Source organism: Dioscorea cayenensis, chromosome 19 (genome assembly GCF_009730915.1).
Source record: "Dioscorea cayenensis subsp. rotundata cultivar TDr96_F1 chromosome 19, TDr96_F1_v2_PseudoChromosome.rev07_lg8_w22 25.fasta, whole genome shotgun sequence".
In the NCBI taxonomy this organism is placed as follows: Eukaryota; Viridiplantae; Streptophyta; class Magnoliopsida; order Dioscoreales; family Dioscoreaceae; genus Dioscorea; species Dioscorea cayenensis.
In genome coordinates, this window is record NC_052489.1 from 29,505,124 (window position 1) to 29,574,260 (window position 69,137).

Sequence of the window (69,137 nt, forward strand, 5' to 3'; positions counted from 1 at the left end):
TTCATCTAGATCCCATGTTAATAGATCCAAAAATAATTGACAAATCAAATATTCAATCCAATTATCATTGACAAAAATAAAAAAAAAATATAACAAAAATATAAATAATAGCTGCATTTTTTTATATTTAAAAAATAGAAATAAAGAAAAGCAAAAATATAAAATGTATGTAACTCACAAAATACTCCATTTTGTAATGGTTTTAAGATATCAAAAAACGGTGGCCATCTTTATGCGGAATATATATATATATATATATATATATATATTCTTGAAAAATCCATTTTAACTCTTCCCCAAATTTTGTAAACGGTAAAAATAGAATGGTTTAATGAGTTGAGTAGATTCATGCATCACCAAACCCAACAAAAAACAAATCCAAATTTTGTAGATCTTGTACTAACTAAATACACATAACACATCTAATATTTCAAACACCATGAATAACACATTCCATCATTTATCAAAAAATCAATAATAAATGCTGTACGGCATTCACCAATTCCGACCAATATTGCAATTAAGCATTTTCCACATGAATGTATTAAAAAAATTCTGAATTATTGCGGTAAAATGCAAGCATTATTTCTTCTAATTATCATGTTCAATCAATTTCATTATAGTGAACAGTATAGTTTTTTTAACACTAATTACAATTTTATATTCATGTCCCATAAAAATATATGTTTTAAAATAAATACATTGAAATTAAATGATTCATAGTCAAACTACATTGACCCATTGTGAAGGATATTAGGATCATTTAAAATATTTTGAGTTCAAATATCATTAGATACAATGATAATAAAGAATTATCGATTATAGATATAGGTTTGCAACCAACACCTTCATCATGTATTATTAAGTGAGAACGCATCATGCGTATGCCCTTCAAAACTTGTTATATTTGTCATTAAAAAAAAAACATGTGAAAAAAATGAATTAAGAGAAGGACATGTATTTTTAAATCGACATCAATAATTATTAATCAACAGGCACTTAAAACAAATAAATAAATCTCCTTTATAATTAAAAATTTTAAACCAATCACTGAAGTTCCCAAAGCGCGCTTTGAGATTCGCAGCGGATGAAATGGTATCCGATGCGAGTCCGGATGAACACAATATCGGCATTGAAAAGGCCGAACATTCCTGGACCGTGCATCACTGTCTCAAGATCCGTTTAACTCGATAAAGTAAAGAATAAGCGGCACGATCGTACTTAATGATACAATTCAAGGGCATCTCCGTAACATCACCCCCCCTTTATAAATATATATATATATATATATATATATATTTTTAGGCGTTGTTCATAATTAAGAGTAGTAGAGTAGTGAAAAGAAAGATGGTGGAGAAGAGGAGAGCAATGAGGAGGAGATATCAGAGCCGTCCGATTCCAAGGAGAGGCCAAGTGAAGGCAGCCATCGCCGTCGGATTGGCTCGATCGGTCGGTTCATTTTTTCTCTATGGCTCGATGTGGAACCGGTTCTTACTCGCGGCTCATGAGTCAACCTGGTCCAGCCAGTCATTGATGGTCTCTTGCATCTCTTCTTTGTGGTCTGTTTTTTAGTTGCTGAAATAAGATCGCATGGTTCTTTGATTCGGTCTTATGATTCTGTTTGGTTCCTTGATGGATCGATTAGTTTAAATTTTGTTAGGTTTGAGGTGAATTTTCATTGTTTTGATTTGTAATAAAATAAATTAAAATATATGTGAGCTCTTTTGAATCTTGTTCATTTCTTTTGAATCTTTGGCCATCTTTATGCGGAATATATATATATATATATATATTCTTGAAAAATCCATTTTAACTCTTCCCCAAATTTTGTAAACGGTAAAAATAGAATGGTTTAATGAGTTGAGTAGATTCATGCATCACCAAACCCAATAAAAAACAAATCCAATTTTGTAGATCTTGTACTAACTAAATACACATAACACATCTAATATTTCAAACACCATGAATAACACATTCCATCATTTATCAAAAAATCAATAATAAATGCTGTACGGCATTCACCAATTCCGACCAATATTGCAATTAAGCATTTTCCACATGAATGTATTAAAAAAATTCTGAATTATTGCGGTAAAATGCAAGCATTATTTCTTCTAATTATCATGTTCAATCAATTCCATCAGAGTGAACAGTTTTTAAACACTAATTACAATTTTATATTCCTGTCCCATAAAAATATATGTTTTAAAAGAAATACATCGGAAATTAAAGGATTTATAGTCAAACTACATTGACCCATTGTGAAGGATATTAGGGTGAGACATTTAAAATATTTTGAGTTCAAATCTCATTAGATACAATGATAATAAAGAATTGTCGATTATAGATATAGGTTTGCAACCAACACCTTCATCATGTATTATTAAGTGAGAACGCATCATGCGTATATGCCCTTCAAAACTTGTCATATTTGTCTTTAAAAAAAAACATGTGAAAAAAATGAATTAAGAGAAGGAGATGTATTTTTAAATCGACATCAATAATTATTAATCAACAGGCACTTAAAACAAATAAATAAATCTCCTTTATAATTAAAAATTTAAACCAATCACTAAAGTTCCCAAAGCACGCTTTGAGATTCGCAGCGGATGAAATGGTATCCGATGCGAGTCCGGATGAACACGATATCGGCATTGAAAAGGCCGAACATTCCTGGACCGTGCATCGCTGTCTCAAGATTCGTTTAACTCGATAAAGTAAAGAATAAGCGGCACGATCGTACTTAATGATACAATTCAAGGGCATCTCCGTAACATCACCCCTCTTTATAAATATATATATATATATATATATTTAGGCGTTGTTCATAATTAAGAGCAGTAGAGTAGAAAAGCAGCAAAAGAAAGATGGTGGAGAAGAGGAGAGCAATGAGGAGGAGATATCAGAGCCGTTCGATTCCAAGGAGAGGCCAAGTGAAGGCCGCCATCGCCGTCGGATTGGCTCGATCGGTCAGTTTGTTTTTCTCTATGGCTCGATGTGGAACCGGTTCTTACTCGCGGCTCATGAGTCAGCCTGGTCCAGCCAGTCATTGATGGTCTCTTGCATCACTTCTTTGTGGTCTGTTTTTTAGTTGCTGAAATAAGATCGCATGGTTCTTTGGTTCGGTCTTATGATTCTGTTTGGTTCCTTGATGGATCGATTAGTTTAAATTTTGTTAGGTTTGAGGTGAATTTTCATTGTTTTGATTTGTAATAAAATAAATTAAAATATATGTGAGCTCTTTTGATTGATTGTTCATTTCTGTTTACCTTTGTGCCAGGTTTTAGTAAGGAAAGCATTTAAGCAATATATACACTGGATAGAAATGTTTTTTTTTTGTTTTTTTGTTTTTTTAACAATGTGGATAAAATATTATAAACATATATTATTATTAAAATCTCAACTATTCATTAAGAAAGTTGAGAATTTTAGATTTTTGATATGAGTCATATTTTAACTGTTAAGTTATTATTATGATGGCTATGTAGAATAAAAGTATATAAAAGAAAATAACAAATAGTAAATAATAAAAAAACAAAAAACAAAATGAGACAATATGATGTATGAAATGAGGCTATATAAAATAAGCAAAATATCCATTTTAATAATACTTAATAAATTATTATAAATAATGGATTATCCACTCTAAATAGCACTTATTAGATGAGTAAAAGAGTTTAACTATTTAAGCAGAGGCGCATGCGGAGGTATGTCATATTTTTCTCATTCTTGATAAGCATATAATGTGTTAGGTACTTACACCATGGGCGTTAAATTTTATAATACTTGTGCTTTTCACATGAGCCACCCTTCACTAATACAAACATCTAATACAAGAAACCCATTATTAATTAATAGACTAAATGATCATTAGTAACTTCGTAGACTACTATTGGTATTTTATATAGATGCCACTTTTAAAAAATAAAAAATAAAAAATAACATAGACAATTTTATTTTTCATATACTCTCTAAATCCATAAATATCCAATTGGATGAGCTCTAGGGTTCTAAAAGGTGTGACTGCGGATCAAAATATTAGCCATCGTTGTAAAAACCATCTTTGTATTTTTTATGAATTTTTTTCTCACAAAAATAAAAATTTATGGACAGTATTAATTGCATATATATTTTTATTAATACCAAGAGATCATAATCCAACAATATTGACTTTATTGAGAAAAACGAGTGTGAAATATTTAATTACTAGCTTGAATTTCACTAGATGTAATGGTGTAATATGTCATCGGCACTGGTTTATTATCCAAATTTTATGTCACCAAATAAAGATGTGCAAGTTAGATGATCAATTTCAAGTTTGTGCACTTTTTGATGTATATACGGTTTCTTGCTTTTATCAAAAATATTTTTATTAATATAAAAACTACCGTAATTATTAGTGAGTTCTATTTCATGCCTTGGAGGTATTTATAAATTATAATCACCCCAACAAATTCAAAGAATTAATACAATTAGGAAAAAAAAACATAATGAGTTATCCTCCACTATAGAAGACTTTAGAAGACATGGAATAAAAACCTCTTATTTTCAAAAACATCCGCAAGTAGTTTAGAGTGCCTCGAGATGGAACCACACAAATAATAACCCAATCTCGAGATCACACACCAATTGCTAAAACCCTAGTATGAGCCAAACCCTGAAAACCCTAGCATCATCGTCGTCCCTCCAAAAACCCTAATCGCTCCTCTCTCTTCTGGCGATGGTGGGATGGCGAATCCCAGCCATTAGAGAAGCTCCTGGTCAACCCTTCCTGGATTCCGTGCTTGATTTCGATCCCGTGGTTGAGTGGCTTGTTGATCCTGATCTCTCTCCGATGTCAATCTCTAATGCTAGAGACGCCAAAAATTGAGCCAAAAAGAAGATGATGTTCCTGCTCTACATGAATCCAGAGTCGAGGAGTCTGAGCTTCCAAAAAGAAGATGATGTTCCCGCTGTGCATGAATCCAGAGCCGATGAGTCCGAGATTTTTAGGTTCTCCAATCGATGAGAAAAATGGATAAGGTTTCTCTTAATCCAGTGATCAATGGCGGCAGTGAATCTGTGGCTAGCCCTGATGAGAAAATCAAGAAAATGGAGCATTTTGAGGAGGTTCTCGGTAGTGAACAAGCGAATGGCACACAAGGAGTGGGTTTGGTTTCTAAGGGGGAAGAGGAGGAAGTTGGCAGTGAGTCTGAGAGTGATGAAGAGTCTTCGAGTGAGGAGTCTTCTAGTTCTTCTAGTGGTGAAGAAGAGGGATGATGATGGAGGTGATGAGGTGGAAGAAGCGGAAGAAGGTGAGATTATGGAGAATGTGATTGTTTTCAAGTGACGAGGAAGGGATTGTCATGAAAGGGCCTATTAAATCAAAGAATGAGATTGAGGTAATTATTTTCCTTGTCTTTCCTTTATCCTTTTTTGCTTGAATGCATGAACTTGCATGGAGATTGGGTAACTAGTCTGATGGATGATTTATGCAAATAGTGAATTTGGGGATTCATGAGTATGTGCTGCTTATATCTTTGATCGATAGTATTATATTTTGGAGGATTTGCTATGTTTATCTCTTTGGCATTAGCTAGGTTGATACTTCCATCCTGGGTATCTTGATGATTTATACAAACAATAAATTGAGGATTTATGAGTATGTGCTGCTTATATTTTTGATCTGTTGGAATTATATCTGCTTATATCTCTTTTGCTGTTATCCATATTAATTAGAGATGTGGTTTATGTTTGCATTGCAGTTTCTTGATCATTTATGCAACTTTTGAATTGGGAATTTGTGAGTTTGTTGTGCTTTGAATGTTTCTGATTCATTTCTAATACATGTTATATGTGTCTTTGTGCATTTTGGTGGGATGTAATAATGCTAACCTTTTATTTGTTGTAGCTCAGCAGGGAGGTTGTTCCTGCTAATGCATTCATGTGCATGGTAAAACTTGGATTATTTCATGGATTATTGAATACTTATGGATGGTTTATACTGCAGGATCTTCCTCCAGTTCCTCCCTGTTGATGTGTGCTTGGAACCACATCATCAGACTTTGCCGGTTGGAGTGATTTCATCTGTGAGTTTGCCTAAAAGAAACTTTTAACGTACTGAGTTTCAGTTAATAATTTACTTGTCCCTCTGTAGGGTTGAAGTTGTTTTATAAATTTGATTTTTATTCAGATAATTGGGAGCAGAGTCATTGTAGAAGGTTCAGAGAAGCACAATCCTCTTAGTGAGGGTTCTATCCTCTGGATTACTGAAACCAGGTCTCCTTTGGGTGTGGTTGATGAAATATTTGGACCTGTTAAAAATCCTTACTATATTGTGAGGTACAATTCTGATACAGAAATCGCTGATGGAGTGAAGGAAGGCATGAGTGTCTCATTTGTTCTGGAGTTTGCAAATCATGTTCTCAATGATAAGGACATCTACAAGAAAGGGTATGATGCATCAGGTGAGAATGACGAGGAGATGACAGATGAGGTGGAATTCTCTGATGATGAGAAGGAAGCTGAATACAGGAGATCTCTTCGGCAGGCAAAAAGAGCAACTGGACACAGTATGCATAGCAATAGGGAATGTGGTGTGAATAAGAAAAGAAATGATCGGAAGGTTGCCGGAACTAAGAAAAATGCGAGAGCTCCTAACCTTCATGCTCGTGCTGCTACAAACCAATCATTGCCTTTTGGTCCTGGAACTCATGCATCATCAGGTACAAGTAGTGATGGTAATCCAGCTTTCTCTTCTGGAGGCAGTGCTTTCCCTATGCCACCAACAATTCTTCCAGCTGAGCGAACAGGCGCTTGTCTAAATCATCCTCTTGATCAGTCATTGCAGCATCCACTGAACTCTGTTTGGGCACATTCATTACCTCCTCCTCCTCCTCCGCAGCAGCAGTTAAATGCTTCTGGGCCAGGAATGCTATTACAGCAACAACCAAATGTCTGGCCAAATGACATGCTGCCGCAGCAGCAGCTTGGTGCTTGGGCACTTGGAGTGCTGCTGCAACAGCAGCAGCAACAACAACAACAACAACAACAACAGAATGCATTGGCACAGGGATTCTCACCTCTGCACCAGCTTATTGGTTTACAAGGAGGACTTGGTGGTGCTTCATATCCACATCCTCAGAACCCGGCCTTGAACGCTTATTCAAATGCAATGGCTTCTCAACGGCCGTTCCTACCTCAGTCTAGCCCCCCGCTTGGTGGACCATGGAATGGAGGAGGACTGTTAAATCTCCCTGTTAATCCTATGGTGACAAGGCCCTTTGGTCAGACTGGCTTTGGTCTGGCACAAATTGGACCTAGCAATGCTCAAGACCCTAGGGTTTTTGAGGGACAGAATCCAGCAGCCATTCGACAAGCAGGGCAACAGCCCCAGCCCTTCTCACCTGGAAGGTCATCTCCTCATGGAAGGAGGCCACACGGCAGAGGAGGTCGTCATTCCTTTGGTAGAGGCAATCGGGCGCGGGGCAGGTAGGATAAGATATGTATCTACTAGTTCTGGGTAAATTTTGTGTATGTTGGGAACTTGTTCTTTAAAGACTGTTTCATTAGAAAGAATAGCATGGTATGTATTAAGTTTTTATTTTTGTATTATTTCTTATTGGTAAATTTTTGTTTGCCAGCTATTTGTTATACTGAATTTTGTTTGATTATGAATCTTTTAAAGTTGAAAAAAGAATATTGCTGTTTGAAAATTTTGAAAGGAATAATTGTAAAAACGTCGCATTTATAAAAAAAAATTAGTGAGGATAGTTATTAATTGATTTCAGACCTGATTTCAATCACTATTTTTCATCAGCTGCTAATTCGCAATAATTATATACCAAACATCCTTGTACATTGCATCATAAGCAAACATTCACTGGTATGAGGCTTCAGAATACAACTATTTTAGCCTCCAGATTTCTTATTACAACTTATGTATTTTTCAACTGTTCAAAGTTGAATGTGCAAATACAACACCAAAGATTTAGAAAGAAGTAAGGTAGTAGGAATTCTGAATAGATAAGGGCGCTACTACTCTACCAGTGAAGGTAATGAGAGATTGAAAATTGTTATGGAATTAGATATCTGGATATCTCCAGGACTAGCTTCTTCACTGCTTAACAAGCACTCAGGCGTGTCTCATTCAATGACACACAATGATATGAAGCACATGATATAGGCAAGCTATTGAAGAAGTATTCATCTGCATCACAAATACCAAGAGAAGGTATTAAAATTAAGCCGTATCTCAGTCAATGACACACAATGATATGAAGCACTTGCTATGAATTAATGACAGGTACTCACTGGGTGCATTTTACTTGTATGACATATGATATGTGGTGATTTAATTATTTCATCTCACAAATTTGTCAGTTTGAACCAGGGGAAAAAGAATGAAAGATAAGGATGAGATTACCTCCGGGAGTGCTTTCTGGTGAGGCATTCTTATAGAAACAATGGTTTTTTTTTTTTTTTTAATTTTTCATTTGGAAGTTTTTACCAAGCGTTTTTAGTGTAATTTTAGTAACTTATGTTTTTTTAAGTAGCCAGAAACTGTTAAAAAAAGATTAAAATATTTCCCGGACACTCTTCCTTTTCAACTAAAATCTAAAAATTCTTAAATTTGTTTAAAAACTAAACTATTATTTAGTACTATTCAAATTAAGTGTTGGTAGTTTGTTCATGTTATAAAAATTTATCTTGTCACACTTAATAAGTGACTATCAAAATGACTAGGTTTGTTGGACAAGCATTCTCACATGACTCAATATCAATGGCAACCTTGGGTGAAATACCAACCGTATAATTCCATATAATATTAAATTTATATGTAATTGGTACAAATTTAATATTTATTATATTATGTTTTATTTATTTTTGAAACATGCGTTATGATATCATTAACAAATATATATACATATATGCTGAACACAGTTTGTACTTCACCAAAATACTGCTAAAAAACGTGTAAGGGATTCAATTTGATTTGACAGGTTCATTGACTTTTCTTCTTCACCAATATCAATCTGTGTCCCACCTCATGCATGATTAACATTTCAATCAATCAACCAACCTGGCGCTAATTCGCAATAAAAATTATATCAAACAGTGAAATATAAACACTGTAATTAAAAATTTATTGTATTTTTAATTATACTTAACCGAATACTAATTTTTATGTGGTTTTAAAATGTCACCTGGCACCATATCATATTCCAAAAATAGCATTACTCATTTACACAAAATGGGGGTTAAATTTTCAGGAGGTCACCCAACTTTACTTGGTTTTCAATTCGGTCACCCAAGTTCAAAACGCATAAAAACGATCACCCAACTATGATTTCTTTTCACCGGCCAACATCCCGACCAATTCCAGCCCTCATAAACCCACGCGGCAGCCGGAACGGCCTCGCTGCCAGGGTTGTGCCGACTCGTAATCCCGATGTGGCATGTCCACGCCCTGCTTTTGTGATCCCCGCCGCCAGAGAACCGCCACATCATCTTCACCTCAAAAAGGGGAAAGTAGACCGTTGAGAAGACATTGAGCTTTTTCCTTCTCACCTTCTTTCTCATTTTCACCAAAGCAAAGGCTTTGTGGTGACTGGTCGAGAGCAAAGGATCGAGAACCTTACCATCGGTGAGGTAGCAAGGCAAGCAAGAAAGACTTCAACGCAGAATGGCGGTGAATCGGGAGGTCCGTCCCAAGCAGCGACGGTCCACCGTAGTATTGTAAGCTCCATGAAACCCTAATGCCCTTATTGCATTATATGTTTACTTTATAGGTTGTAGTGTCTATTTGAAGCAAAATAAGGTTATGGTTTACAAGTGAAAGTCAGTGGTATGTGTTCACAATGCCGAGGGTCCACCAGTAGTACATTAATTTTTTTCTTTTTTTGTTGTTGTGGTCCCTAGCTAGTAGTTGCATAAGTTTTGTTATTGAGTGGGTGTTTTGGGTTTTTTTTTTCCTTGGATGTCTTGGGTTTTTATGTTGAATGTGGTCCCTACTGTTAGTTGTAGAAGTGTTGTCATAAATGGGTTTTTTTGGGTTTTTGTTTTTACTCGTATGTACTAAATTTTGTGTTGAATGTGGTCTCTAGTCGTTGAATATAGAAGTATTGTCGTTAAGTGGGTTTTTATAATCTGGATGTCCCTAAATTTTTGTCGTTGAATGTGGCCCTAGCCATTAGTTGTAGAAGTGTTGCTATGAAGTGGATTTTTTTGGTTTTTTTTTATATTAGATGTCCTTGCTTTTTATGTTGAATGTGGTTCCCAGCTTGATGGCCAATTTTTAGTCCTGCTTTTTTTAATGTGATGTTATTTGATCTCAAACAGCTTGTAGAATTTTTTTGTCAAATAGGGTTTTTTTGTTTGGTTTATACTATGGATGTGCTTTCCATCAACACAATTCATGTGGTGCTATGTTCCCCGGTTTGAGTTAAAATTTTTCGGAATGTGCTTTCCTTGCCACAAATTCCATATTTCTAAATAAGGGTGTGGTAGAATTGGGTAAATTTAATTATGGTTTGTTAATTTCCCTCAACACAATTACATTGGAAAGCTGGTTTGTGTTATTTGCCTCCATATAACTTTATTTTGGTTTGTGTTATTTTCCTTGACACAATTTTTTTGATATAAACTTGTAAAGAATTGGTTCAAAGGACTTGTCATTACCTATGTGATGGTTGCATTATGTAGTGATATGTACATTGTTATAAACAGCAGATCAAAAACAATGAATTAATCGTGTATATTTTCTTTTTTTATTTCAGCATCTACAACCTGAGTTGTTTAGTATAAGGATGCACTACATGGTTGGGGGTATAGAGGGATTGGTCGGGTTTGTAGACTTTTTGTCGTGGAGATCAAATATCTAGGGCTCGGAGTTGCTAGCTATGGCCGTGGGAGTTTCAATTAGATGTTGAAGGGTGCACTGTATGGTGGCTGGATGTAGGCAGTGAAAACAGGGGTTTAAGGGAGATATGCACTGACATGGATGCACTAGCCATGGCTATGGCAGTAGGTAGTAACAGGGAGGTTCAGGTTTGTGTAAAGCTTGCAAGAAGTGGACAATCAATTTTAGAAGAAGTGGAAGGAGGATCTAGTGAAGAAGATAGAGACTTGGAGGAGGAATTAATTAAAGGAGATGGTAAGAATAAGGATGTTGAGGAAGATGACTTTCATGATTCTGATTACAGTTTTAGTGATGTTTCTGAGCAAGAAGTAGGGGCTACTAGCCATAAACACAGGACCATGGTGATTACTCATGGAGAACCTCCAAATCTAGCAGGTGAAGATGATGTTGACTCAAACTATGCAGGGTAGTGAAGAGTTAAATTCAGCGTCATCAATGTATGAAGAGGAGATAATTAGTAAGAAGCCCAAATATTCAGAATTTAATGAAGAGGTTGATATGAACAATCCTCAATTTAGAATTGGAATGAAATTTAGGAGTTTTAAACAATTCAAGGATGCAGTGAAGGCTTATGGGATTAAGAACAGATATGTAATGAATTTTAGACCTAATTCCCAAAAAAGGTGCAAAGCCTTTTGCAAGAAAGGATGCCCTTTTTACCTATGGGCATCACCTATGGTCAAAGATGGCAGCACAGTGCAGATTAAGGCAGGGAAATTAGAGCATGAATGTGCACGAGATCACAGTAATAGGCATGTAAATGCAGAGTGGATAGCCAAAGCCTATCTTGAGCAATTTCGAGCAGATCCTTCATGGAAATTAGCTGGGATTGTCCAGGCTGTGAAAATTAACCAAGAAGTGGATATCAGTAGGTTGAAAGCATACAGGGCCAAGTGCCTTGCACTCAGGTAAATTTAATGCTTAAGTCTTATTTAATTTATAGTTTGCTATCTCTTATCTGTAAGTTAATTTATTTGCTTCAATTTTTTTTCCTACATTCAAACTAGGATCATAGATGGTGATGAAAAAACTCAGCTCGAAAGACTTTATGACTACAGATTGGAGCTATTGAGGACTCACCCGGGTTCATGCATTAAATTCAGGTGTAACCAAGGTGTTTTTGAGTGCATGTATGTTTGTCTAACACCTTTGAGAGAGGGTTTCTTAGCAGGATGTAGACAAATTCTATCACTCGGATGGATGTTTTTTTTAAAAAAGCCTATATGGGGGGGGCGCTTGTTAGTAAATGTAGGGATAGATGCAAATGATCGCATCTATCCCTGCTGTATGGGCTACATGAAGCAAAGAGAATAAGGAGAATTGGAAGTGGTTCTTGGAGCTACTGGCAGAAGACTTGAAGATCACAGATAGCTATCAATGGGCATTTATGAGTGATAGACAGAAGGTAATTTTCTTCTCATCTTTATTAGCATGAGTGGACTCTAGAATTGGTTTGCTTTACATGTTTCTATACTGCTTGATATATGTATAATCTGTGCTTTTTTTTTATATGTTTCTATACTGCTTGATGTATTTCCTAATATGTCCTGTTAATTTCCTAATATGTCCTGACATTTTATTTCGCTTGTTTCTATAATGGAATTGGTTCTATACAACTAATATGTCATGTTAAGTTTCTATACTGCTTGATATATGTATAATAAATTTGCCATGCTTAACTAATAAGTTCTCCAAATTTGTGGTTTTTTTTTATATGTTTCTATACTGCTTGATGTATTTCCTAATATGTCCTGTTAATTTCCTAATATGTCCTGACATTTTATTTCCCTTGTTTCTATAATGGAATTGGTTCTATACAACTAATATGTCCTGTTAAGTTTCTATACTGCTTGATATATTTCATAACATATATGATTGCTTCTTTGGTTATATACTGACATTTGCTTGCCCTTGTTTCTTTTCTTTGTTTTGAACTGTGGTGGTTGTGTGTATATTAAATTTACAAACTTAGGGTTTAATACCTGCATTAGAAGAGTTGTTTCCTCACAGTGAACATAGGTATTGTGTTAGGCATATCCACACTAATTTCAAAAAAAATTATAGAGGGAAAGCACTAAAAGATCAATTGTGGAATTGTGCCAAATCTACATACCTACCTGCCTATGAAAGAGCAATGGACATGTTGAATGTGATGTCCGCAGGTGCCCATGAGTACATGAAGAAGATAGACCCACACCACTGGAGTAGGGCCTACTTCCAAACTAGATTCAAGTGTGATATATTGCTTAATAACCTTTGTGAGTGCTTCAATAGCCACATCCTTGAAGCTAGGATAAAAGGCATTGTAACAATGAATGAGATGATCAGGACAAAGTTGATGGTTAGGATTCGAAGAGAAGGGATGCCATGAAAAAAATGCACCACGTTCAACGCCCTAGGATACTTAAAAAAAGTCGGAAAAAAACAAGCAACTTAGTTGGTTATACAATTCAATTTGGTCCGGTGGTGATCGAGTATCAAGTGGTTGGGCCTCGATGGCCAATTTGTGATTAACAAAAAAATGAGGGTACTTGCACATGAGGAAATGGCAACCGACAGAATTCCCTGCAGTCATGCCATTTCAGTCATTTACCACAATAAAGACAAGCCAGAAAATTTTTTAGATGATTGCTACAAAATCAGTACCTTCTTGGAGACATATAGACACACATTAAACCCCACACAAGACAGGGACTCATGGCCTAAAAGTCAACAAGGGCCCATGATTCCACCTGAGCCAATCACCAGGAGAAAGGGTAGGAAGACACTGCTCAGGAGAAGGGAAATTGGTGAGGATGAAAGAGGCTTTACAAATGGCAGAGTCAAGAAGACAGGGGTCACCATGAAGTGTAGTATATGTGGTGCTCCAGGCCACAATAAAAGGCACCATCAACGACCACAGGTAATTGTTTTGTATTAAGTGTTATATTTTAAATTTGATGCTTGTGTCCTTATGGATTGACTGTTTATAATAGGGTGAACCCTCAAGTGAAGCAGGACAACATAACCCAATGGATGACATTGATCCACATATCCTGGAGGAGCATTTTGCACTGGTAGGGACAAATTTTTCTGCTTATTTTTGTATTAGTCTAGTTTCATATTTGAATTTCATTATTAACTCTTCTTGAAATTAGGTTGATGCTATGTATGGACCCAGCCAGTCAGCAGCTACAACACAGACACAACCCAGTGTAGACCCTTCTTCACAGGTAAAATTAAATTATAGCTTTTTAATATAACTATATATATATATTGGTAAATCATTGTCTGAACCTTGGGTTACTTGTTCTGTCAATGACAGGTGATCAATCCACCTCAACAGGGTTTCCCTACAACACAAACTGGTACTCAATCTGGGATGAAGATGCACAAATTGCCTGCATGGGGAGGTAAGGGTTTTGATGCTGCCACAAATATTGCCAAGACTCAATATAAAGATAAAGGCACTGATCGCAGAAGTAAAGAAGGAACTCTTACAAGAAGGAAAAAGGCATGGGTACCCCCAGGAACATCTAGTGGACATTGAAATTAGTGTTCTGCAAATTTTTTTTTTTTTATCTGTAAGGGCATGTACCTTTGACTCTTGTGACAGAAATTAAGTTCAATTACCTGTTTCAGTGACATCTTCAGTTAATCTAAAGTGAATTTTTTGTTTCAGTGTCTTATTTTGTAAATCTGCAGATTTGAATTTTGTAAATCTTATTTTGTAAATCTGCAGCTTGTTGTAGTTTGCAGCGTACTGGAGTAAGTGTTTTATTTTGTAAATCTGCAGATCTGAATGTGTGTGACTATTTACACTCAAAGCTTTTCTTGGTTTCAATATTTTTTTTTAGGATTGAATGTCTGCAGATCTGAATTTGTGTGAGAAATTGAATTCATTGCTTTTTTTGGTTTCTGTATTTTTTTTCCTGAGCTGAATACCTGCAGATCTGAATTTGTGTGAGAAATTGAATTCATTGCTTTTTTTGGTTTCTGTATTTTCTTTTCTGAGCTGAATACCTGCAGAGCTGAATTTGTGTGAGAAATTGAATTCATTGGTTTTTGGTTTCGTATTTTTCTTTTTAAAGTGAATACTGCAGATGAATTTGTGTGAGAAATTGAATTCATTGGTTTTTTTGGTTTCTGTATTTTTTTTTTCTGAGCTGAATACCTGCATATCTGAATTTGTTTGACCAATTAAGCCCAAGCCTTTTCTTGGTTTTAGTATTTTTTTCTGAACTAAATGTCTGCAGATCTGAAGTTGTGTGACAAGGTGATGCATTGTTTTTTTCAGTATTCTTTCTGAACTGATTACCTGCAAATCTGGATTTGTGTGACCATTTAAACTTAAGCCAATACTTTTTCCTCCTAAACTGAATGTCTGCATATCTGAATTTGTGTGACAAGTTGATGCATTGCTTTTTTTTGTTTCAGTATTATTTCTGAACTGAATACCTGCATATCTGGTTTTGTGTGACCATTAAAACTTTCTCCTGAACTAAATGTCTGCAGATCTTAATTTGTGTGACATTTAAACTCAAGCCTTTTTTTGGTTTTAGTATTCTTTTTTTCTTAACTGAATGTCTGCATATTTGAATTTGTGATCTAAGCTTTTGACCATTTAAACTTCTTTTTAGAAGCGTGAATTGTCAACATTTGTTTTACTTGTCCACTTCAACTCGAGTGTCTCAGTACATTTTATTATTGTTTATAGCTTATGTTCACACAAAAAGTCAAAACAAATTAAGCTAACAAATTATATCCAATGAATTTATGATCAAAAAGAAATTATCAATATTTGAATTTCTTTTGACTTACCAAAGATCTGGGAAAAACCAAAAATCCAATAAAACATACAAACTTCAATGTAATCAAGGGAAACAGTGTCCCCATTCATCAACACAACTATAACAAAACTTCAATTTGAAAGTAAACCCTAACTGAAGCTTTTGACTGAAGCTCTTTCCTTTCCTTCACACTCGCATGATGCATCTGCCATTTACTTTCCTTCCTGCATGGACGACAGAGCTTCCATCTCCTTCCCTTCCTCTCTCTCTCAAACATTCGGTTCTTTGTGACGAAGGATGAAAGATGAAGATGAAGACGAGGATGAAGGTGAAGATGATGTGGCCGGTTGCTGCTGACGGGGATCACAAAACAGACGTGGACATGCCACATCAGGATTCTGAGTCAGCACAACCCTGCTGACAGAGCCGTTCCGGCTGCCGCGTGGGTTTATGAGGGCTGGAATTGGTCGGGTGACTGACCGGTGAAAGGAAATCATAGTTGGGTGATCGTTTTTATGCGTTTTGAACTTGGGTGACCGAATTGAAAACCAAGTAAAGTTGGGTGACCTCCTGAAAATTTAACCCCACAAAATGGCCACACTACTCACGTGGCCCATTTTCATCTTTCCTACTCAACACTCTAATATATTGAAGAAAAATATTATGCATTAATTCATCTTTCTTTTCTCTGCTTCATCACCGATCCTCATCTTCGCACCATCATCGAACCCGTCACCGGTCACCCGCCCATCACCTGATCCTCATTTTTGCACCATCATCAAACCAGTCACCGGTCACCCGTCTGTCACCCCAATCCTCATCTTCGCACCATCATTGAACTTTTTATTTAACCTTTCACGCAGGCCTTGCCTCTTCTTCTTCTTCGAAGAAGGAAACGATCTTCGTTTTCTTCTTTGACGATTCTAGGGTTCCTAGTCGTCATCTTGGTTTCGATTTGGATCTTGATTCTTGGATTCCTCTCATGCTGGTTCTCTTGAATCTTTGAGGTATTCTAGGGTTTTCATTTTGAGGTAACATGCTGCTGCTTCTACTCGGGTGTTCATTGATGAAGGAGTGGAGCAATGACGAAGGAGAGGCGCGGGAGAACCCATTGCTATTTGAACGTATGTGATTTAACACCGATTAATAACTACCTTTATTGGTCTGGCCTCGACATCTTCCACTCTGGGATCGAAGGTGAACTTTTTTGGCTTCTATTAAATATATTTATTTTTCTTTGATTTTTTATTGTGAGATCTGAACTGAATTTTAGGCTAGTGTTGCTTGTTTCTTTGCATCTTGATACTTTTCTTTGTGCGATTTTATTTGAGATGTTGAAATTGTTTGGATTCTTGATGGTATTTGCTTTGTGTGAAGTTGTTGTGAAGGACTTTTAGGTTTATTTGAGATTAATCTCTGGCTTTGCAGATATCAAGTCATTCTCATGTATCTGTAGTTTCTTTTATAGGTTGGAATGCAAGAGAAAACAATTTGTATGTATGGAACTGTTGCTAGGGCTTTTGTACTTGTTAAAGCATGGTAGACAACATTTTTCTAAGGATTAAGATTTTATTCTGGCACTGGGCGCCTAATCTTTAAACCTTTGATATATGCATGAGTACAAATAAAATGAAAGAAAGAGCAATCATTTCTCACTATAGAAAACAATTCCTTGCAGCCTGAATTGTGATATGCTTTCTTTGAGGAAAAAGATACAATTTAATGTGGTTTTATATATTTTTTTGTGGAGCAATCACAATAGTATCACCTAATATTCTGCTTATATAAAATGTATTATTTTGCTTCTTATTTTTTCATCAATTCAGGTTATGTTGAGCCCTTACCAGTTGATTTTGAGTAGCTTGACAAATTCTACCAATTGATTGCAACAACTAAGTTAACTGTATATATTCAATATTTTACCTTAGAAGGACTTTTACCAACTCTATTATACATTCACAATTTCTTTTATCGAACCATACAAAATTTCATGTTTGTGTGTATCTTCTTGAGTTTATTCAATCAGGCACTATCTAAGCGAATCCATTACTGCAAATTTGTCACAGAGGCGAAATTCCGTGAAAATCCTTCAGCCTATGAAACTGCCATCAAATCTCAAGTATCATCCCAAACTTATACATTTCATCAGTTATTTCTGCAAATCTCTACTAATAATCTGAACTTTACTTTTCGAAAATTGCTTTATATAGGATCTTGGCTTGCTTATGAAGATGTAAACATATGAATAAGTGGTAAACCACAATCAAAACAGCGGGTAGAAACCAAGGCTAAAGTCTTCAGCCAGGAAGTCGTGATGACTTAGAACGGGAACTGCGTGCCACCGATTTACAAAATCGAACTTGACATCATTGTCGAGCTCTACGGTGTCTGGATAATGCCATTAACCAAGCAAGTTCAAGTACAGTAACTACTGAGGAGGTTTGGACTGAGAAAATCACAGCCTGCTAGCACACACATGCCTGTAAAAGCATAAAACTGAAGTTGGTTGTTAAAATGCTTGTAGCAGAAACATTGAGATTAGAAAGAGAATTGAACTCTGCATTGAAGGATGAGAGATGCAAAATTTGAGAACATGACTCATAGAATATAAATATGCTTGAAACTATGAAGAAAAGTGTTTTTCATTTCATATAAACATTGTCTTCCACATAAGGCAATATTTTTAAATTGATAATCAGAATACTTGCAAGTATGTAATAGAGAAGACTTATTTTATTAATTTATGAACACTAGTAAGCAACAACATAGGCTTACACATCATTATAAAAAACAAAGTATGCCACCTGTAAACAATTTTTTATCAAAATTCTTGAAGGAAAATTCATTAGAAACAAAATTGAAGGAAAGATCACTGTCTTCTGTTATCACAACATCAACACCAACTTCATCAGCATCAAGAGTAGACAGATAAGCTAACTGAGCATCAGCTTCATAACGAGTAACAACAAACTCAACATTAGAAGGCATATTACCACCATCGAAACATAAATATGCACAATTCAAAACATCAACAACACACTTTAAATTAGCAACTGCACACTTCAAAACATAAATAAGCACAATTTAAAACATCAACTGCACATTTTAAATCAGCAATTGCACACTTCAAAACATCATATGCACATTTTAACTAAGGCATACAAAACCATACAACACAAAGATGTATGATAACATTATCAGCACACTTTAAGTTAACAAAACATACAACTACATAAAACTCATCCATTAAGGTTGACAAAACCATACAACACCTACAAAAAGTCATCCATTAAGTTTGACAAAACCATACAACACCTACATAGAACTCATCCATTAAGGTTGACAAAACATTGAATTCATCCATTAAATATAGAACACATTGTTGAGCTCTGGTCACATTGGGTCTGTATTCCTCTATTAATAAATTCATAACAATTAAACAATAAACATGATTAAGAAAATTTATGTTATAGTTAAATAAATCAAGAAAAGAATAATTGGAATACCATAAAGAAGACATTGGATTCTTGTGTGAATGACTGAATGTCCCGGATTTAGCGAAATGAAGCTATCGAAAGTTGAAACAGAGTTTGAATTTACCTAAACGAGAAAAGTATACTCTAATATGTTTAAAAAAATATATATAAAACATAATACCAAATATAAATTTCAAATATGTAGTGGTAACCGTGCTTTCTTGTGTATAAATTTCGGCTTGTTTGTCATGTTGAGTTTGAGTTTTTTTCCTTTGATTGAGCCTTCTAAAAGAATTAATAGTAATGTTAAGGAAAATAATAATTGTGATATTAATTTTTTTTTTATAAAATATAACTACCTTTTTCTTATTTCTAATGATCATTTCTTCTATTTTAGACTTCTTCCTCTTTGATGGTGGTAGGCCTTTGCTCCGTACTTTTAGAGGACTTTGAGATTTTACACTTGAACTTGTGCTTCGGCTTTGCTCACTATCTTCTTCTAAAAACATTGGATGTAGAACTTCATTAGAATGACTCCCATAATAATATGCATTGTCCATCAACTTTTCTATTGCTTCATCCACGTATTTCATCATAAAATTATATCTCTCCACAAAGGCGACCCCAATTTCAACAGCTTTAGAAAAATGAGAACATAATTTATTGTATCGCACATTTTCCTCACTAGTTTGTGGGGCATCATAGCAATTCACCACACATGTATGCCTTCGTTTTATATCCATTCTCCACCGGGGTAAGGTATATCAGTATGGGATTTTTTTTCACATTCTTCTCAATCAAAACCTTGCAAATGTGTCTGCAAAGATTCCTCTAAACTCAAATAAATTACATGAGCATTTAATATCAAGTTCGGCTTCATTGTGATGCATATTGAATACCACTTGCCTTCTGACTTTAATTTCTTCTTTTCCCCTGAAAATGTTTGTCACTTAGAATGTACATATTTGCCCATTTAATCTGATAAGTGTAAGATTACAATACAACATTCCCCACAACTCATCTTGAAACAACTTAAAGATTTCATTTGTATAGGCTTCTTGTAGTTGCTTCTCAAAATAACAATCAGTTAGCATTAGAAAAGTTGAGTTAAAAGATCCCAAATCATCCTTCCTTTCCTTTTCAATCTTACTTTTCAACACGTTATCATATTGCTCCACAAATTATTTCAATGATGTTGTTGGACCAACACCCATAAAAAAAAACATTAATGCTTTCACTTCTTTGAGTTGTGGACATCCCCACCCAAAAAATATCTCTCACATATAGGGGAGCCCATCGATGCCGAATTTTATACAAAGAATTCATACATTCATTTTTTTCAACATTATAGTCCTTTACCATCATCAACCAAATGTCTTCAAATCCTTAAATATCAACTGCTTCGTAAATGATACTTTTCAAAATTTTCTTTATTTCTTTATATTCAGTCAGTCCACCAAGCTTCTCAGGAACCTTCTTCATAATGTTAAAAAGACAGAGACAATGATGAGAATTTGGAAAGACCACTTTAATAGCTCCTTGGATGGCCATGCATTGATATGTAATGATGGCTTTGGGGGCTTTACCCGACATGCATTCTAGCCAAGTTTTGAACAACCATATGTAAGTTTCAATATCTTTATTTGATAATAAACCGTATCCAAACAAGATCGTTTGCCCGTGGTGATTTACACCAACAAATGGAGCAAAAGGCATATCATACTTATTCGTTAAGTATGTTGTGTCAAAGGAGATAACATCGCCGAAGGCTTCATAAGCCGCTCTGGACCTTGCATTTGCCCAAAAAACGTTTCTTAAACGGCCTCCCTCATCCATATCAATGAGATGAAAAAAATTAGAATTTCTCTGGTGCATGCGCAAGAAATAATTTGCATTGCCTCAGCATCCCCAACTCCTAGTTTGAACTGCCTTGCTTTTACAATGTAGTTCTGACAATCGTTCTCGGTGTATGTAAGATTTTCATATCCCCCACATTCAACAACTAAAGAATGAAAATTTTTGCTTAAAGTTATGCCTACTGGATCATTTACTTCAAGCCTTATTTAACATTTTGCATCTAATTTTTTATTGCACTTTTGGAAATGAGATTTATGTGGACTCAATGCATGATTATGCTCCAAAATAGCACTAGAAATAGTAAAGCATCCATCATTGCCAACAATCACGTTAATCTTGGCTTGACAATTTGTTTTGGTGGATAACCTTATATTGAAAGAATTTTTTTGTTGTTGATATCCTTTTCTCACTTTTTACACATGCAAGTGTGTAATATTTCAATTTTCCATCATCACCCAACCTTGTACGATTTTTTGTAATACCAAACCGTTCATGCCGAGCATACTTAATATAGAAATTGTAAACTTCTTCTTTAGAATTAAGCACCATACCGGCTGTTGACACAATCTTCTTAGGCAATGAATCCTCTGGGTGTGTTAATTGATCTTTCTCTTTGTTCAATATTTTTGCACCAAAAGATCCAGCCATGGTCTCGTTCATGGCCAGTTCAGAATAACCAACTTCTAAATCTTCCATATTTTCCTTGTTGGAATCTATAATGATAGATAAATACAAGTGAACAAGTGAGTGCAAACAAAACTTTCACACACAAAATTCAGCAATGGCTATAATCATTGAGGGAAAACATTACAATTAAGTGTCTGCTTAAAAAACAAAAAATAAAGTTCTAATGAAATGAAAATCATAGTGAAGCATATCAAATATATTTGGAACAGGGAATAAGACTATTTCATTAAATCAAATTTTTTTAACAGAAACCATTAAATACTAAAAGAAGTTAGAATTAAACACATAATCAAACATTCAGGAGCTCAACCAATGGTCGCTTTAAATTCACAGTTGAAGCCATCAAAAGAAATCTTACCAAAAAGAAGGGATTCAACTCATGTGAGCATTAAAACATTCCAAATTAAAAAAAAAAAAGAAACATTTTGTGTGTGTGTGTGTGTGTGTGTGTGTGTGTGTTAAAAGGCCTCCTTTTTTTTTTTGTTTCTTCCTTTTTGTTCTTCTGATGAACAAACTCAAACTAAAAAATCAAGCAAATAGAAGAAAGAAAGAAAAACTCAAGAAACCAAATTTTAAACATCATTCACACAAATCAGATTTCAAACCTCAAAAACCAAACAAAACACAAATCCAACACGATCGGCTACGAAGATGAAGGCGGTGAGCGACAAGTGACAGGCAGGTGACCGGCGATGGGTTCGATGATGGTGCGAAGATGAGGATCGGGGTGACGGGCGCGTGACCGGCGACAGGTTCGATGATGGTGCGAAGATGAGGATTGGTGGTGAAGTAGAGAAGAGGAAGAGGAATTAATGCCTAATGTTTTTCTTCAATGTATTAGAGTGCTGAGTAGGAGAGATGAAAGTGGGTCACGTGAGTAGTGTGACCATTTCGTGTAAATGACTAGTGCTATATAACATTACTCTATTCGAAATTACGGACGATTTATCTTTAAAATATTATAATTTTTGAAATTATTTATGAGAATGCGTATTTGGTGCATTTTGTCTGAAAAGACAGGCTACTACTTGATAGAAAACTGCAAACAGTTTACCTTATTTAAATGATAAACTGTAAGACTAAAAATGATAAATAAATCAATGTTTTCCATGTTATGCATTACACTTCACCCATAAATATATTATTGTTTAATTACCATATTGGTCCCTCTATTATAGTGAAAGTACCATTTTAATCCCTCTAATATTTTTTTGTCCTCAAGAGGTCCCTCTATTGTTCATTTTGAGAAAAACCAGTCCCTCACCTTGACACCCGTTCTATTTTCCGTCTTCCCATCTGAAGTGGCATGGAATGTGATTAAAATATTAATAAAATATTGCAAAAAATTCTATAAAAATCCATTAGTCAGCTAACAACTTAATTACGTTATCAGGTTCAGATCTTAAATAACTAAGGATCCGAACCTAAAAACTAAACCATTCTCCATCTCCTCTAATCCATTCTCCCCCTCTCCACTCCATGATAACAACAAGGTTGAACAACGCTGCAACCATTCTCCATCTCCTCTAATCATTTCTCCCACTCTCCACCGCATCTAACACCTCCGGACGAAGAATTCTTACAACCAGGAGTGAACGAGGTCGTTCTCAACGCCACCATCGCCATCGACAACATTGTCCTCTTGCCATCCACCATGACATTTGGCGCCTAACAACAACAACAATAACCATAGAACACTTGATTTTGGTGTATAATTTTACAAAGGTAACAACTATTATTCAAAACTGTAATTCACCATAAAACTATAATTTTACTGTTTCACAAGAGCCGGTTACACAGGACCCATCAAGGAAGGCAGGAATAGAACATGTGTCAAGATAAACCACCTGTCAAATTTAAGGATTACATATTATAGTGAAATGCAGTATAATGATGGTTGTTTGGGATTACATATTAATGTAATTAGGAGTAGAATATTCGGAATGGTCGTGGTTACATTGTTAGCTGTCCTGGCATAGCAGGTGCTTGTTGAAATGCCAAAGTGGCAAAGTTTGTTAGTATTGTAATGATTCCTATTAAGTCTGATGATGTGGATTGACATTATATGACAAGCCAAGTGGTGTCATGGCAAGAGGATGATGACGTGGCATGTGGTGACTCATCAAAGGAAAAGATGACTAGGATGATGATGTGGCAAAGGATGTTATCATGAATATCAAGGTAGAGATTTAATGGAGATCAAGGTGGAGATTTGATTAAGATCTAGATTTAATAGATATTTCTCTCAATACAATCATGTGATGATAAACTATTTTTGGAAAGTGCATCAAGACTATAGGATCTTTTCTAGAAAGGCAAGTTTTATTTTAGATATGATTATCTATCCTTGGTAAGATCCGGGATGATAATTCATATCTTTGATAGAGCTCCTTTTTAGAAAGATCTATTTGAAGAGAGAGAAATATTCTATTATTGGCAAGTGTTCAAGATCATGAAGATTATTTGAAGCTATTTGAAGACACAAAGATTTAGTTTGGTGTGAAGCTATTTAAAGACACAAACTAAATAAGGTAAAGATATACCAAGGAGATCATCAAGACCATATTTAGCATTACTATATTGAAGGAAGATTCAAGAGTTATCTATGGGCGGAACTATTCATGGAGACCAGTCATATGAGGAGATTGATTGAAGATTGCATAAGATATGATTAGAGATTTGAAGATCCAAGCATGGATGATTAAAGATCATGCTTAAAGATATTGAAGGCTAAACTTGGATGAAGACAAGATCAAGTTTAGTAACAATATTTCCATGAGTCAAACAAAGATCATTTGGAAGACCAAACTTGGGCCAAGTTTGGAAAAGAAGATCGGGAGATCTTCGGTGGCTATCTTCGGTAGGATGGTCACGTGTGCCTTGGTGGGCACGCCCCTCAGGAGAGGAAGACCTTCTGAAGTGATGTGAGGAAGGAAGCAGCTGCAAGCAGGAGGAGCTCGGGTCTAGTCAACTGCTACGAGGCGGACTGAAGGAACCAGGAGGTTGAAGGTCGCAGATTCGGGTGCATCCGCTAGAACTCGATCATGTTCGATGAGGTGGGCCATGTTGCATCGGGTATTGCAACATCTAACTTTGGAAGGTGTCCAAGTTAGGAAGTCGCGGAGAATTCTAAAAAGAGGTAACTTTGTAGACGCGTCGGTGCCTCATATAAGACATCCCGCTCCAAAAATTTAGGGATGGAGCCAACAAGTGAGAGACTCTTCGGGTGAGAGTTGAGTGTGTGACCGTCGGGCAATCTTGAGAGGATATTCTTTGTATTGAGAGAGTGAGTGAGTGTTGTACTCCTTGTTCTTATACCTATTTCAGTGGATTGTTTCTCCGGGCCTGGCCCCCCAGATATAGGCAAGGTTGTGGCGAACTGGGTTACCAATTTGCTTGTCTCCTTTATCTTGCTTTGATTGTGTGTGAGTGTTTAATCCTTGAGTGAGTTTTTGAGTGAACTTAACACATCACACCCCCACCGGAACCATCAATTCCATATAAACAAATGAATGACGAATGGAGAAAGGCATCTTTGGCCGTAAATATATTTTTTTTCTCCTTCTATCTCTCTCGTCTTCTTCCTTTCTTCTCTCCTCTTCCTTTTTCCTTAGCCTTTCCCTGAAATTCCTCCAGGATTATCCAATTCAGTGCTATAATTTTACCATAGCATACATCCCGAAATTTCGGTGTATAATTTTAGACATCCTGGCAACATCCACCACAATTATTTTTCAAAACTCTTTCTCAAAAAACTGTAATATCTGCTCAATATACAAAGGCAACAATTAGTATTCAAAACTGTAATTCACCACAAAACTATAATTTAACCATAGTATACATCCCAAAATTTCGGTGTTTAATTTTAGACATCTTGATAACATCCACCACAATTATTCTTCAAAACTTTTTCACAAAAAACTGTAATATCTGACGTGGTGATGGTTGCATTGAGAACGACCTCGTTCATTTTTTGTTGTAAGAATTCTTCGTCGGGAGACGTTGGATACGGGGGAGAGGGGGAGAGAATTAGAGGAGATGAAGAATGGTTGCAGTGTTGTTTGACCTTGTTATCATCATGGAGTGGAGAGGGGGAGAAGGGATTAGAGGAGATGGAGAATGGTTTAGTTTTCGGGTTCGGATCCTTAGTTATTTAAGATCCGAGCCCGATAATGTAATTAAGTTGTTAGTTGACTAATGGGTTTTTAATAAAATTTTTTACAATAATTTATTAATATTCTAATTATATTTCATGCCACATTAGATGGGAAGATGGAAAATAGAATGGGTGTCAGTGTGAGAGACTGATTTTACCCAAAATGAATAATAGAGGAACCTCCTAAAGACAAAATATTAAAGGGATTGAAAAAGACACTTTCACTATAATAGAGGACCAATCTGATAATTAAAGCTTGTTTTTTCAATGATTTATGATACCTACAGTTAATCATTATCTTAACATCTAAAACATGGGGTTCAATATTGCAATATTAACAATTTATCATTTTTAATGTGATACAATAAATTGTTTACAGATTCAGGACACGATTAAAAACATTCAAAATTATATAAGATTATACACAAATGATCTTTTTTTTTTTGCCCTATCATGAGCCCTATGTTGAAAAAATATACTAAAAAAGGACCTAGTAAATTATCACCATATAAAATTAAAAATGATAAATTATTATTGGTCTAACGTGAAAAACCATGTTTTGAATGTTTATAACATTGAAAACAATTGCCCGTTTCCGTTGTATGGTTTTAGTGTAATATATAGCACCGAAAAAAGTAAATTGTTTTTTAGTGTTTCCATATAGCAAGTTGTTTACCATTTTTAATGTTGAATGTGCATTTCTGGACAAAATGCACATAATAAGCATTCTTATAAATAATTTTAAAAGTTATAATACTTAAAAAAATATAAACCCCAAATTACCTGCAATAAACGCGCATTTTAGCTCCACTCGATTTACAATGTTCAAATAGTCAGATACAAACCAATCATAATAATTTTAAGTTTGATTCAAAATGAACAAAATAATGTAAACTTTGATAATATTGTTAGAGCTTAACATATTAAACATGGGTCTAATTTAATCTAAAATCTTAGGCTAACTGAATGAAAAACACATGCCTATATATTTAAATTTATATTTTTTAAATTAACCGATCTAAATCTATTAGTTACTCTAATAGTAATTACACCAACAAGAGGTATAAAACAAGTCTACTGTGATGTTTGAATAACGAGGAGCTATATAGCTCCTGATTAGCTTTGCTGCTTAACATGCACTTTGGTTTTCTCTATCACAAATGGTGTTTGAACTGCACTCTGGAAATATGTCATCAGTTAGGTGGTAGAGGAGAGAGTACCCGCCGAGGAAAATGCGATTTAGGGTGGCGGCAAGACGGACACCACCTTGGGCCAGCCTTTTCCGTACGTGAGGCATGCGAGTGAAGAAGTAATCATCTGTATCATGGACAATCGGTGATCGATGTATGAATACACAATGAAGAGTAGTACACCAAAAGATGATTTGGATTAATAACATGTTGTCCCCAGGTCTAATTTAGCTACATATATCTCACACTTGCACCAATTTAGTTATAGAAAAGATGATATGTGATTTATTACATCTCATAAATTTATACAAATGGGAATGCTTATCTTTTCGCTTTGAACCAGAACAAAGAGAAGAGTGAGATTACCTCCAAGAGTGCTTCCCGGTGAGGCATTCTTGTATACAAATTTGCATGCTACGCTGATGCTCTCTGCAGCATACCTGGTTAGTAAACCATTTATCACTCATAAGTTCATTGCATATCAGTATGTAATGCCACTGATACCATTACCGTTAAGTTTCATGATGTGCAGAGCAATGTACATTTACAAACACTGAAATTAAATATATCAATTTCAGCAGAGAGCCTGATTAAAAAACCAGTCAAATCCATGGAAAGTTTATCTTGTTGGTTACTTGACCTACCAGTTTGGGCACACAGTCTGATTTACTCCACAACTTTCCCATGCTGGCACATCACTGGGCCAGTCTTCCTGCTCAAAAACAAATGAAAATTTGGAGAGAGATGAGGAATTGCCAAATAGAAGAGCAACATCATACAAATAAAATTTGTCTTTCAATCCTTTGATCAATGCCAAAAACATAACATTTTAGTAAATACTTAAGTTCTGCAAGCTATATTAACAGCACAAATAAAGTTGTTTGTTCTAGCTTAGTTGCAGCTTTAGTATTTGCAGATTAAATTTATATTTTAATGGCAACTTCTATATTGCCATGATCTCACATGCATTAAGTAAGAAGGGAAGATTGCTACACACACACACACACTAAAGTCTCAGCATACCCATATCTGTTAACAGAATATTTTTCAGGCCGCCTCCAGCGGCTGACTAAGAGAAACCTACCAGTATGCTTGTCCGGATGTCTTCTATCATCATTGACAGATCCATGTTGTACTTTTTCAGGGCTGTCTCTATGATCAAGGTATCCCATACCTAAACAACAAAGCAGCCACTCATGAGATAATATCAGAGCATAACAATTGTGATGATCAATTAGTATTCAGATGTTATTTCCACTGCCCAAGCAGAGGAACAAGATCTGTTCGTAATTTTGTATGGATTTGATAAGTGTCTAAATGTTGAGGGACACACACCAGTTTGCATTTTCAGCAGCATTGCAGCTGCCCACAATACCTTGTGGATTGAAACTTGGTACACAGAAGCAATCAGAAAACAAGTGGACGACTGAGATTGAATGAGTATTTGATTTTTGGGTTACTGAGCAGTCTAACATGAAGATTATTCATGTACAGCTGCTGACATCTATAATGCTTGAACCATATCCAGAGCAGGAAACACACACACACACACACACACACACATACACAAAATGTAACATTTTATTCGCTTCTAATGGCCAAGTTTCCTTGATACCTAAAATACTTACATTTCTCAGGTTTTGTTTTTCCGCAAATGCAGCATGAACTTAAGATGCAAAATTCTTTTTGTAACTTACATGGTGTAAATTGCTCTTGCGGCGATACCAGTGAAGTATTATTGTGTTCCCACCTTCGTCTCCAAGGAAACCACAATGCAATGGCTATCGTATATGGAAGAAAGACAAAAACAAAAGCATGATGCCAGTTAGCTTCCTTGAAACTCATTTTGCAAAATACAAAACTTGTTTTAAGGGAAGGGATGAATGGGAAACCATATATTTTTTTTTTTAATTTTGTGTGAATTTGCTTACATTTATATTTTCCACTCAGGCATATAAACCTAGAGATCATTATTCATTATAGTAAATAGTAGGTTTTGCAAACTGCATTAATTGACAATATGGAAGGCCTTATCTTTATACAAAGCTGTAGTTGATAGACCAAAGGGTCGTAAAGAGTTACTATTAGTGCGGCAATGGATCATAGAAACTAGTAAAACCTATCATAAAGAAGTCAGATTATCCAAGCATAGTTCAGGAGAGTGCTAGGGCAAAGAATGAAGAAAACAAATGGAACTATAATCAAACTTCCTAACCTGCACTTATAAAATTTTATCTCAAATTCTCTTTATAAGCAGATTTGCAAACTTTAAACTTCACAGATTTTATGCACAATCACCAAAATTTTATGACACTGGAATTAAATCAGAACAGTTTTTCTGTCATAAACTTGCTAAATGGGGTTCAACTAAAAAACAGACCTGATGGATGTCTCCCACAAAATGAGATAGGAACAAGAGAGCCTCTGTGAGATTATCTGAAAACCCACAGGACAACCATACACTATAATCAGACAAAAGAAAGTGTTAAAATTTCAAAATGGTTTTGACAGAGGAATTTTGGTTTCATACATTGGTCAGTAAACTTAGAATTCTTATAAGTTGATAACTGTGCTGAATAGTTATAGATTGCTCCAGTTACACATCTATTTCTGCTTCTGGCAAAGTCATGGCAATCACCTGAAGAAAGCAATTTGTTGTGGAGGACAATACTATCCACATATAAAAAATGAATACCAAATGAAAATAGTCACAAGATGAACCAAACATACGACAATAATCATAGTTGCATCGAAAGTCAGGTGTGTCAACATAATGCAAAGGACTACTCCACCTCCATCCAGCTCGGTGACTTACTTCATCTGGCCAAGAGCAAACAGAAGCCAGATCACCATTAGCATATTCTGGAAGCAGTGATTTCACAGCTTCGGAAGCTTCTCTAGACAATAGCCCCTACAAAATGCATCGCAATTGTTCTTGAAATGCCCTGATATATGAAAATTAACACTCCCATTGCAGCAGGTATGTGAGAATCACTTACCTCTGCTATTTTGCATGTGATGTAGTGTCCTTCCTTACCCCAAGAATGAGTTCCCGGAAGCACGTAGAGAAATATAAACACTATTCCAGTCAAGAATATCAGCAGAGACATGCCTAAAAAACACCAAAAACAACAGTAAATAAAGAGTTCATCACCGACATGCTTTTCAATATCTTATGATACTCAACAAGCCATTCCCTTTCACCAATTTGTACCCTTAGAATAAATTCACAGTGGAGACTAACACAAAAGAGCTCAATTTGTATGCATAAATAAAGTTCATAACTGAAATTCTTTCCAACGCCTTGTGATCTTCAATAAGACATTCCCTTTCATGAATCTCTGTCCTTAAAACAAGTTCCCAAAAAAAACCTAGAATTTACATGATTCATCACTGAAATGCTTAAAAATATCTTATGATCTTCAACAAGCTATCCCCTTTCATCAACCTCTACCTTCAAAACAAGTTCCAAGTGATAAATCCAACCCAAAAAATGTTAGAATTTACATGCATAAACCATTCAATCATCACTAATTTTCTCAAAAATGATTAAAAAAGAAAATAATTTCAACAAAAAAAAAGTTAAAACAAATAAGTTGATGAACTGGAAAAAACCTCAACCAGCTGCAAGAACTAGGGTTTCAACATCATAACGCATTGGATCACAACATTTATCCTCTTAAGATCAAATTTCACTAATGATCAGATTGAATTCAACTCCAAAAACAGTGCTGATTTTGAACCTATGTTTTCATCGATAACTCACCTGCAATAGAGCTCTCCGAGCTGGATGTTCTCTGCGATGTTTGCCGCGAATGCGTTTGCCGTTTATAAAAGGAATATATGTGTGTATATATAATAATAATAAATATTATTATTAATTATAAACAACAATTTATTTACGAAAAATCTTTTTTAATATATTTTAATAAACCTAATTATATGTGCTTATTATGTAATAAAAACCAGTAATTTTTCACTAAACTGATTATTTAATATATAATACTAAAGAAGTTTATTAATAAATGCGTGATAAAATTAGATTTTAATTGAATAAAAATATTAAAAACCATCAAAATGATCAGTAAAATAAGCCAACATTAGTATGTTTTAGTGGTAAGACACTTGGCAGTGAAAGAACGCGAGTTCAAATCTGCCATTCGATAACTAACATTATAAAAATATTGTATATTCACTGTTCAATGTTCACTATATCCATGTACTGTAAAGTGCTTTTTTATTCACTGTTTTTATTAGGTTCTCTGAGAAAGATCATATGCTGTACCCCTTACATGGTGCGGGAATTACCATTATGTAATCATGTTTCATGATATGTCATCATGAGTTCACATGGCAGTCCTCATTGCTCGGGTATTAGTTTGTTTTATATGATCTTCCTTTCGTTCTTTTTTACTTGTCATATTTAGGAGCTTTTGTTTGTTCTTTTTTACTTGTTCATTTTAAAATTTTGTGCAATATTAAATAATTTTTTTTCTCAAATTTACTCTTTTAATTTAATGCACTTATACAATTTTCAATAAATTACAATCAATTAAGCATAAAATCATATATTTCACTCAGTGGAATTTTAAATAGGGGTAGTTTTGAAAAGTATATAGATTCTTTTTATAAAATTTAGATTATCAACTAATTTTAATAGATTTTTTTAATCAGTATGAATTAAGTAAAATTAATAAGTAAAAAAAAAAGAGTAAATAGGGCCGCTAAACTATTATTATTGATTAACTCTTGTACCTGTTTTTACACCCCTTAAGTAAGATATGCTTGTTACTTAAAATCTTTCCTTTCACGAAGCTGACCTTGAAAAAAAAAAAAATCATGATTGTATTAAAGTCTCAATTCACAAATTAAAATTTATATGGTTAAATGAGATTTTAGCAGCATCGGATTCGGGTTTGGCTTACTGTTAGATCCGACCCGTTAGCAGCACCGTACTAGAAAGTGGAAACTCCGTAAAACATCGTGGATCTCGTTGTTCTCTCGATCTCCCAGGTGCGTCTTTCTTTGCCCTAGATCTTCCTCCATTTTCTATTTTTCTGGTTCTCTGATCGGAAATTCTAGGTATTGATTCTTAGTTTCCAGTGTTTCTCTTGTAGATTTGGATAACTAATGTTTTGAATTTTGCAGAAAAGAACTTTTTTTCTACTTCGTTCACTAAATGCATTATTGTCAATGGTTATCGTGAATTCTGTTTTCAAAATGGTGTATTTTACTCGTTTCTTCGTTTTCTAGCTTTAATATGATAGAATTGATGTGTTTTTGTTTTTTTTAAAAAAAAAAAATTATGTTTTGGATGTTTATTTTGATGTGTTTCAATCTAAGTTAGAACAGTTCGGAGTTTGGAAGATGAAATGGCGGAAATGCTGGAAAATCAAAGAAGTTTTCTTTGTTTGGGACTTCTTATTCATTTGAATGGACAGTTTGAATGTGGCATATTCATTAAATTTGTTATCTTTGTAGCTAAGAGAACTGTTGATAATGGCGAGGTCAACAGCCAATGATGCTCAAGCTCTTTTTCGATCTCTTCGTTCTGCTTATGCTTCCACACCAACCAATCTTAAAGTAAGTTAATTTTTTTGTTCCCATGATTCTGTTTGTTTCTGGGCGTGATTCGTCTTAACCATAGTTTTTATCTGTTTAAATTGAGTTTGCAGATTATTGATCTCTATGTAGTTTTTGCAGTGACCACCGCCTTAATTCAGGTAAAAGCAAATGCTTTGTTCTTTTACATGGTCAACTTATTTAAGTTTGTTTTAAAGTTTATTTTATTTTTGCTGAGATTATGAAGCTTATGCTTTGCTTCCCTCTCTCTGTTTGACTATTGAAACAAACCATCAGATGTATACACCAATATGTATTTCACTTCATGTGCATTTGATTGGTGTAGTATCTTGTGTGTTGATCACTCCTGAAACCTTTGCAATGTTAGGTGCATTCCAAATGATGTTTCTCCCTGAAATCTATTGTTGGGGATAAAGTTATGATATTGCATCAATTTCTTCACTGTTTGGTTATTGGCCTAAGATAGTTCTACTAGCTCATGCTCTGGCCCATTGATAAGCATTTTTGTGCTATGTCAGCATGTGCAAACAATGTTATTTTGGATGTTTGGAGTTTTAGTCAAGTTAGGCACAATTGATGTTGCGAATAGCTATATGTAGGTGATAGCTATAAATTTTGTGTACAAACACTGAAATGGTCTTGAATCTTGATTAAGGGAAGAAGCTGTCTATTTTTGTCCTTGGCTTTGTTTGTCTTTTCTGCTTATATATTTGTTATGTAGACAGAATTTGTTTTTTTTCTTTTTATTTGGCCATGGGATAGAATGTTGTGTGGGTGACTCTGTAGAGGATGGTTGTACAGTGATCAATGCTACCATCGCTTTCAGATGAGTTTGACTTAGTTGGATTGCATGTCAAGTGAAAGCTCCATCAGGACTTCAACCTTGATGTAACCATCTCATGACATCCTATTTAACTAAAATATGTTCATTGCATTACTGTTGTTTTTGAGACTCTTTTGTTCTGTGAATCTTGTCGCAAATCTTTTGCTTTCTAACTACCCATTCTCTATAAAAGGCTATTTATGTAACAGATCTGTGCATGTGTACTGTCTTTCGAGTAGTTATGTAGGTGTTTTATGTAATTCTATGCATTCTTTACTGCAATTTCTTGTGGTTAATATATAACATTTGGTGACATTATGCTTCTAGATCAAAATCATATTTGATTACTCAGCAAGCTAGCCAGATGTTAGGTCTAGTAACATGTGCGGTTCTAAAATTCTCACGACAGAGAAGTTTGCTGGTGAAGCCCAGATTTGTTTAAGTTTCGCTATGTCATTGATCTTGTTCTTCTTGTTTGATTTAACCATCATCAGTTGATAATGTGATATAATTTTATGTCTATCACGATGTAACAGGTGGTTTACATGGGTATTGTTGGATCATTTCCTTTCAATTCATTCCTGTCGGGTGTGCTTTCTTGTGTAGGAACTGCTGTTCTTGCAGGTAGGAGCTGATGCCCAACTCCATTTTAATTCCTTGTGAAGGTCATTCTACTTCAAAATAATTGATTGGATTATTAAACTTAATTATATGCAGTTTGTCTTCGGATTCAAGTCAACAAAGACAACAAGGAATTCAAGGTTATCTTTAGTAACTATAACCTTTTGGGCCTATGATTTTGTTGTCTCAGTTAAATAATGATCATTGCAGGATTTACCACCGGAGCAGGCATTTGCGGATTTTGTTCTTTGCAATCTTGTGCTTCATTTGGTGATCATGAACTTCCTCGGATAAATACTAATGTGCTGTCATCCCAGAATTTCTCATTTTTGGTGTTGCTATCAAGAAAAACCCTTTAGTTTCCCTAAGTCATGGATTGTCAATCCTAAGGTTCTATTTGAGCTAGCTATCCACATGTAACTTGAACTTCTTCAGTAATTGGATGTGAGACTTAGCAGAGTTATATTTTTTCGGATGGAGTTCAGATATTTATGTTTGAATGGTTAAAGAGATTTCTTGCAGGTCTTTTATATCTTCCATCTTGTTTATTGTTTCAGAGAAACAGCATTCTCGTGCTTAGTCTTCACGGCGTGAAATACATAATATTTTATTTTCGCTATTTATATGTATTAATGTTTTATGCAAAATCTTCAAGAACAATGTCTGAATCTGTTTCTTCTGATGTGCTGTTCCGAGACATGTTAACCCCTTTTTTTCTTGTCTTTTAAGATCATTGAAGTAAACAAATAAACATAAAAAAAATAAAAATAGCCAACAAAGCGGCATATTTTGTTTAAAAAAATTGCAATATCAAGCATTCAAGCCCCAAACACCGCAGAGTGAACCGTAACACTTTCTTGTCATGGTTTTGAGCTTTTTATCAATATTTGCAGTTTTTCTAATCGAAGTTGGTTTGCTCACCTTTTTTTTTTAAATACAATATTGCAAAAATGTTGATTTCATCCAGATGAATATATATATATATATATATTATATAATTTGAAATTAAAAGTAATTAAAAAAAGCCTTCTAATCCCCATTTCCCACGCACAGTGTGAGAGGGCGCGAGACAGATCAGTGTTTCATCGGCGATGAAGGCGATCGTGATAACGAGCCCCGGCGGGCCGGAGGTCCTCCAGCTCCAGGACGTCGAGGATCCCTCCATCAAAGACGACGAGGTTCTCATCCAGGTCGCCGCCACTGCTCTCAACGGCGCAGACCTCAGCCAGCGAATGGGCTCCTACTCTCCTCCCAAGGGCGCCAGCCCATACCTCGGTCTTGAGTGTTCCGGCACCATCCTTGCCGTCGGCTCGTCCGTCCACCGATGGAAACCTGGCGATCAGGCACGCCGATCTCGACTAGGGTTTCTTTTGTGAATTTGTTCTGAAGGAGCTGGTTTTCTGTTTTTTGTTTTTTTTTTTTTTTTTGTTTTTTTGTTTTTTTTTTGTTTTTGGTTTGGTTGTAGGTTTGCGCTCTTCTTAGTGGAGGTGGGTATGCTGAGAAGGTGGCCGTCCCGGTAGGTCAGGTGCTACCCGTGCCTGAAGGCGTCTCTTTGAGGGATGCCGGGGCCTTGCCAGAAGTAGTGTGCACCGTCTGGTCGACGGTGTTCATGATGAGCCACTTGTCACCAGGGGAGTCTTTTCTGGTATATGTTACCTATTTCCTGGACTTTTGAGAATCCTTTGATGCATGCTTAGGGGTTAGAATTGGTGTCTTTTGTAATAATTTTTTATTGTTGATCTTTTATAGTGAATTCAATGTGCTGTTGTGGTGTTGATTCGTCATCTTTTCCTTTTATATGGTTTTCGATTTTGTAATGGTTGGGAAATGCTGAAACTTTACTAGAATTGCATGATTGGATGTGCATTGGTGTTTTAGAATTCTTTTAATCAAAATACTTAATCGCGTTTGTACTTTCCTATTAAATCCTTTTAATCCCATTGCTCGTATATGAAGGAGAGTACAAGTTTTGCGAGGTTTCCTCAAGTGTTGTTTGAAGGAGAGACCCTAATTCCATTTTTATGGTTAAGCAAGCCATGCTGCTTAATCAAGGGAGTAGGTGGCAGTGTAATTGTAACATCAGGGTTGTGTTTCTTATTTGTGGGACGAAACAACATGAATTTTGTAATGTAGATTTAGTTGACATGTTAATGATGGAAGCTTTAATTTGGAAGATGAGTTTTGTTATAAATGTTGGCTTACACAGTATTAATGCTTTAAAAAAATCTTATAGAACCAATTTCAAGAACAGTAAAGGGAATGCTTAATTGCAAGTGGTGTTGGTACTGGTATTTTCGGTTGTGGTTGTTGCAAATGGTATTGGTAGCCTACAAGCTCCTGTCTTTATGGTCATCTTGTTTCTTGTAAAACTAGACGATTTTTGTAATTAGAGAATAAGGAGAGCCATGTTGACAACAAGAAAAATGACTTGCCTCGTCAGTATGCTTATTCCCTCATTGAGGTTAAATTTATTTGGATAAGGATGTTGATAAGTTCTTGACTGAATTCCTATACTGAGCCAGAATTTGTTGTCAGATTCATGGAGGATCAAGTGGAATTGGTACATTTGCTATCCAGATTGCAAAGCACCTTGGAGTGAGGGTATTTGTTACCGCAGGTCAGAGGTTCTGGGAGTAAATGTTATTTATTGTCTTCAAATATGTAGCAGATATTGATAAATTCAACCTTAATATGTTCTAAACAAATCCAAATATCAGGAAATGAAGAGAAACTTGCTGCCTGCAAGAATCTTGGTGCTGATGTATGCATCAATTATAAGACTGAAGATTTTGTTGCTCGAATAAAGGAAGAAACAGGAGGGAAAGGTGGGTCTATGCTAATGATGCTATCATCTCAACTTGCTTCTGTTTGGTATAATATAAGTATTTGGTGTTTTGATGCAGGTGTTGATGTTATATTAGACAATGTTGGTGGCCCTTACTTACAAAGAAATCTTGAAAGCTTAAACATTGGTGGAAGGCTTTTCCTCATTGGTTTCCTAGGAGGTGCAGTGACAGAAGTTAACCTTGCACCTCTGCTAATAAAGCGTCTTACAGTGCAAGGTAATAGATTTTCTCTCTTTTGGTGTTGGGGTTGAAGAAAATACCATCCAACTTGTTGTCCTACTTACAGTTTTGATCTTGTGGTGTAATCTAACTTAAATAGTTAAGTAAGTTGGGTTTCTGAACAAGGTGGCCATTCTTGATTTTTTATTGGCGCTTGTGATTCATGTTCATTTGCCCCATGATTGAAAGTTTGAAACCACAATGATTTCTGGGAAATTGAAGTCTTAGCGTCATATATTCTGCATTGTTTGTTTAAGTGTTATTGTGTTAATGAAATTGGAAAGAAGGGAAGAAACTTGCTAGGATCATATACATGGAGTTACATACAGCATACACCATTGAGCATTTGGAATTTAATGCATGTTTTTTGCTGCTCCATTTCACTTCTATGAAAAGATGGACACTGAGCATAGTATTGTAAACTGCTGAGATGGTGATGATTCACAAACCACATCCTGTAAATTTGGGGATAGCCTTTAGAGGACGTTTCAATAACATTGGTTGTTATACATTGACATAGAGATTTGTGTATCACTCATTTGTTCTTAATCTTCAGTTTAGTCTCAAATCCAGTTCTTTTTGTGCAGCTGCTGGGTTGCGGAGTAGGAGCCCCGAAAACAAGGTGGAAATAGTGAAGGAGGTGGAGAAGCATGTCTGGCCAGCAATAGCTGCCAGCAAAGTGAAGCCTGTGATCTATAAGTCTCTACCATTATCTGAAGCAGCAGAGGGTCACAGGCTTATGGAAAGCAGCATTCACATTGGCAAGATAATTCTTATCCCCTGATTTGCAAAACAAAGCTAGTACTGTATCTGTTTGGCAGAGTGCTTGTGCGAGTGTTGTGTATAGTGTATATCCATTTAACAATTTGATGATCCTCATTTGGTGGTGTGCCTGGATGTTTATAGACAACCAGATCAATGCCTTGAGTATTTTCCTATAAAATGATGATTGTTGTTGTTTGCTCACATTCATCTTCAAGCTGTTATAGTCATGGATGAGTTTTACACAAATTTTTAAGACATTCTTCTTTTCATACAGTATATATTTTTTACTAATTAAACATCAGAAAAACAGTTTTGTTGTTTTATTTTTCTTTCTTTTTGTTTTTACTCAAGTAACAATATTGCAAAAACGTTGATTTCATCTAGATGAATATGTATATATATATATATATTATATAATTTGAATTTAAAAGTAATAAAAAAAGGGCCTTTTAACCCCCATTTTCAACGCACAGTCACAGTGTGAGAGCGCGCGAGAGATATCAGCGTTTCATCGGCGATGAAGGCGATCGTGATAACGAGCCCCGGCGGGCCGGAGGTCCTCCAGCTTCAGGACGTCGAGGATCCCTCCATCAGAGACGACGAGGTTCTCATCCAGGTCGCCGCCACCGCTCTCAACCGCGCGGACGTCAGCCAGCGAATGGGCTCCTACCCTCCTCCCAAGGGCGCCAGCCCATACCCCGGTCTTGAGTGTTCCGGCACCATCCTTGCCGTCGGCTCTTCAGTTCACCGATGGAAGCCTGGCGATCAGGCACGTCGATCTTGACGAAACACACACTAGGGTTTCTTGTGTATTTGTTCTAAAGGAGCTGTTTTTTTAGGTTTGTGCTCTTCTTAGTGGAGGTGGGTATGCTGAGAAGGTGGCCGTCCCTGAAGGTCAGGTGCTTCCCGTGCCTGAAGGCGTCTCTTTGAGGGATGCCGGGAACCTTGCCAGAAGTAGTGTGCACCGTCTGGTCGACGGTGTTCATGATGAGCCGCTTGTCACCAGGGGAGTCTTTTCTGGTATATGTTACCTATTTCCTGGACTTTTGAGAATTCTTTGATACATGCTTAAGGGTTAGTATCGGTGTCTTTTGTAATCATTTCTTATTGTTGATTTATTAGTGAATTCAGTGAGCTGTTGTGGTGTTGATTCGTAGTCTTTTCCTTTTATATGGTTCTCCATTTTGTGATGGTTGGAAAATGCTGAAACTTTACTAGAATCGCATGATTGGATGTGCGTTGTTGTTTTAGAATTCTTTTAATCAAAATGCTTATTTGTGTTTGTACTTTCTTATTAAATCCTTTCAATCCCATTGCTCGTATATGAAGGAGAGTACAAGTTTTGCGAGGTTTTCTCAGTGTTGTTTGAAGGAGAGATCCTAACTCCATATTCGTTGTCAAGCAAGCTATGCTGCTTAATTAAGGGAGTAGGTGGCAGTGTAATTGTAACATCAGGGTTGTGTTTCTTATATGTGGAATGAAACAACACGAATTTTGGAATTGAGATTCAGTTGACATGTTAATGATGAAAGCTTTGATTTGGAAGATTAGTTTTGTTATAAATGTTGGCTTACACAGTATTAATGCTTTAAAAAAAATCTTAGAGAACCAATTTCAAGAAAAGTAAAGGGAATGCTTTATAGCAAATGGTATTGGTATTGGTGTTTTTGGTTGTGGTTGTCGTAAATGTTATTGGTTGCCTACAAGCTCCTGTCTTTACAGTCATCTTGTTTCTTGTAAAACTAAAAGATTGCCACAGTCATCTTGTTTCTTGCAAAACTAAAAGATTGCCTTATTTAGAGAATAAGGAGAGCCATGTTGACCACTAGAAAAATGACTTGCCTGGTAAATATGCTTATCCAATATCCCCTCATTGAGGTTAAATTTATTTGGATAAGGATGTTGATAAGTTATTGACTGAATTCCTATACTGAGCCATAATTTGTTGTCAGATTCATGGGGGATCAAGTGGAATTGGTACGTTTGCTATCCAGATTGCAAAGCACCTTGGAGTGAGGGTATTTGTTACTGCAGGTCAGAGGTTCTGGGAGTAAATGTTATTTATTGTCTTCAAATCTGTAGCAGATATTGATAAATTCAACCTTAATATGTTCTAAACAAATCCAAATATCAGGAAATGAAGAGAAACTTGCTGCCTGCAAGAATCTTGGTGCTGATGTATGTATCAATTATAAGACTGAAGATTTTGTTGCCCGAATAAAGGAAGAAACAGGAGGGAAAGGTGGGTCTACACTGATGATGCTATCATCTCAACTTGCTTCTGTTTGGCATAATATAAGTTTTGGTGTTTCGATGCAGGTGTTGATGTTATATTAGACAATGTTGGTGGCCCTTACTTACAAAGAAATCTTGACAGCTTAAACATTGGTGGAAGGCTTTTCCTCATTGGTTTCCTAGGAGGTGCAGTAACAAATGTTAACCTTGCACCTCTGCTTATAAAGCGTCTTACAGTGCAAGGTAATAGACTTTCTCTCTTTTGGTGTTGGGGTTGAAGAAGATACCATCCAACTTGTTGTCCTACTTGGTCTTGTGTAATCTAACTTAAATAGTTAAGTATGTTGGGTTTCTGAACAAAGAGGCCATTCTTGATTGTTTATATGCGCATGTGATTCAAGTTCATTTGCCCCATGATTGAAAATTTGAAACCCCAATGATTTCTGGGAAATTGAAGTCGCAGCGTCATATATTCTGCATTGTTTGTTTAAGTTTTATTGTGTTAATGAAATTGGAAAGAAGGGAAGAAACTAGCTAGAATCATATACATCAAGATCCATGCTGCATGCAGCATGCACCATTGAGCATTTGAGCATACACCATTGAGCATTTGGAATTTAATGCATGTTTTTCGCTGCTCCATTTCACTTCTATGAAAACACACTGAGCATAGTATTGCAAGCTGTTGAGATGGTGATGGTTCACAAACCATATCATGTAAATTTGGGGATATCCTTTAGAGGAGGTTTCAATAACATAGGTTGCTATGCATTGACATAGAGATTTGTGTATCACTCATTTGTTCTTAATCTTCAGTTTAGTCTCAAATCCAGTTCTTTTTGTGCAGCTGCTGGGCTGCGGAGTAGAAGCCCCGAAAACAAGGCGGAAATCGTGAAGGAGGTGGAGAAGCATGTCTGGCCAGCAATAGCTGCCGGCAAAGTGAAGCCTGTGATCTATAAGTCTCTACCATTATCTGAAGCAGCAGAGGGTCACAGGCTTATGGAAAGCAGCATTCACATCGGCAAGATACTTCTTATCTCCTGAATTGCAAAATAAAGCTAGTATTGTATCTGTTTGGCAGAGTGCTTGTCCAAGTGTTCTGTACATCCATTTAACAATTTGTTGATCCTCTTTTGGTGGTGTGCCTGGATGTTTATAGACAACCACATCAATGGCTTTAGTATTTTCATATAAAATGATGATTGTTGTTGTTTGCTGACATTCATCTTCAAGCTGTTATAGTCATGGATGAGTTTTACACAAAATTTAACATATTCTTCTTTTTCAAACAGTATATATTTACTAATAAAACATCAGAAAGCAGTTCTGGTGTTTTATTTTTCATTCTTTCTGTTTTTATTCAAGCAACACTCTGGCGAGCAAAACTTGTGTGAAGAGCATACTTCTGTTTGTATCACCTTCTCCAATTGATAATTTTTTGAAGTATTGGCAGAATTTTTAGTTTTTTTTACTTTTTTTATTTCTATAAATCAGTCCAAATATGCCCCTTTATTTCATAAAATACTCATATCAAATGTTGAATGCTTATTTAAAAAAAAAATGGATGCAAAATAATCACTTCTTTTGTTATTTTAATAAATAAGCTAAAAATTACCTAAAAGCATTTTATTATTTATTAGTGTTTGTTTACATACAAAAGCTTGAAATTATATAAAAGGATAAGAACAATATAGAAATACTCCCAGACTTTCAGCAAGTAAGCATTTATCACATTTAAGAGAGGTTACTACCAAAACTTAATTAATTAAGAAATTAAATTTCCAATTGATATTTATCACAACTTTAACTGAATAGCTTACTATCATTGAGTCAATGAGATAATTGCCTCTTTGTTTGATCACATACAAATCAATGTTAAAATAAAACAAATTCAAGTTCAAAATTTTAATACTGTCAAAGTTATCAATATGCAAAAATTACATTTAATTAAGAAAATCACAATGTTTTTGGGAAAATTATAGAGAAGTTATTTTTGGAGGAAACTCTTTAAGGTAGGGAGTGTTATACTGACTCTAGATTATAGATTTAGTGAAATAAATTTATTAATTATGAAAAATTAATAAAAATTACAGAAATAACAATTGAATAATAACCTTAATGTTGCAGAGTTATTTCTGTTTGTTCCAATTTTACATTTACTAAATGATTCTCAAAGCACTTTCTTTCAAGTTGTATTTAATTGCAGATTAATCAGACCCAATTAAAGTAGAAATTAAAACACATAAACACACATTTATAAGTAAATAAATCAACCATCAACTTCCAATCACAACTCATTTCAGAAAACTTAAAGATTGATCTTTAAAAAAAAAAATAAATAAATAAACAATTGCTGACCATCCTGATTACAGCTCCATTCTATATTATAAAATCAGCAAAAAGTTTTCTCATCTTTCCAAAACATATTATATAATTAATCACTACTAATTAACAGTTAAAAATCCTCAACACATTGAATCTGCAGAACTTGGGCAATCATTTTAAAAATTATACTCAACAATTCATGCACATAAAGTTATAAACATGCATCAAATAAAAAGTTAAAAACCCATAATTAATACATTAAAATATTTGATTCCTCAAATTAAATATATATATATAAAAATCTAAATTAGTAAATCCAAGTTTCCTAAAAAAGGAATTTTTATAATATATAATTTTTTAAAAATTTTTAGTTCAAATGCATCTCTTCATATGATACCAACGAAGGAGGCAAAGGGCTTCATTAGAGGGCGCGATGGCGCTACATCCTTTCAAAGTTCCAGTCACCGCCCTTTACGGTTACCGCACCCTTTCTCTTCCTCATCTCTCCAACCCTTGGAATGCTCATCCATGGATCCCGCTGCCGCTCCTCACCGCCGACCTCGCCGCGCGGCCGCCTCCAAAACCCGCAACTACTCCGAGGACCTCGTCGATGACCTGCTCCTCGGCCAACTCGGTCCCGTGCGGAAGCGCCAGAGAAACGCTGCGGATCATCAGCGTGAGACCGAGACTGAGGCTATGATTGCGCTCTCTCTTGGTTTCCCTATCGATGCTCTTCTCGACTCTGAACTCCGCTCCGATGTGCTCCCCCGCCCGGATGACCAGAACGCTTACATCGTTATCCGCAACCACATCCTCGCCCGGTGGCGTTCCTCTGTTCGCTCGTTTCTCTCCGTTGACAACGTCCGTGAGACGGTGGAGCAGCGTTGCGCGCCTCTCATCGCCTCTGCTTATCGTTTCCTCTCTGAGAACGGGTATATCAACTTCGGCGTGTCCCCTGCCCTCCGGCCCCGGTTGTCCGATGACCACGAGGGTGGGTCTGTCATCATTATTGGGGCGGGTCTTGCAGGGCTTGCCGCTGCTCGGCAGCTTCTAGGGTTTGGGTTTAGAGTTTTGGTTCTTGAAGGTCGTGATCGGCCGGGAGGTAGGGTTTACACGGCGAAAATGGGGGAGACTGGGTCTGCTGTGGCTGTTGATCTCGGCGGCAGTGTCATCACTGGGATCCATGCGAACCCGCTTGGGGTTCTTGCGAGGCAGCTTGGAATCCCTCTTCACAAGATCAGAGAAAAGTGTCCCCTTTTCCGGCCAGATGGAGGTAGTGTCGATGAGAAGTTGGACCAGGAGATGGATTTGGTATTCAATAAGCTTCTTGAGAACGCCAGTAAGATCAGGGAGTTGTTGGGAGAGTTTGTGCAAGGGGTCTCACTTGGCTCTGCCGTTGAGAAGTTGCGGAAGCTGTATAATGTGGCCATAAGCCGCAACGAAAGGGAGCTTCTTGATTGGCATCTTGCAAACTTGGAGTATGCCAATGCAGGTTGCCTTTCAGAGCTCTCACTGTTGCATTGGGACCAGGATGACCCCTATGAAATGGGTGGTGACCATTGCTTCCTCGCTGGAGGGAATTGGAAATTGATCAATGCACTCTGTGAGGATGTGCCGGTTCTTTATCAGAAGACTGTTAGGAGGATCAGCTATGGTGAGTCTGGTGTGGAGGTTGTGGTTGAAGGTGGGCAGGAGTTTCGGGCTGATATGGTGCTCTGCACTGTGCCTTTGGGAGTCTTGAAGAGCTCTAGCATTGTTTTTGATCCACCATTGCCTGATAGGAAGCTTGAGGCTATTGAGAGGCTCGGATTTGGATTGTTAAATAAGGTTGCGATGGTCTTTCCTTCTGCCTTTTGGGGAGATGATCTTGATACATTTGGTTGTCTTAACAAGGAGAGAAGCAAGAGAGGGGAATTTTTCCTTTTTTATGGGTATCAAGCTGTGTCTGGAGGTGCTGTCCTCATTGCATTGGTGGCTGGAGAAGCTGCATTAGAATTTGAGCACACTGATCCTGTTGTCATGCTCCATAGAGTCCTGGCTGTTCTTCGAGGTATTTGTTTATATTTATTTGTCAGCTAGCCCAGATTTCGTCATACTGCTTGAATATTCCTTATAAAATCAGCTTTTTCTGGTTACCGCATGCAATGATGCTGTCTAAACAATTTTGTTTAGTTATTTGGCACCAATATGCATGAATTAACTTCAAGTCCTTTTGGCTTTTGTGAATTTGCAGCAATTGCCAAGCGGAGAAATATTGTCGTGCCTGACCCTATCCAAACCATTTGTACTAGATGGGGAAGTGATCCACTTTGTCATGGCTCGTATTCTCATGTCAGGGTAGGCTCTTCAGGTGATGATTATGATATTCTTGCTGAAAATGTAAATGAGCGGCTATTTTTTGCCGGAGAGGCCACAACTAGGCAATACCCAGCGACAATGCATGGTGCTTTTTTGAGTGGCTTAAGAGAAGCAGCTTGCATTTTTCATGCCTCAAGGAGTAGGATGTTTGTGAATGAGGATGCTAAAGCATGCTCTCAGAAGAACTTGAAATTATGCGGAGACCTTCTTGCGGAGCTATTTAGGGATCCTGATTTAGCATTTGGAAACTTCTCTTTTGTGTTTGATTCATTATCAATGGAGAATCCAAAAGCAATGGGGCTAATGAAGGTTACCTTGAACGACCGCATGAAGAATTGTTCAGGAAATGGCTTAGCGGAGAAAAATCAATCCACTGATCGAGAATTGGAAACTTTGCAACTGTATGCTATTTTGTCTCTAGAGCAAGCATGCCAAATGCAGACGATGAGTGAGGATGACAAAAGCAGATTATCATTGGCATGCAAAAAGTTCGATTTAAAGCTTATGGGATTTAGCAGCACATGTGCTGTAGGTAACTCTTTAATCACTAGCATTTCCAATGGACGGAAAGGTAGAAATAGGCACCGGCAGTCTGGGCTAAAAAACCATGGTCTTAAAAATGTACCCATCCAAAATGGTTCTTCATTTGTGCCTACTAACTCTCTTGTAAAACCATGATCCTTAGGCATTGAGTGTTTGACTAACTTCGTAATTCATGATAAGCATCTCATAGATCCATTCCTTGTTTTTTTCCGTCTGTTAATTTTTAGGTTAGTGCAGAAAATTCCAATTTTGGAACCAATAAGGACTAGCATAGTTTCGGCATGCACATCAGAATATTCCTGTCGATGTTCATGTGTAAATACATTTGCTATTAATAGCAATGATGTTAATGTTCTCTTGGGCATTATCTTCAAATGAATGAATGCTTATTCTAGCAATTTTTCCCGCTCAATTACACTCTATTTTCAAATATTTGTACAAAGCTTACTGCTTTATTAAATGCAATTTATTCTTTAAGAATTCTTATGTGCTATAGATCACTTTAAATTAGTTATGTACTAATAAATGCTGATGGCATTTTAATTCTTTTGAGTTAATACAGTGGTGGGTACATGCACATAGTGCCAGTGTGACAGTGTTTGTGTTTCTTTAATAGCTTGTTGTTTTGTTTGGTTATCATTATTTTTGTTAGATGCAAACCAAGCATATTGTTTGGTCCGATTCAAGTCAATAGCTCAAGTTGATTGGATGAGAAATCCATGTTTATGTATTCAAATTCATATTTTTCAAGTTAACTAATATGAGACTATTAATTACTCTAACATGTTTACTTGATATGTGTTGATCTGGCTCCATGCAACCCAAAAGTTTAAGCTAATAGAGAAATCTAGGTTTATTTATTCAAATCCATTTTTTCTAAATTAACCAATTTGGGACTATTAGTTACTATAGATTTTTTTTTCTTTTTCTGCTACATTCATTGTGCGTGCATGCTTGCTTGTTTGTAAGTGATTCATTTCCCTTAAACTGAGAAGGAAAAGCACATTTTCTTGGTGCATCTTGATTCATTATGCTTCTATGGCATTTTTCAGTGTAAAATTTATCAGAGTACAGGTTCTTTTGAGAATTTGATAGGATGTTCTCTTTTAATCAAAAGGTGTTCTTCCTACTTATCTCCAACTTGAGTTCTTTTTTATAGTTTCAGATTTAAGTCATTTTACATCAGGTTTCCATAGCTCATCTATTATAAAGTACACATACTGCAGTCTTTTACATAGTTTAATTGCAAAGTGACAGCAAACTGAGAAGACTCTTCTCTCAAGCCCTCTGTTAATTCTGCCATCTTTTTCATAGTTTCAGAAATCACCCTTAAGTAAACAGCTAGACGTTCTATTGTATATTCTAATTATTCTCTTGTGACTTATCTTCTGATGCTTTACTGTTTATGCAAATTTTGATATGATTACAAACTTACAGATAAAGTTTGATGATCTTCCAGCTTACAAAAATTAATTAATTAATCTATTTATTTATTATCTTAATGTTCAAATTCAGTAAATAGAATGTCTCTCTCAGCGTGAAACAATACGATACGTTGATAAACTCATATTTTATGCACTATTTAATTATGAATGTAAACGAGTTCTTGGTTTGCATGTAAACATGTTTCTGTTATTGTGGTGGTTGTTGTTAGATGAATCAAATATATATGTATATATATAATTTATGTTAAGAAGTTCTAAGATAATATATAGTTTTCTATTTAATTACATCTAAAGAAAGATCCCTCTCACCAAGCTGCCTTGTAATTCGCTTTAGTCTAATTTTATTATTAAATAAAATTTTAAATAGTGAAATAAATCCACTTGGATGGACCACATTACTCAACTGAGATAACCCACCAAGTTTTCCATCACATTATCTATGAATTGTCTTTTATCATTAGCACTAATCCTATCCATTCAATTGGGACAAAATGAAGTACTTGAAGCCGTGCTCTTTCATAACATCTTGAAATCAATAAATTAAACCAATTTATAAATTTATTACTTAAAAAATCTGAGACTTAATGAAACATAAATTAAATATATGCAATACATTTGAAAATAATTAGGTAAAGTTTAGGGGTAAATGTTAAAAAAAAAAAAAAGTTTTCATAAGGCAGAAAATGAGATGAGTAAAGAATATTAGAACAACATATCAATATTCTGGGAAATCAACACCACTTCCGCTAAGATTGTTGAAATAGTTTTCAAAGAGATTCGAGGTTCCGAAGGAGGTGGTTATTGAAAAAATCTCATTTTTTTGCGTAATTTGTGCTTGTTCAGATAGTTGAGTATGAGAGAGATCTCAACGCACCGATTGTAGAATCGACAAATATGTCTTGACCAACTATGGAAATCATCGAAGATGAAAATACTCAATTTGAAAATTTTGTGCTTCGATATAATCAAATTGAAGACAAAGAAGCTCATGTTGCATTTCGTAATGCATTAATAGAGTGTTTGTGGGAGCAATATACTAATTTAGAAGGTTCTTAACACCGATGAAATGATGTCTATTGCCTATATTATGTTGTAATATTATGTATTTGTTGTATGCTTGTCTATACTTTTTAATGTAAAATATTTAATTAAAACAATTCTTTTGTTGTTAAAATTATAATCAATGATATGTTTGAGTGTTAAATATTTTTGTGCTATATGAAAAAATAATTTTATTATTTATCAAGTCAATTAAAAAATTCATAATTAAATTTCTAAATAAATTAAATCATAAATTAAAAATATTTTAAGTTGTTAAATATTTTAAATTATTTTCATTAGTAAATATTAAATTGTAATAAATTTTTAATTAAATCATGATTAAAAATAATTAATTTCAAATATTTTTTGATTGAATAGTAATAATAAAAAAAATGAGATGTATAAAGAATATTCTGATAATATATTTTTTTGGGTAAAATTTAAAGTTTGTGATTGGAGTATAATTTACTGTATCAGAGCCAAATTTAAAATTTAGGATAAAATTTTATAGTTGTGAGTTGAAAGATGGTCTTAATAATAGACTTCTCTTTAAGCAATGAGCTTTTGTATTCTTAATTTCTTTTATAGATTACAACAACCAGCAATTATAGCTAGTTTTAGAATATTTCAAATAGCTAGGTGGTAGCTAGTTTAGTCTCAGTGATTTTCCCCAATATACTATAACTTCATTAGTGAATCTGTTTTTAGTTATAATTTATTCTTAGATATGGTCTTCTGGTTGCTTGGAAGAATCAAAGACATCTAAATGACTTCAGATTAAGCTATTGATTCTCTAACATCATAATTGGTGAGAAGTAACATAGATATTATATTTTATAGTAGATTTTTGCTAATATTGGTATTTTATATGAACCAGTGTGCTCATATTTTTTTTCATAAAGGGCTAGTTATTATGTGTTGCTATATTTTTTTATTCTTTTATGTTGCAAAAGTTTAATAGGCTTTTGATGGATAAAATCAAAGTTGGCATATTACGGTTATAAGTCAGAGGCTTCTTGTCTCTTCAAAATGTAACTACTGTTGAAGTTGTGCTCTCCCTTATCTTTGTATATGTACCTATTTTTAGCAGTCTAGTTTTTCATGAAAAATGATTAAAAATAATACTTTTCTATTTTTATTATCTAAAATGTTGCCTTATGTAATTTCAATTTTCCATTATTTAGAAGGATAATAATATGTTTGTTGGTCTTGAACAAACTATATGCTTCTCATCCTTCTAAAGTGATAGCCATAACTATGAATTCTACCCAGCATTTTTCCACTATAGCTTGGTTGGTTATGTGAAATCTTCTTTTTCAATTCTAAGGAAGTACCACATGTTGTTAACCTTGGATGCAATCACTACTGTACAAATTCTTCCTTTGATAACCTGGATCTTCTCTTTGTTTTTCATCGAAAGTGGAAAAGAAAAATCTGAAATAATATTTTTACTTTGATGCATACTTATTTTTGATAGTATAGTATTATTTTCCACAGCTTCTCTTTCCTTTTCAAGTACACTGACCTTTTCAGTTGCAGACAGTTGCATAAGTTGATTTTCTTATGTTTGTCCCTTTTGGTGGGTTTGTTTTAGGAATTTTTGGTATCTTACCTAAGTATGATATAATAATATGAGGTCTTGAAACTTTTTTTCTTTTGTTATGAAACCATCCAAGTATTGATACCACTAGTGGCGCAATAATACTTGCAGCATTTTGTGGCATATTGGGATTCTGTCCTTCACATGGGTCTGTCTTTAATACTGACATATATTGTTGTTAATTAAAGATATCTTGTTATTCCATCAAGACTGCAGTATTTCTGTTGTTATCCTCATCATGCTCACTAGTTCTATTGGATAAGCTCTAATATGTTATTGATAATTATATTTCAAATTTATGGCATATGGTGGTTTACGAAGGATCCAAATATCTTACATTGTGTGGGCCTTGAATTTATAGACAAGCATGCAAATTGGATTAAACGCAATAAGACTGCGGTCGGTTCATGTACATACACACAACTAGATGGTTCATTGAATGCTAATGATACACATATTGTTCATTGTCATTCTGTGAGAAATGAAATCCGATTGGCTATGAATGCTCTTTTGAAGGTGAATATGTTGAATTTTTTTTTCTTTGGACCTTGAAAGTATTGCTCTTTAAGGCTTATAGTCCTCTTTTTTTACTTAGCCCTTGCATAATACTCTAATCATATATGCAAATACATCCTTGTATTAGATGTTTGGAAATGATCCTAACTGCGACAAATACTTCAGGAGTATTTCTAGTTTACCACAATTAAGAATTGTTTGAAATTCTTCTATATCAAAAGAAAATTGCTTTCATCTACAAACATCATTGATCGTTCTCTCATTAATAGAAGAATATAGAAAGTTGCAACATAATTTTAGTTAACACAAGAAATGAGAAGACTCCCTTCTTGGCTTAAATCACTCGCTGATACCATGAAATTGCTTCACAGGTTAGTTGCAATTTATGCTATGGACTACTTCTTGAGTGTAATGCATATGACCTTGATATTGATGAGCTAACTCTAGTTCATAATGTTATTTGATCGCTTCCTTATCATATTCATATTTATGTTGCTCAAGGTAATTACGGTATCGTTGTTCTTAGTTTTGATAGTAGCGGTGTTTGGTTTAGGGATTGGTTTATGTTGCTCAAAGTAATTACAGTATCGTCGTTCAGTTTTGATAGTAACGGTGCTTGGTTTAGGGATTTGGCTGGATGGAGATTTACCCCATATATTTTTCATTTTAATTTATAAAAAATAATTAATAAATTTAAAAAAATATAAAAATTTCTAAAGAAAAATGTTAATTTAGGATTTAAAATTATTATAAAAAATAATTTATAATTTATAAAAAATATTTTAGAAAATAAATCTTATAATTAATTAAGTGTGGTAAATAAAAAGTCATTTCATACTCGATATTAACAAAAAAAAATGTTTATATCACGTCTCTTCATTTATGTCAATCAACACTCAAAAAATATGTTTATTCTTTTCGCATCCCTATCCAACTATATCCTCATGGAGGATCGATCCATTCAAGTAATTAAACATACCATTTTTTTATCTTCTTTGGTTTGGCTTAAGTTATCTGAGTCCTATTGATGTTACTATGATTGTAACTGTGTTTTCCAAGAATATAAAGTTATAAACAAGTTTTATGTCCATCCTTCCTCAACTATTGACTCTATTTTATGCGGAATTTACAGGCAAGCATGCAAAAGGGATTAAATGCAATAAAACTACGGTTGGTTCTTGTATTTACACACAACTAAATGCTTCATTGAATGCTAATGATACACATATTGATCACTATCATTCAGTGAGAATTGAAATCCGAATAGCTATAGATGCTCTTTTGAGGATGAATATGTTGAATTTTTTTTCTTTGGATCATGAAAGTATTGCTCTTAAAGGGTTGTAGTCATTTTTTTTATTTACTCCTTGCATGATACTAAATGCTTCATTGAATGCTAATGATACACATATTGATCACTGTCATTCAGTGAGAAATGAAATCCGATTAGCCATAGATGCTCTTTTGAGAATGAATATGTTGAATTTTTTTTTCTTTGGACCATGAAAGTATTGTTCTTAAAGGGTTGTAGTCATATTTACCCCTTGCATGATACTCTCATCATATATGCAAATACATCCTTGTCTTAGATGTTTAGACTGATCCAAACTACAACAAATATTTCGGGAATATTCCTAGTTTACCACAGTTAAGAATTGTTTGAAATTCTTCTATGTTAAAAATTGTTTTCATTTACAAACATCCTTAATCGTTCTTCCAGAAATAGTAAGAAAATAGAAAGTTGCAATATATTTTTAGTTAACACAGGATGCTAGATGGTTTATTCTAATTGCAAAGTGATAGTGAAATGAGAAGGATCCCTTCTCGGCTTATAATCCTCTGTTATTTTAATCGCTAAATGCTTTACTGTTTCTGCAAATTTTGATCTGGTTTCAGATAAAGTTTGATCACTTCAAGCGTACTAAAAATTTTATTTATTTATTTATTATTTTAATGTTCAAATTCAACAAATAGACCGTCTCTCTTAGGGCATCTGTGAAACAATATAGTTTGATACGTTAATCAACTCATGTTTTTAGACACTTTTTAATTATGAATGTAAACGAGTTCTTGGTTTGCTTGCCAACATGTTAATGTTATTGTGGTGGTGGTTGTTAGATAAAAGTGTTAAGATAATATATATTATTTTTTCTATGTAATTACATCTAAAGAAAGATCCCTCTCACCAAACTCCCTTGTAATTCGCTTTAGTCTAATTTAATTATTAAATAAAATTTTAAATACCGAAATAAATCCACTTGGATGGACCACATTATTCAACTAAGATAACTAGCAAGTTTCCATCACATTATCTAAGAATTGTCTTTTACTATTTAAAAAAAAAATTCTCTTTTATCATTAGCACTAATTTTATCCATTCAATTGGGACAAAATGAAGTACTTGAAGCCGTGCTCTTTCATAACATCTTGAAATCAATAAATTAAACCAATTTAAAAATTTATTACTTAAAAATTTGAGACTTAAAGAAACATAAATTAAATATATGCAATACATTTGAAAATAATTAGTTAAAGTTTAGGGGTAAATGTGCAAAAAAAAAAAAACAAAAAAACAAAAAAAACAATGAATTTTGTTGCATATTAAAATAGAAGGTTATATTTCCTACGCAACGGACACTATCAGCTTCGCTTTGAAGCTTTGTGGAGTTCGGAGTGCGCCTGTTTTCGTTTCTTTTTTGGAGAAATTTCTCTTTGATCGGTGATTTCCAAGTGAGGATCTGCAACAAGGTTGCTTCCTTTCGTGCAAAATCTTTCCTTTTTATCCGATTGAGGTATTCAGCTTTGATTTCGTCTTTCATTAACGAAAAGGAGGATTTTTTTTTCTCCTTTTTTTTTTGTGGATTTTATTTGGATCTGAATCTATTTGGCCCAAATTTCAGATGGGATTTGCTTTATTGAAGAAATTTTTCTTAATTTGTATGCATCTTAGTGAGAAAGTTCCAAACTTTGGCTTGGTTAGATTTTGATTTCTCTTTTTTTGGTGGTAATCAGCTGGTGATTCTCTTGATTGAGAAGGAATTTTGAAATTGTTTTGAGAAAGCTATCAAATTTGGAATTAGAGCTGGAATGAGTGTTCTTTAAGAAGTACAGCTTTGAATTTTATCCAGAGATCCTGAGTTAGTGATTGTTTTAGTGAAGTATGAGAAAGAATGGGATTTTTCACCCTGGTAGGGCTTTTAGTGATAAAAGATGGCTCCTCCCCTTCTTGGCAAGCTTGCTAGTCTCACTGTCTCTCTGCTTGGCCACCATTTTCGGGCTCTTCTCTCCTTCGTATTATGGCGACTCCCTGTCATTTGATTTCATTTCTTTCAGTAGTTTGGAGGAGTCAACTGGCTACTTTGAAGAAACCGAATCAAATAAATCTTTGGAGTTGCCATTAGATTCAGAACCGGAAGCTCCGCGAATTGCCTACCTCATTACTGGCACAAAGGGTGATAGTTTGAGGATGCGAAGAACTTTGCAAGCTATATATCATCCAAGGAATCAATACATTCTTCATTTAGATTTGGAAGCTCCGCCACGAGAGAGGATAGACTTGTCTATGTATGTCAAGGATGATCCGATGTTCAGTGAAGTTGAGAATGTGAGGGTGATTGCTAAGGCCAATTTGGTTACCTACAAGGGGCCTACGATGATTGCGTGCACACTCCATGCCATTGCCATTCTTTTGAAGGAGAGCGCAAAATGGGACTGGTTTATAAACCTCAGTGCTTCGGATTATCCTCTTATGACACAAGATGGTTACTTCTCACACTTAATCCTTTGATTGAATTTTTCTAGTCTATGTTGTGCTTTTTAGCATGCTGATAAATTTCATTCTGAAAAGTTTACATAACTTAGCTAGATCTCTTTGTCCCAATATGCTTTGATTGGTTTGTACAGGATGACCACGTAGAAGCTTTCAACTCATTTTCAGAACTCCTTGTGTTAATATTGGACTTTAATTATGATGTATTCAAAGAACTTTAGTTTCAAACTCGAAATTCATGTCCATAATAATCATTCATCCGTTTTCCTGTGAGTCACAGGACCTCGAAGTTATATTTTCGCCCTGAATGGAGTAGGTTTTATTGATACCAAGGTTCAGATTGGCTACATTAATAACATGAAATGTGAGATTGTTCTCAACGGGATCTATGCTAGTCTCCATTGTTTATTCTTATTGTTCCCATATGAACTCTGGGAGGGTCTTTGTTAAGGCTGTAGATACTTTGTGCAATTTCTGAGTTGAAGCATCCTGTTTGTTTTGCTTCTGTTGAATCTTGAACGTATGTTGCATAAATGGAATGATTGCTCTTAATAGTTACTGTATTTTCATACATTTATTAACCAAAAAAAAAAATTCCATTCTCTGCTGTAAATATGCTGCAGATTTGCTGCATGTTTTCTCAGCGCTGCCGAGGGATCTCAATTTCATTGAACACACTCAGAGCACTGGATGGAAAGTGTAAGCTTCACAAAAGACACTTGCATCAGCATTTCCTTTTTCTGCTACTCTCTTTTTTTACAATGTTGGCATGGCTCTGACATGCAGAAACCAGAGAGCAAGACCGATAATAATTGACCCGGGTCTATACTTGTCCAAAAAGTTTGACATTGTCGTAACCAATGAACGCCGAGAGCTACCGGCAGCTTTCAAGTTATTCACTGGTAACTAATATTTCAGATGACACATTTGGTTGTATTTAACCAGGAACAGGCATTTTCTCATCTTCAATTCAAAACACATGTTTTGACAACAATCTCTTCATCCCTCTTCATTAGGTTCTGCATGGGTAATGCTCGCAAGACCGTTCTTGGAGTACTGTATATGGGGATGGGATAATCTTCCCCGAATCATCCTTATGTACTACGTGAACTTTGTCTCGTCTCCTGAAGGCTATTTTCACACCGTTGTCTGCAACTCCAATGAGTTCCAAAACACCACAATCAGCCATGACCTGCACTATATTGCCTGGGGCAACCCTCCGAAACAGCACCCACTTTCCCTTACCATCAAGGATTTCAGCCAGATGGTCAAGAGTGGGGCACCGTTCGCTCGGAAGTTTGCAAAGAATGATCCAGTTTTAGACAAGATTGATCGGGAGCTCTTGGGACGTTCTGAAGGGCGGTTTACCCCTGGTGCTTGGTGCATTGGGGAGTTGGATGGTGGTGCAGACCCCTGCTCCTTCAGAGGCAATGACACGGTGTTTCGGCCAGGCCCAGGGGCCGAGAGGTTAAAGGAGTTGATGCAGAAGCTGCTTTCTCCAGAGGTCCGCAACACCAGTTGCACTGATCATAGTTTTGACAAGACTAGGATGTTATAGATTACATTCTTTACATCAAGTGTTGTTCAATGTTTTGTTACATCTGCAATTCGGTAAATTTTACCTGGAATATATCAATGAATGCAGGAAATTTTACAGTGCAGTGAAAGCTCTTACAGATAAATCATTGATTTTGATACATCATACTAGTTTGTTAACTTCATCTCATGCCAAAAAGGCGGAGAAAGACACATAAGTGCAGATGCCTTGTACATTTTTCGAACCTGATAGATACAACATAATTAACTTGACTTATCCTTGAGGTTTCTTTGAGTATACATCGGAAACTCGAAAAGGAAAGCTGCTTTGAACCATGCAGGCAAATTTCCATAAAGAGCATGTGGCAATGGAATCAGAGGGCTGCAAGTTACGGTAACGACAACTTATTAAACACTCCATTCTCTCAACTGACAGAAGAAACATGAATCAAGAGATTTAAAATAAGGAAAAGCAAACCTAGTTGTGTTTTTGTATGCGTGGTACTCTCTTGAAGCACCATAACGCTTATCTGCTGGTTTCTGCTTTGCACTAACAAATAAATTTAGGGACATGGTTGATATACATCATCAGGACAAGCTTACCAAGTGTCAAAGACAAACCTCAAGAAGCGGAATGCCACTGATAAACAACAGAAGAAGTTTCAGAAATATAGGACCAATTATCACAAGCCATTCGACGCCATTGAGAACCGGTGTCGAAGCCACGAAAACTCCCCACCAAAGGAGAATCTATATGCATCATAGCGACGAAAAATGAGTCATACCAGTGAATACATTCCATTCGTGATTTCAAAATGAAATCGTATTTTTCACTTTCTAGTTTCTCCTAGATTTACCACGAGCTAATTGCAAATATAAACATAGAGGTCCATGCAAATGAAAACAATAAGAAATTCAGAAATGAGATTGATTAACTCACTTCACCAAAGTAATTTGGATGCCGAGAATATTTCCAAATACCCACATTACACCACTTCCCATTGTTTTTCGGAGAATTTTTGAACAACTTCTGATGATCAGCAATTACTTCAATGGTTATGCCAATGAACCACATTATCCAGCCAATAACATCAAGGGCTTGAACAGGGGGATTTTTGTCACTAGAATTAACAATTGTGAGAGGCAAGCTCACTGTCCATACCCAGGCAGCCTATCATAAAAATTAGGTAGATAAGACAATCTTGCTTATTGGCTTTCTGAGAAAACTAATACCATAATACATTGCAGCAAACAAACCTGAAATGTCCAAAAAAATACCAACTTTCCAAAATTATTACGTATTTTATCAAGACGACGATCTTCTCCCCATTTTAAGATTCTGTTTATGACCAAGAAAGTACTAAGATTTTACATTTGAACTTCAGTATGTAGGAATACAATCAAAGTCATATAAAACAGTACTAGTTTCGCAAATTGGAAAGGTGAAGGCATACCTCATTAGTAAAAATATTCCCAACCGAATGTTAGTAATAATCCCAAATCTGATAAAGCTTATCATTTAGAGATCTTGTGTTATCTTATCTTCATTAGTTTAGTTTAAATTAATGATTATCTTTAAAAAGTTTGTTTCTAGTTATGGAGTCCAGCCTTTAAAAGGCCTAGTCATTCAATGTAATTCTTAGCGAATTCTCTAATAAAGTGAAGCACTTTTTGTTTTAAATCCATCGGATCGGCATCGAGCCATGGCGAATCCTAGCAGTGACACAATTAATCCCATTCTTCCTACTCTAGATGGGAAGAACTACAATCGTTGGAGTGTGCAGATGAAGGTGTTGTTTGATTTTTCAAGAAGTTCTTCTTTGTTGTTGAAAATGGAGTTCCTTCCTTGGAGAACAATCAAGCTGAAGCTCAAAAGGCAGACCTCACAGGAAGCGAGAAAGAAAGATCGGAAGGCTCTCTATTACATCCATCAAGGAGTTAATGATGAGATTTTTTTGAGAAGATAGGCATGTGCGGATCTTTGCAAAAGAGGCGTGGGATATTCTTGCAAAAATCCTGAGAGGTGTTGAAAGAGTTCAGAAGGTGAGACTTCAAACTCTTAGAAGGCAGTTTGAGTTGCTACAGATGGAGAACACAGACACTGTGGCAGAATATACATCTCGAGTGCGAGGCCTTGGCAAATAAGATGCGACTCAATGGAGACAAAGTCGAAGAGCAAACATTGGTGGAGAAGATCTTGCGAGACGGTCACAGCAGTTTGATCCCATTACTCACGCCATTGAGGAGTCAAAAGACCTTTTCGACATGATGTTGATGAGTTGTGGGGCTCTTTGGAAGCATATGAACAACGCATCAATGCAAAGTTCTCAGAAAAACCTCTTGAAAAGGCTTTTCAAGCTCAACTTTCTATCAAATCAGAACAAGAAAAGGAAGCTAAAGGAAACAACAGATATCAAGCTGTGCATAAGAAATATGAACATGGAACAAGAAGTAATTTTGGTGCAAGAGGAAGAGGTAGATATTCCCAAAGAAGCCATGGACGAGGAAGAGGAAGGTATGATAAAAACAACATTAAGTGTTTTGCATGTAATCGATTTGGTCATTATGCAAATGAGTGCAGATTTAACAAAAACAAAAGCTATGCTGAAGTATCTCAAGACAAGAAATCTGTAGAAGTAGTTCAGTTTGCACAAGAAGAGGACTTTGAAGACCATGCACTACTAATGGTTTCAAATGACAAAGAAGATTATAACTTCAACACTTGGTATCTTGACACAGGATGCACCAATCATATGAGTGGTAAAAAAGAGCTTTTTGTGAATTTAGATGAATCAGTACAAAAAGTTGTTAAGTTTGCAGATAATAGCATCATTCCTGTTATGGGCAGAGGTAGAATCTTGATACAATTGAAGAATGGAGATCATCAATTTATCTCAGATGTGTTTTATGTGCCAGGGATGAAAAACAACCTGCTGAGTATGGGACAACTCCTTGAAAAAGGATATCGCATGGAGATGAAGAATGGTCATTTAACCATTCTTGACAGAAGTGGCAATGTCATCCTTAATTCAGTTATGTCAAAAAACAGAATGTTTCGCATTGACATAAGAACTGATATATATCACTGCTTTAGTGCTATTATTAAGGATGCATCATGGTTATGGCATCTCAGATTTGGGCATCTGAATTTTAGAAGTTTGAAATTGCTTGCTCAAAAGAACATGGTGAATGGATTGCCTTTACTTTGGATCATCTACGAACAGATTACGTGAAGGATGTATTCTTGAGAAGCGACATAGAAATTCCTTTTCAACTAAGAATAGCGGCATGCTTCTCACCCTCTAGAAGTTGTGCATTCAGATGTGTGCGGACCCATGAATACACCATCCATTGGTGGGAATCGATATTTTTCTTACTTTTTGTTGATGATTCTGACGGGAAAAATCTGGGTGTATTTTTGTGCGACAAAAAAATCTGAAGTGTTTGGAGTTTTTAAAAAAATTTCAAAGCCTTTGGTTGAAAAGCAGTGGGCATTCAATTCGGATCTTAAGAGCGATGGTGGTGGTGAATACATGTCTAATGATTTAGTTTGAGTATTGTGCGAGCATGGAATTGAACATGAAGTCACTATCCGTTATACTCCTCAACACAGCGGAATTCTTTGAAAGGAGAAATAGGGACAATCATGGACATGGCTAGGGAGCATGCTTAAGGCCAAAGGTATGCCTAACTATCTTTGGGGCTGATCTTTGTTTCATGCTCTGTTTATTTATTGAACAGATCACCAACCAAAAAATTAGAAGATGTTACCCACGAAGAAGCTTGGAGTGGATTCAAACCAAGTGTCAAACATCTCAAGGTGTTTGGTTCAATTGCATATGCCCATGTACCGGAGAAACAAGAACAAAGCTAGATGAGCGAGGAGGAGAAGACCGTGTTTGTTGGATACAAGCACTGGCCATCTTGGTGGATCTGATTATTTAACCCAATCACAAAGAAATTTCTTGTTAGTAGAGATGTGATCTTTGGCGAAGTGGATCATGGAATTGGAGTGATCATCTTGAAGCTAATTCACAAAAGATTTCTATCCTTGAAGAAGAAACTACCTCAGTTGAAGATGTAGAAGTTGTTACAAATGAAGATCAAATTGGAGTTGTAGCTCAAAGATCAAGGAGGAATGTACAACCATCTTCTTGGCTAAGGAACTTTGAGGTAATTCACGATAATGCTATTGACAATGATGGAGAACTAGTTCACTATGCATTGTTTTGCGATTGTGATCCTATCAAATTTGAAGAAGCTATTAGAAATGAGAAATGGATCAATGCCATGAAGGAAGAAATAAAAAGCAATAGAAAAAATAAAACTTGGGAGCTAACCAATCTACCATATGGAAAGAAAGCAATTGATGTGAAGTGGGTGTTCAAGACAAAAAAATCAAAGCCAGCTGGTCGGATAGAAAGATATAAAGGCAAGATTGGTAGCAAAAGGCTATGAGCAGCGTCTTTGAAGTTGATTATCAAGAGGTATTTTTCCCCTGTTGCTAGAATTGAAAGCAGATTAAATTAATTGTTGCTACTGGTACTGCTCAAAATAGGTGGAATATCCACCAAATGGATGTCAAGTCGGCTTTTTCTTAATGGTCCTCTTGAGGAAGAAGTCTATGTCAAGCAACCGGCGGGGTTTGTAAAAGAAGAAATGCGAGAAAAAAAGTATATAAACTCAAGAAGGCATTATATGGGCTCAAACAAGCCCCAAGAGCATGGAATAAGCGGATTGATGATTTCTTTCAAGCTAACTGACCTTCTAAAAGTGTCCAAGTGAGCATGCTTTATATGTGAAAATTACTTGATTCGGGTGACATATTATTTGTTTGTCTTTATGTTGGCGATATTATCTTTATGAGGGAACAATCAAAAATATGATCAAGGAATTCAAGAAAACTATGATTTCAGAATTTGAGATGACTGATCTTGGTCATATGTCATATTTTTTGGGCTTGGAAGTAATTCAGAATAAAAATGGAATTTTCATTCATCAACAAAAATATGCAGCGAGACATCCTAAATAAATTTCGGATGCTTGATTGTAATCCATGCGTACTCACGTAGAGGTTGGTACCAAATTATTCAAGGAAGGAGAAGACTCGGTGATTGATCAATATACTTTAAGAGTATTGTTGGTAGTCTCGAGGTTTTTATCACATACTAGACTGATATTTCTTATGGTGTTGGATTAATTAGCAAGTACATGGAGAGACCTAGACAATCTCATTTTCATGTGGCTAAAAGAATTTTACGCTATATCAAAGGCACACTAGATCATGGCTTATTCTATGAATCTTCTAACAAGAATGAGCTTGTGGGATACTCGGCGGTGGCTGGGCGGGTGATCGGGGATGATAGGAAAAAGCACTCTTGGATATGTGTTCAACTTTGGCTCTCGACAATATCTTGGTCATCTAAGAAACAATCCATTGTGGCTTTATCTACTTGTGAAGCGAGAATATGTTGCGTGACTTCTTGTGCATGTCAAGCAATTTGGTTGAGGAATGTGATGAATCAAATTCGAGGTTCAATTACGAGTCCTACAAAAAAATCTTTGTGGACAACATTTTACTGCAATAAATTTAACCAAACATCCAGGGCATTCATGGGAAAAAGCAAGCACATTGACATGAGATTTCATTTTTCTTAGAGATCAAGTCAACAAAAAAAGAGATTGAAGTTTTCTATTGCAAATCGAGAGGACCGAGGTTCTTGATATCCTCACTAAACCTCGAAATTTGATTCATTTGTTAAGCTAAAGAAGAGTTTAGGCATGGCTAGTCTTCTGATTTGGTTTAAGGGGATGTTAGTAATAATCCCAAATCGATAAAAGCTTATCATTTAGAGATCTTGTGTTATCTTATCTTCATTAGTTTAGTTTAAATTAATGATTATCTTTAAAAAGTTTGTTTCTAGTTATGGAGTCCGAGCCTTTAAAAAGGCCTAGTCATTCAATGTAATTCTTAGCGAATTCTCTAATAAAGTGAAGCACTTTTTGTTTTAAATCCATCACCGAGGGGAGTCCCCATATAACAACAAACAATGTCAGTACAATCTGAAAAAGATTATAAGTGAGAGATTTTTAGTAGTGAAAAATTGTTGTAATGAGATTAAGGGTGAAATGTAGACATTTCTTTGGCCAAATAACTTGACATGGTTATATATCAATATTGTGCACATCTTATAAATGTTACCTGTCTGAGATGCACATGATGCCTTCAAAAGTGAGTGTTACTATAGCAAGTACAACAAAATTAGAGCAACCTGTGGAAAAGATTAACAAACACTTGAGATCAACCTTTAAACAACACTCCCCCAATATTGAGTATATATATATATATATATGTATATAATTTATATAATAGAAAATCTTATAGAAAAGAGGAAGACAATAATCCTAATAAGAGAAAACAAATACCATAAAAACCATGTTTGATAGATTAAGCATTTTTCTCATTCCTATATTTGTTCTCATAAAAACATGACATGTCTTTCCGATTGATGGCAATTTCATAAGTGTGGAAACAATTTCCATAATACAGTGGAAAAAGGGGAAAAAGATTCCAATTGGATGGGCATGAAATTGGAATTACCTGCGGAAATCGGTGACCTTGTCAAACTTGAGAAAGCACAGTGATGGTGAGCAGCAGCTGATAACTAGAAGCAATTGAAGGAAGAGGAAAGATTGAAAAGATAGAGAGAGATCAGTGAGGAATAAAATACATACAGTGAGGAAAGCAGTGAGCGGAAGGAAATGGAGGTTTTTGGAAAGAGGGCGAGGTGAGCGACGCTAAGGCAGGAGATGCTTGCGATCTCGGGTGAAACAGGTGGGGATAAAGGCCGCGATTCGGCAGTGGGTGCGAGGCAGTAGATCTGACTGGCTGATCGAAACTCAAAAATGTGTCGTCGGTGAAAATTGAGCTATATCTCAGCCGATGAGGTTAGCTCGATGTTTAAACTGTCTCTCAACGTAGTCAAGGTCGTTGGCGGAAGGAAATGGAGGTTGCCAATGAGCCTTTTACATCTATGTGCTAGTTTCAATGTTCCTTTTTTTCTTTTATGTATTAAAATTAAATATTTCTCTTTTATTAAAAAATTTATAAATTTGCAACTATAATTACCTCGCATGTATATATATATATATATATATTTGTCCAAGTAGGTCATGCTCCAACAAAGAATAATGTCAACTAGTGGATTGATTGACCATACAGCTCTAAGCAAGATTAGCTAAGAATTACCATACTGATTACCTTCGAATAATAATATATATATGCCTTCTGTAATTAATAAAAATAAAAAATCGCATCATGCACCACAGTAGAGCAAGGGTGATGATTATCCACATTATTGTTGGAAATTGAACCGCCAACAAATAAACTACCTGTTACTATTTGTCTCTTCACATTATCGCCAACTGCCACAATTAACGTATTTTATTGGATTTGATTTTAAATGCACAATAATATTTATAAACATTACTGTGCTGATGAAAAATCCAACACACGTAAAATACCCTTTTTTTTTTTTCTCTCTCTCTTCATTTGATACTGTTAAAACGTCGGCAATTGACATATTATATATATATATATTACAATATTTTAAAAAAATAGAGATATATATACAAACTGCATATTCACATCCTCAACTTTGGTTTTTTGTTGGGTATTATTGTTTTATTGCCAAAAATCCATGTTTGAATAGATATAAATCAGTTATCAATGTAAAAGTACTAACTTTTTGTTGACGGTTAGAAGCTTTTTGGGTTTTCTGGTTTTTAATTCACAAATAATTTCAACTGATATATTGCACCATTTACTTACGTTAGCTCAAACTATTCAGTCCCTGAAACATATCAAAGATACATCTAATTGTGTGTTTGTGTGTATTTGGTTTTGGCATTTATTCAGAATTCCTCCATTGAGCGTGTGATTACATGGAAGATCATAAGCAGTATATCTGTTATTAAATAAACACCGGAGATGGTTCTTCAGTTTTGAACAGAACTAGCATGTGGATGCGGATGCTGATGCTGATGCTGAGCTGCTGCTGCGACACACGAATTAAGAGACATGAGGGGTTCTGGATCAACCTTTCTTTGAATCCTGACAAAATACAAAGGGAATTAATTCAGAAGCCAAGAAATGTTACTGAAATATATACACAAGTAGGCCATGCAAAAGTAAAATCAGATTGGAAAAGTACATCACAGAATATCAAGAAAAGGTAAATCAAATTGTTACTAGAAAGAAACGTTCATAACCATATTTCTTGCTGCCAAAGAGCTAATTATATCAACAGCTGCAAAACTATGTCAGCCCACAATAACATATGCGGGGATTCATGTTGTATATTTAACCATCTGAATGTATTCTGGATATATGAATGATCTCTCAGATCATCATGCTTCAAATTTAAAAACTCAAAAAGCATAAGCAAGGTGTGAACAATGGGTATAGTGATGCATTTAGAAGGAACCAACAGTCATCCCTGGTCCACAATGAATGACGTATTTTTCCTTATGTATTTAGACTAGAGGGTGAAAACAAAAAGATGAGCAAAATGCCAAAACACATCAACTGAGTATTTTGTAGCAACCTGTCCAATGTATTGCGTATGTGTTGAGACAGGAGATACGTTTAAGCCATTGTTCATGTCACAGGAACATCAGTGTAGTGACATTTTAAAATACAATAAATGTGATGGTGTGTCAAAGAACCAATATTTTGGCATGAAAAGAAAGTGCCAGCACGAAAGAGTAAAGATAATCAAGATTAAGATCAAGGGTGAAGCAGGAAGTCAGAAGTATGGGCATTGTTCCCATCCATACTATTGAGGAAGTTCTCAGTTCTCTCTGTGGTAAATTGAAGAGTTTTAGTTTCAATACTGGTAATGAGATCTGGTCATCCGATTGATGGCCATCTTCTGAGCCTCATAAATTCCAAAGTTATTATGTAAAATAGTACAATAGCATCGGTGGATGGATTAAAAGAGCCCAACCAATTGTCCTTGATCCATGAACATCTGTCGAGTGTCCACCGCATGCAGGCTAAAAGCATGTCTTGAACTAGGTGGTGTTTTCAAAAGCTGCAAAATTGATACTCAATGAGAACTTGATTGAGTTGAAATTCAATTATACAGAAATGATGCATCACCTTTGATGCACAAGATCACCATGTATCACCACAAAAGAGCCTGCTTTCACCTCTAGTGGCACAAATTCTTTAATATCATATGATGGCGAAGGATGATCAAAGTGCACCCATCTTTATCTCGTATGAACTTTTTCTTACTAGGCCATCTAATGGCAAAAAGAACAAAAATCATAAATGAGGAGGGATCATATCAGACAAAGCAGAAATAAATGCCAATCCAAGTAAGGAAAGACTACTCTTGTGGGAGACTCTAGATTGCCCAAAGGCAACCGTTAACAATAGTTGCATCTTCAATGCTAATAAAGTCCTGTGCATGATGGAGGCTCTGTCACGAAGAAAAGGTATCCTGGTCTGGAACAACTTCCCCACCAATGCCTGGTTGCTGCAATGCAAAAGTAACATGAGCTACATTCACAACTTGTGCTCATACAAAAATCACATTAATAGCTCAGGATAAATACAAAATTTACTAAATAAAAGAGTAATTAAGGATATCTCTGGTTCTCAAAAGCCCGAAAATCATCAAAACTAGATTTTTACAACTGCTAATGGAACAGTTTGTGTCACCGGCATAAAAACAAATGCATATATCTTCTTTAAAACTAGCAGTTTTGTTTTCACTAAGAATTGAAGCCATTAACTGTTTAAAACAAACTGCCTTTATTACCTATTTGCCAGCTCATGATCAGTGCCACAGTATCCCATCTTTTCAGTGATTAATATTCCTAAAAATCTTTCTCAAAATTTACCTTCTTTCATTAACTCGATTAGATTTGTCTATTCTGCAGGATTTTATGGATTAACTACAAACTATAAGACTATCAAACTAACAAATAGTCAGATTAGTCAATTTACCTTAAAAATATACATGGACTGAATAATCACTGGCCTCTTACTGCTCAGCGACAAGAGCAAGCCGAAATTTTGTCTGAATGTGAGAACTTCTTGAACACGGGATCAATTTCATGCAAAGCTAGAACAAAACAAAGAGACACACATAAGATAAGAAATAGAAAAACAATATAGGAACTCCACAAACAATGAAGCAACCAGTATAAGAAAATCCATTTTAAATCATAGACTCTTAACAGATGAAAACAAACCATGCCCAACTTTATTGATGGAAGCTCCTTCGGCTGTTTCAACAGACCATCATCCCAAACACCTTCTCTGCAGATAAAACACGCACTCATCAATGCTGCTCATGAATCAAAAGAAAACAAACGAGGACAACTAGAAACCTCAAAAAGAGAATTTTCTCAGACGCTCTCAAAGTAGTCATCTGTTGACTATTTGCTGCAAAACAGGAAGTTCAGAACAAATCAGCAACGAATGCCTTGAAGCGAGTATAGACTAGCAACGACAGCGTACCTGGTTTTCTAGTGGAAGATGGAGAGCGAAGAGCCATCCGAACTGGTGAAGATCATCCATCTGAGACCTCATCTCCCTGAATCTCCTCAGGGCTCGCGAACGAATCGAGAACAAAACCCTAGCAGCGAGATTGTGGTGATTGATATCTGATAGCATCTAATCTACAGTACATGAGTTGAATTCACTGAATTGAGTTGATATGGAGATACCTTCGAGTTGAACGAGTCGAGTTGGTTAACGCTGAGATTTTCCGAGGATTCCCATGGACACTATAGGACGATGATGCTGGCGTTTGGGAAGGACGATCACCGACTCGAACGGAATAACAAAAAGCAGAAATTGGGCGTTTCTGTCATATGCATCAATGCTCTAATTTGATTATAATTTATAGAGAATTTCATCAAAGAAAAATGGAAGGAAAGATGAATAAGCACTACCCTCCACTCAAAGGTAGAGTCCATATTTATTTTTAAATATTCTTATTTTCCAGTGAAGCAAGGTGCAGATTTGAGAAACTTTGACGTTAAAATGGATGGACTTTTACTGCTGATGGTGTTGAGTCGTGACGTGAGCTGTTTGATATATGGCACCTCGTGATTGGGTGATCCTAACAATTATGAATCTATGCATACCAGATTTCAGTTTGATTGAGCATAACAAATTATAAACTAGAGAGAGACGTATTTTTCTAATTTTTTTTAATTCACCAAAAATAAATTAAAAAAAAAAACTTTATTTTTAATTTTTTAAATAATAATAATGTGTTATTAACTTCACACCCTCCACCGCATGACTCATAAACAAATATATATATATATATATATATATAATAATAATAATAATAATCAATAATAATAATGGAAGATAAAAACCTCCTTCCTGTTTTAACAATATTAAAAGTGTTTAAACAGGATGAGGTAGCGCAATTCATCAAGTAGATAAAATCAAAGTCAACAACCACAGAGACAAATATAGAATCCAAATTGGAATTGATCAATGATGATGCCTTCAGTATTGTAGTGGATAGGATTAACAAACTCGAAGTCTAATTTGGTTGACAAGCAATGAAAAGGCAGTACATTTTATACAGAGGTTTATTTGATCAAGTACCAATCAAGAGATGAACAGGCCCTACAAATTCATTGAAAATTAAGCTAAGAAGCTCTAATTTGAGGTTTTAACCATCTACTCATTGATCATCATAATGGAACATGGAAGCTCACATCAAATCAATCTTCAAAGCAAAAATAGCTGCAACCAAGAAATAGCTGTGGTACTCTTGTGCAGGAGCCGGCGATAAATGTGGGTCCAACTCCATAAGCTGCCAAAAGACGGAACATATCTGTACATGCGCAAAACACTTCAACTAATGATAAAATTGAAAATTTACAAATATTACACTGAGCATATATATTTATTTCTTACCTTCAAATTGTAGTAGTGAAATGATCAAACATGCCAATAGAAGCGCTCTTCTTGTCAATATCCACGAACTTAATTATCATGAAATAACATCAAAGAGAATACTTTAGTGGTGCTCCTCTCACGATTCTAGCTTTGTTGTCCTCATTTGATGTCATAAGCGTCTCATTTTCCTGTAGTATGCAGGCGACAGCCAGAACATTTGGCGAATAAGCCATAAATTAATAGAAGGTTGGTGTGACAACAAATACGCAGAAAAGATGTGATTGCCATAATAATGGGAGTAGCCTTGCTCTTCTTTGATAAATGGAGCTGATGGAGTCTGTATGCTCCAACCACGCATGCCACATTCTGGCAATGCCCATTTTCTGATGTTGCATGACCAAAACCATAGCATCTTAGTAAATATAGAAGATAGAAACCATGGCAAGCCAAAATTTTCTATCCTTGAACCCTCTAACAGTACCAGAGAGGGATGAACTTCTTTTGTCTAATAGGAGAGGAGACCGATATTATAGCGTAGCCATCTGCTGATATAATTCATTCCTCTCCATCCAAATAATTAAGAAGTCTTTGGAAGAAAAGAAGCAAAATGAGGGAAAAGAAGATGTTGCTCCATAGAAGAAAACAAATAGAGGTCCTCCCAATGTACATTAAAAATCAAGATAAACCAGCAGTGATGTGCTTGGATGATGAGAAAGCAGGAGTGTACACTCCTACGAGAATGGCACTCATTGCACTTGCAGTTTCCTTGCCTTGATCATCTATAACGAATACTTGCAACCAAAGTCGGGATGCGGGCATGCTTTTATAATTCTCAGCATTCCATTTTGGCATGGAATAGCGGCTTAGAATTGACAGAATCAGTCACAGGCTGCGGTGGTATCTCTTCCACTGCTTTACAAAAGCTCTTGCTGAATCAAAAACCCTGGCGAGTCCGCGTTGCGGTTAGTTGGTTGAGACAGAGAAACGAGATTGATATCGATGCATTCCTTACCACAGATTCTTCCATTTCATCTTGATTCATACATCTAGAATCCAGTGGGATGAGTGACGAGGAATGGTTGTCTAAATCATCCAACAGCTGATTTTGACCCGAAAGCAATATCCAGAAATGAAACTGCCCCTCCATCTATGGCTTCAAATTCTCATCAATCCTAAATTCCTTCCAATCTCCTAGTTCCCACTCCCAAAACTAGCCAGCATGCTCTAATCCGTTAGGACCAGATGGAAAATCAATCATATAGAAGTCTCAAAGTGTTTTACAGAGACTTAGCATGCAGGTGGCCACAAATGTATGCCTGAGACAGATTGCCTGGCAAAATGCCTTCATAGCCCTCCTTCTTCTTTACCCGGCGAAGCAATAAAAGATGTTGGAAATGTCAAATACTACTTTTGTCACCAGTCCGCCGGAGTTGACTATCCCAATACTGGAGTTCTGATTCCCACAGCATCAAGCGTTCTGTCAGTTGGATGACCAAACGAAATTTGATAGCCACGAGATTCCATAGCCAATAATCATCTATGCCCAGAAAGTGGTAGATTCTATTATCTCCTATCTTCAAAAGAAAAATCAGTTCAAAATACTTGAACAGAGCACTATCCATGTCTAATTCACTAAGCAATAATAACTGGAGGATAGCTAGCTACATGAAATTCTTACAGAGTAGCAAATAGGCTAACAGTGAGGAAGTACAGAGGGAGAAACCTTAAGATGCAAATTTATGATTCAAAAAGTTGTTTCACCTCTAAGAAACATTTAAAATAACAACTAAACAATGATGAGATGAAACAACAAAATTACCTACCACAAAGAGATGCTGTTCATGGTGTTATACCTGTTAAGCTGGGAATTAATACTATGGATGGAGATCCAGAATTATGGCCAACATAAGGAACACCATACTTGTCATGATTTCCC

The 69,137-nt window shown here is 35.6% G+C and overlaps 9 protein-coding genes, 1 long non-coding RNA gene and 2 pseudogenes across 14 annotated transcripts; 8 read left to right on the forward strand and 4 right to left on the reverse strand.

The window, feature by feature from the left end:
- Window positions 1–5,013: 5,013 nt before the first annotated feature.
- LOC120249349 (H/ACA ribonucleoprotein complex non-core subunit NAF1-like) lies at window positions 5,014–7,550 on the forward strand. The gene is given in 5 exon segments (XM_039257845.1): window positions 5,014–5,215; window positions 5,320–5,381; window positions 5,990–6,007; window positions 6,009–6,068; window positions 6,173–7,550. Coding segments are annotated over 5 exon segments (1,644 nt in total). The 3' UTR covers window positions 7,475–7,550.
- Window positions 7,551–13,511: 5,961 nt separating this feature from the next.
- On the forward strand, window positions 13,512–14,651 carry LOC120249350. The gene is made up of 5 exons (XM_039257846.1): window positions 13,512–13,802; window positions 13,876–13,956; window positions 14,038–14,112; window positions 14,205–14,399; window positions 14,622–14,651. The coding sequence occupies exons 1-5, from the start codon at window positions 13,623–13,625 to the stop codon at window positions 14,649–14,651; spliced, it is 561 nt and encodes a 186-aa protein (XP_039113780.1). The 5' UTR covers window positions 13,512–13,622.
- Window positions 14,652–16,418: 1,767 nt separating this feature from the next.
- LOC120250702 lies at window positions 16,419–18,238 on the forward strand. Its single transcript, XR_005533063.1, has 3 exons — window positions 16,419–16,866; window positions 17,696–17,788; window positions 17,880–18,238. It is a non-coding gene; the product is annotated as an uncharacterized LOC120250702 (long non-coding RNA).
- An 8,507-nt stretch (window positions 18,239–26,745) lies between these two features.
- On the reverse strand, window positions 26,746–30,849 carry LOC120283376 (endonuclease 4-like). Its single transcript, XM_039290045.1, has 10 exons — window positions 30,802–30,849; window positions 30,035–30,147; window positions 29,766–29,946; window positions 29,566–29,673; window positions 29,416–29,471; window positions 28,733–28,816; window positions 28,120–28,209; window positions 27,680–27,747; window positions 27,402–27,475; window positions 26,746–27,162 (listed from the first exon to the last, which is right to left on the reverse strand). The coding sequence occupies exons 2-10, from the start codon at window positions 30,143–30,145 to the stop codon at window positions 26,975–26,977; spliced, it is 960 nt and encodes a 319-aa protein (XP_039145979.1). The 5' UTR covers window positions 30,146–30,147; window positions 30,802–30,849; the 3' UTR covers window positions 26,746–26,974.
- A 1,131-nt stretch (window positions 30,850–31,980) lies between these two features.
- On the forward strand, window positions 31,981–34,594 carry LOC120283456 (dolichyl-diphosphooligosaccharide--protein glycosyltransferase subunit DAD1-like). 2 transcript variants are annotated; one of them, XM_039290153.1, is made up of 6 exons: window positions 31,981–32,048; window positions 32,517–32,618; window positions 32,711–32,758; window positions 33,978–34,065; window positions 34,159–34,202; window positions 34,273–34,594. In XM_039290153.1, exons 2-6 carry the CDS (start codon window positions 32,535–32,537, stop codon window positions 34,354–34,356), a joined length of 348 nt encoding a protein of 115 aa, XP_039146087.1. In that variant the 5' UTR covers window positions 31,981–32,048; window positions 32,517–32,534; the 3' UTR covers window positions 34,357–34,594. The 2 variants fall into 2 exon arrangements, with proteins under 2 accessions (XP_039146087.1, XP_039146086.1); XM_039290152.1 differs by having other exon boundaries at window positions 32,036–32,117.
- Window positions 34,595–34,881: 287 nt separating this feature from the next.
- Window positions 34,882–38,093, forward strand: LOC120249444 (quinone oxidoreductase PIG3-like). 2 transcript variants are annotated; one of them, XM_039257952.1, is made up of 7 exons: window positions 34,882–34,969; window positions 35,116–35,405; window positions 35,528–35,707; window positions 36,598–36,679; window positions 36,780–36,887; window positions 36,966–37,124; window positions 37,715–38,093. In XM_039257952.1, exons 2-7 carry the CDS (start codon window positions 35,154–35,156, stop codon window positions 37,909–37,911), a joined length of 978 nt encoding a protein of 325 aa, XP_039113886.1. In that variant the 5' UTR covers window positions 34,882–34,969; window positions 35,116–35,153; the 3' UTR covers window positions 37,912–38,093. The 2 variants fall into 2 exon arrangements, with proteins under 2 accessions (XP_039113886.1, XP_039113885.1); XM_039257951.1 differs by lacking the exon at window positions 34,882–34,969 and having other exon boundaries at window positions 35,076–35,405.
- A 255-nt stretch (window positions 38,094–38,348) lies between these two features.
- Window positions 38,349–41,352, forward strand: LOC120249443 (quinone oxidoreductase PIG3-like). Its single transcript, XM_039257950.1, is given in 7 exon segments — window positions 38,349–38,661; window positions 38,732–38,830; window positions 38,832–38,912; window positions 39,845–39,926; window positions 40,027–40,134; window positions 40,212–40,370; window positions 40,975–41,352. Coding segments are annotated over 7 exon segments (978 nt in total). The 5' UTR covers window positions 38,349–38,409; the 3' UTR covers window positions 41,172–41,352.
- A 1,421-nt stretch (window positions 41,353–42,773) lies between these two features.
- LOC120250317 (lysine-specific histone demethylase 1 homolog 2) lies at window positions 42,774–45,708 on the forward strand. The gene is made up of 2 exons (XM_039259124.1): window positions 42,774–44,502; window positions 44,686–45,708. The coding sequence occupies exons 1-2, from the start codon at window positions 42,843–42,845 to the stop codon at window positions 45,486–45,488; spliced, it is 2,463 nt and encodes an 820-aa protein (XP_039115058.1). The 5' UTR covers window positions 42,774–42,842; the 3' UTR covers window positions 45,489–45,708.
- A 6,884-nt stretch (window positions 45,709–52,592) lies between these two features.
- LOC120249681 (beta-glucuronosyltransferase GlcAT14B-like) lies at window positions 52,593–55,385 on the forward strand. The gene is made up of 5 exons (XM_039258275.1): window positions 52,593–52,747; window positions 52,968–53,716; window positions 54,348–54,423; window positions 54,511–54,626; window positions 54,741–55,385. Exons 2-5 carry the CDS (start codon window positions 53,116–53,118, stop codon window positions 55,280–55,282), a joined length of 1,335 nt encoding a protein of 444 aa, XP_039114209.1. The 5' UTR covers window positions 52,593–52,747; window positions 52,968–53,115; the 3' UTR covers window positions 55,283–55,385.
- Window positions 55,386–55,503: 118 nt separating this feature from the next.
- LOC120249682 lies at window positions 55,504–61,540 on the reverse strand. Of its 3 annotated transcripts, XM_039258278.1 has the most exons (8): window positions 61,463–61,540; window positions 61,290–61,323; window positions 56,715–56,742; window positions 56,518–56,599; window positions 56,201–56,431; window positions 55,882–56,010; window positions 55,739–55,800; window positions 55,504–55,642 (listed from the first exon to the last, which is right to left on the reverse strand). In XM_039258278.1, the coding sequence occupies exons 3-8, from the start codon at window positions 56,717–56,719 to the stop codon at window positions 55,525–55,527; spliced, it is 627 nt and encodes a 208-aa protein (XP_039114212.1). In that variant the 5' UTR covers window positions 56,720–56,742; window positions 61,290–61,323; window positions 61,463–61,540; the 3' UTR covers window positions 55,504–55,524. The 3 variants fall into 3 exon arrangements, with proteins under 3 accessions (XP_039114212.1, XP_039114211.1, XP_039114210.1); XM_039258277.1 differs by lacking the exons at window positions 56,715–56,742; window positions 61,290–61,323 and having other exon boundaries at window positions 61,463–61,534; XM_039258276.1 differs by lacking the exons at window positions 61,290–61,323; window positions 61,463–61,540 and having other exon boundaries at window positions 56,715–56,819.
- Window positions 61,541–63,258: 1,718 nt separating this feature from the next.
- LOC120249351 lies at window positions 63,259–65,831 on the reverse strand (annotated as a pseudogene).
- A 1,925-nt stretch (window positions 65,832–67,756) lies between these two features.
- LOC120249353 overlaps window positions 67,757–69,137 on the reverse strand; it is a 3,136-nt pseudogene continuing 1,755 nt past the window's right edge.

Bases quoted from the DNA above. Each gene is read 5' to 3' on its own strand.
- LOC120249682 (XM_039258276.1), bottom strand. From the start codon at position 56,779: ATGATAAGCTTTATCAGATTTGGGATTATTACTAACATTCGGTTGGGA. The intron at 55,801-55,881 runs GTTTGTCTTTGA...AGTGCAAAGCAG, and splicing joins GTGGCATTCCGCTTCTTGAG to AAACCAGCAGATAAGCGTTA. The intron at 55,643-55,738 runs GTTTGCTTTTCC...CGTAACTTGCAG, and splicing joins GCATACAAAAACACAACTAG to CCCTCTGATTCCATTGCCAC.
- LOC120283456 (XM_039290153.1), top strand. From the start codon at position 32,535: ATGGCGAGGTCAACAGCCAATGATGCTCAAGCTCTTTTTCGATCTCTT. The intron at 32,619-32,710 runs GTAAGTTAATTT...TTGAGTTTGCAG, and splicing joins CCACACCAACCAATCTTAAA to ATTATTGATCTCTATGTAGT. The intron at 34,203-34,272 runs GTTATCTTTAGT...TGATCATTGCAG, and splicing joins AAGACAACAAGGAATTCAAG to GATTTACCACCGGAGCAGGC.
- LOC120249444 (XM_039257952.1), top strand. From the start codon at position 35,154: ATGAAGGCGATCGTGATAACGAGCCCCGGCGGGCCGGAGGTCCTCCAG. The intron at 36,888-36,965 runs GTGGGTCTATGC...GTTTTGATGCAG, and splicing joins GGAAGAAACAGGAGGGAAAG to GTGTTGATGTTATATTAGAC. The intron at 37,125-37,714 runs GTAATAGATTTT...CTTTTTGTGCAG, and splicing joins AAAGCGTCTTACAGTGCAAG to CTGCTGGGTTGCGGAGTAGG.
- LOC120249681 (XM_039258275.1), top strand. From the start codon at position 53,116: ATGAGAAAGAATGGGATTTTTCACCCTGGTAGGGCTTTTAGTGATAAA. The intron at 53,717-54,347 runs GTTACTTCTCAC...AATATGCTGCAG, and splicing joins TCCTCTTATGACACAAGATG to ATTTGCTGCATGTTTTCTCA. The intron at 54,424-54,510 runs GTAAGCTTCACA...TCTGACATGCAG, and splicing joins CAGAGCACTGGATGGAAAGT to AAACCAGAGAGCAAGACCGA.
- LOC120283376 (XM_039290045.1), bottom strand. From the start codon at position 30,145: ATGTCTCTGCTGATATTCTTGACTGGAATAGTGTTTATATTTCTCTAC. The intron at 29,674-29,765 runs GTATGTTTGGTT...TGCTTTCTTCAG, and splicing joins ATGCAACTATGATTATTGTC to GTGATTGCCATGACTTTGCC. The intron at 29,472-29,565 runs GTATGAAACCAA...GTGGGTTTTCAG, and splicing joins TTCTAAGTTTACTGACCAAT to ATAATCTCACAGAGGCTCTC.
- LOC120249350 (XM_039257846.1), top strand. From the start codon at position 13,623: ATGATTCCACCTGAGCCAATCACCAGGAGAAAGGGTAGGAAGACACTG. The intron at 13,803-13,875 runs GTAATTGTTTTG...TGTTTATAATAG, and splicing joins GGCACCATCAACGACCACAG to GGTGAACCCTCAAGTGAAGC. The intron at 14,400-14,621 runs GTACCCCCAGGA...GTAAATCTGCAG, and splicing joins CAAGAAGGAAAAAGGCATGG to CTTGTTGTAGTTTGCAGCGT.
- LOC120250317 (XM_039259124.1), top strand. From the start codon at position 42,843: ATGATACCAACGAAGGAGGCAAAGGGCTTCATTAGAGGGCGCGATGGC. The intron at 44,503-44,685 runs GTATTTGTTTAT...GTGAATTTGCAG, and splicing joins AGTCCTGGCTGTTCTTCGAG to CAATTGCCAAGCGGAGAAAT.